The sequence below is a fragment of the Trachemys scripta genome, chromosome 2 (assembly GCF_013100865.1).
Source record: "Trachemys scripta elegans isolate TJP31775 chromosome 2, CAS_Tse_1.0, whole genome shotgun sequence".
NCBI lineage: Eukaryota > Metazoa > Chordata > Testudines > Emydidae > Trachemys > Trachemys scripta.
In genome coordinates this window covers 232,315,399-232,387,487 of record NC_048299.1, presented here as the reverse complement: position 1 = coordinate 232,387,487, position 72,089 = coordinate 232,315,399, and the positions used below count along the sequence as shown (strand labels likewise).

The following is a 72,089-nucleotide window of genomic DNA, read 5'->3' as shown; positions in this document are numbered from 1 at the left end:
GTCACTTTTGCATTGGCCTCATCCTGGGACTGGAAAGGTTGTGGCCCCCACCCCACCCTGTGCCCGAGCCACAGAGGAAACATGAGACTGTTACAATTGGCTACAGAATCTGGATCTCTAGCTCAAGCTGTAGAGATGCATGCTTTTAGAGCTGGAGGTTTCCCGTTCAATCCCGGGTGACATCAGACAGTATCTGGTATAAATTAGATGAGCCTAGTCCTCCCCCCCCCCCCAAGGCCATTCCAGCAGCTGAGGATTGTTGGGGCAGAGGGATTCCACACCCAAGCCCCCTCTGCCAGTGGCCAAGAGGCATAGAGTCAATATAGTTGCTTTATACCACTGGGGCAGTCCTCATGTGCAAGACAATCTTCTAGTGGCCAGATCCATTCAGGCAATTTTGGACTCAGTGAGATTACAGCAGAATCACAGAGAGAGAGAGAGGTGCTCAGAGATAGACAGGTTGCAGCATATGTCATGCTTCAGGGTTTCTTCTTTTGACCTCATACCAATGGTCACAACCTAAGCCCATCTGAAAACCCCCTTGCTTCACAGGAGATGGGATAGTCTGGCCTATGGTAAAGCTTGAAGTTGGGTGCTGCTGAGGTCTTACTTTTTCCAGCCAAGAGGCCAAAACCAAGGCAATTTAAAGACAATTTGGGAATAGTGTGTACACGTACGTATGTACACACACAGACAACCTGTATATTTCATGTAAAAGGATCCCAAAAAGTTTCACAAACTATATATAGATTCTTTTCACCACTGCCAACATATAGGGTGAAATCCAGCCAGAGTTTATCGTGTCACAACATTATACACAGCAGCTTACATGGGGAAGTGAAGAGAATATTGCATTCAACTAACCTGGAGGGATATAGACTGGTAGAATGTAATCCAGATGGAATTAGGCCAGGACACTGGGGATACACATACTTCTCCCCCTGATTCTAATTAAAAGTTCCCTGGGAATGGGATGGCCCATTTATGACGGTATACAACAATCCCAAACTTCAAAGAAGATACCCCAGGTGGTCTTTCACCCTTGCACATGACAGTAACTAATATAATTGTTCATATTTGATGATCACATAAACAGCCTTAATGCACAGATATGATGGGGGAGTGATGAAGCATTCACTGCAGAAGAGATTCTGAGCCCAGGAAACACGGTATGGTTGCTATAGCTGTTGATCCAGACAGATGGAAAGAATTAATGGATTCTCACTGCAGGGGTCACAACTGCAGGTGCCAATGGGAAATTCAGTGCAACTGTCTCAAGACACAGACAAAGACAGTAAAATAAAGAAGAGCAGTCAACCCCCCTCCCCCCCCAAGGTCAGATTCAGGAGTTAGGTAACCTGAACAGGAATATAAACCATTAATAACATGGGAGAGTAGAATAGGACATGCAGTTTTATATAGTGATAGACATGCTACTGCAGACTTTTGCTTCAGTTTTACTCTGATATTTTCCCCTCTTACTATTGTCATCGCCTTGATCTATTTAAAACCACATAGGCTCCTTAGGACTTCCAAATGACATACCCTCAATCTCACCCCATTTTATGAAATTTCAGTTTTATTCTTAATGTGCTTTTAAAATCTGATTTCCATACTCATTTTGCTTCTTATTTTCACCTCTCTTTTACTGGAGATGGGAAATAAATGGTTATTAATGTGAAAGGAGAATCAAGTTTTAAGTTACATTAGTCCCATGGATATTATTACAGCAAAAATTAATCCAAGCCATTATAGCCCTGTTAAGAAAACATTCCTGCACTGATTCACTAGCCCAGATATTCAAAAATAGTAGCCTAAATTCAGGCTCCCAAATCCATATTAAGGCCTTTAAATAACTGGCCTGATTTTCACAAGTGCTCAACCCTTGAGCATGTCAGAAATGTTCACATATATATTCATATTTCAAGTACTTTTGACAGAAAATGCAGTTTCCACAAAATCAAAGTTTTCTGGAAAATTGAAAGGAAATACTTAGTTCCAGATCTGATCAACCCAAATCAAAACATTTTGGGTCAATTCAGCATTAATCTACATTCACCTGAGCTGCGACAATACCTCAGGAGAATTGCAGTTCAGGAGCCTCTTGTACCCATTTTCCTTTATGGGTGAGGCTCCCTGGCTGGACTACATCTCCCAGGACGCACCACTGTCTCCTCTCTGGTTGAACTAATGCGGCACAGCACAGGAATCATGTGACCATCATGGGAGATGGAAAGAAGAATGTGGGGCATGTCGCACTTGACATGTACACTTCCCATGAGGCACCATGGTAACTCAGGAGGACACAGATTAGCTTCTAACCAAGTCAAAACTAAATGTGTCCTGATTTGGACAAAAGCAAATGTCAAAATATCAGAATTTCCTGTGGGATGGAAATTCTGATTTTCAATCAGCCCTTCTAAACATCTATGGCTCCCATTGACTTCAGCTGATCTCAGCACTTCTGAAAAGTCATGTCCTAACCATACAACTTATATCACAAGTCAGAGCCATGCTGAAAAATGCTGTCTCTCAAACAATACCCATGTGGTACACAAAGAGGCAATCTCATGTAATATTCATGTTGGATTTTTCCTTAGCATGCATCCTTCTGTGGAACAAACAATGTGGTCTCCATTTACACAAACAGCATTAACTCCATTTTGCACTGCTCAGGCAATAACAATGAAATGGAGACTGGTCACAACCCCTTAGGCAGGATTCTTCCTGCATGAGACAGTCCCCAATGGGTACAGAGCTGGCATAGCCAGCTCCTACATCCCCTGCTCTGCAGGGAAGATCATGTTGAGGGTGCAGGGAGGATCATGTTGAGGGTGAAGAAAGGCATGTCGGTGCTCCCACTATCCTCAGTTAGTGAATGGTCCCAAGAAGATTGCTGCCAGATGGCACATGCTAAAGTAGCTCCTAGGCTATTCTAACCTGCATTCAAGGCGATGGCCATGCAGAGAATCACAGAGTTGAATTCAGCTCCATAGTGGCTCCTCTGGGTGCAGCAGGCAATCTGACCCTGGGTCTTTGAATGTCACAGAATCATAGAATATCAGGGTTAGAAGAGATCTCAGGAGGTCATCTAGTCCAACCCCCTGCTCAAAGCAGGACCAACTCCAACTAAATCATTTCAGCCAGGGCTTTGTCAAGCCGGGCCTTAAAAACCTCTAAGCATGGAGATTCCACCACCTGCCTAGGTAACCCATTCCAGTGCTTCACCACCCTCCTAGTGAAATATTTTTCCTAATATCCAACCTAGACCTCCCCCACAGCAACTTGAGACCATTGCTCCTTTTTCTGTCATCTGCCACTACTGAGAACAGCTTTTTTGGAACCCCCCTTCAGGTAGCTCAAGACTGCTATCAAATCCCCCCTCACTCTTCTCTTCTGCCGACTAAATAAGCCCAGTTCCCGCAGCCTCTCCTCATAAGTCATGTGCCCGGCCCCAATCATTTTCCTTGCCCTCCACTGGACTCTGTCCAATTTGTTCACATCCTTTCTGTAGTTGGGGGCCCAAAACTGGACTCAATACTCCAGATGTGGCCTCACCAGTTCTGAATAGAGGGAAATAATCACTTCCCTCGATCTGCTGGCAATGCTCCTATTAATGCAGCCCAATATGCTGTTAGCCTTCTTGGCAACAAGGGCCCACTGTTGACTCATATCTAGCTTCTCGTCCACTAATATCCAACCTAGACCTCCTCTACTGCAACTTGAGACCATTACTCCTTTTCTGTCATCTGCCTGAATGACCTTGAGCAGGTCACTGCAGACTATGTGATTATCTGTCCCCAAGTCCTTTTCTGCAGAACTGTCGCTTAGCCAGTCAGTCCCCAGCCTGTAGTAGTGCATGGGATTCTTCCATCCTAAGTGTAGGACTCTGCACTTTTCCTTGTTGAACCACAGATTTCTTTTAGCCCAATCCTCCAATTTGTCTAGGTCCCTCTGGACCCTATCCCTACCCTCCAGCATATCTACCTCTCACCCCAGCTTAGTGTCATATGCGAACTTGCTGAGGGTGCAATCCATCCCATCATCCAGCTCATTAATGAAGATGTTGAACAAAACCGGCCCCAGGATCGACCCCTGGGGCATTCCACTTGATACCGGCTGCCAACTAGACATCGAGCCATTGATCACTACCCATTGAGCCCGACGATCTAGTCAGCTTTTTATCCACCTTATAGTCCATTCATCCAATCCATACTTCTTTAACTTGCTGACAAGAATACTGCAGGAGACCTTATCAAAAGCTTTGCTAAAGTCAAGATATATCACATCCACCACTTTCCCAATATCCACAGAGCCAGTTATCTGATCATAGAAGGCAATCAGGTTGTCAGCCATGATTTGCCCATGGTGAATCCACGTTGACTGTTCCTGATCACCTTCCTCTCCTCCAAGTGCTTCAAAATGGATTCTTTGAGGACCTGCTCCATGATTTTTCTGGGGAAAGAGGTGAGGCTGACCAGTCTGTAGTTCCCCGGATTCTCCTTCTTCCCTTTTTTAAAGATGGGAACTATATTTGCCTTTTTCCAATTGTCCGGGGCCTCCCTCAATCGCCACAAGTTTTCAAAGATAATGGCCAATGGCTCTGCAACCACAGCAGCCAACTTCCTCAGCACCCTCGGATGCATTGCATCTGGCCCCACAGACTTGGGCATGTCCAGTTTTTCTAAATAGTCCTTAATCTGTTATTTCACCACTGAGGGCTGCTCACCTCCTCCCCATACTGTGCTGCCCAGTGCAGCAGTCTGGGAGCTGACCTTGACTATGAAGTTCAAGGCAAAAAAAGCATTGAGTACTTCAGCTTTTTCCACATCATCTGTCACTAGGTTGCCTCCCTCATTCAGTAAGGGTCGCACACTTTCCTTGACCTTCTTCTTGTTGCTAACATACCTGTAGAAACCCTTCTTGTTACCCTTCATGTCCCTTGCTAGCTGCAACTCCAGTTGTGCTTTGGCCTTCCTGATTACACCCCTGTATGCTCAAGCAATATTTTTATACTCCTCCCTAGTCATCTGTCCAAGTTTCCACTTCTGGTAAGCTTCCTTTTTGTGTTTAAGTTCACCAAAGATTTCTCTGTTAAGACAAGCTGGTCGCCTGTCATATTTGCTATTCTTTCTGCACATCAGGATCGTTTGTCCCTGCACCCTCAATAAGGCTTCTTTAAAATACAGCCAACTCTATTGGACTCCTTTCCCTCTCATATTAATCTCCCAGGGAATCCTGCCCATCAGTTCCCTGAGGGAATCAAAGTCTGCTTTTCTGAAGTCCAGAGTCCATATTCTGCTGCTCTCCTTTCTTCCTTTTGTCAGGATCCTGAACTCGACCATCTCATGGTCACTGCTACCCAGGTTGCCACCCACTTCTACTTCCCCTACCAATTCTTCCCTGTTTGTGAGTAGCAGGTCAAGAGAAGCCTGGCCCCTAGTTGGTTCCTCCAGCACTTGTACCAGGAAGTTGTCCTCCCCCAACACTCTCCAAAAACCTCCTGGATTGTCTGTGAACTGCTATATTTCTATCCCAGCAGATGTAAGGGTGATTGAAGTCCCCCATGAGAACCAGGGCCTGTGATCTGGAAACTTCTGTTAGTTGTCCGAATAAAGCCTTGTCTACCTCATACTCCTGGTCTGGTGGTCTATAGCAGATGCCCACCATAACACCACCCTTGTTGTGCTTGCCTCTAAACTTAACCCAAAGACTCTCAACAGGCTTTTCTCCAGTTTCATACTGGAGCTCTGAGCAATCATACTGCTCTCTTACATACAGTGCAACTCCTCCACCTTTTCTCCCCCGACTATCCTTCCTGAACAGTTTATACCCATCCATGACAGTGCTCCAGTCATGTGAGTTACCCCAAGTCTCTGTTATTCCAATCACATAATAGTTCCTTGACTGTGTCAGGACTTCCAATTCTTCCTGCTTGTTTCCCAGACTTGTGTTTGTGTACAGGTACCTAAGATAACTAGCCGATTGCCCTACTTTCTCAGTATTAATCAGAAGGCCTCCTCTGTTGCACCCTCCTCCTTGCATTTCCTCTCGGTATCCCACTTCCCTCAGGGCTTAGGTCTCCATCCCCCGGCGAATCTAGTTAAAGCCCTCCTCACTAGGTTAGCAAGCCTGCCTGCGAAGATGCTCTTCCCTCTCTTCATTAGGCGGATCCCATCTCTTCCTAGCAATCCTTCTTCCTGGAACAACATCCCACGGTCAACCACACATTTTCTTCCACAGTTCGATGACACCTACCTGGGCCTTTTTCTTCAATGGGAAGATAGATGAGAACACAACTTGCACCTCATACTCCTTTTTCCTTCTTCCCAGAGTCACATAGTCTGCAGTAATCTGCTCAAGGTCATCTCTGGAAGTATCATTGGTGCCCACATGGAGAAGTAGGAAGGGGTAGAGGTCCAAAGGCTTGATCAATCTCGGTAGACATTCCGTCACATCCTGAATTCTAGCTCCAGGAAAGCATCACACTTCTTGAATTTCCCAGTCTAGACGGCAGATGGATGACTCCATCCCCCTTAGGAAGGAGTCCCTGACCACCACCACCTGTCTCCTCCTCTTGGGAGTGGTGGTTATGGAACCCCTATCCCTAGGACAATGCATCCAATGCCTTCCGGTCAATAGGGTCTCATTCTGATCCCTTCCCTCAGATGACTCTTCCAAACCATTTTCCGCTATAGTACCTGTGCAGAGAGCCTGAAAACAGTTTATTACCTCTATCTGCACTGGGGGTACATGGGTTCTCTTCTTTTTTCTTCTGGAGGTCACATGCTGCCAATTTTCTTCCCCGTTCTGCACTGCAATACCAAACTGACTTCTATTCAGAAAGTCTTCATTTTCTCTCATGCAACGCAGGGTTGATACTTGGGTCTCTAGTCCTTTAACCTTTTCTTCCAATATGGAGATCAGCTTTCACTTCCTACAGCCGAAGTCCCTTCTATCCTCTGGGAGAAAGACAAACATGGCACATCCTGTGCAAGTCACAACAGCTGATTGCTCACTATTCACATTGTCTTCCTTTTAAGAGCCTCTTCAAAATGTTGTATTTACTGCTCACAGAAGCCTGAAAGGCAAAAACTCTGTGGGAACTCCCCCTAGGCAAACTCCCTGTTTGCGTCTCCTCTGTTCACAGCTCACTCGGTTCACAACTGGCTGCTTTTCGAAACATTTCCAAAGGCTGTTCTCTCCACTCCTGTGGCATTTGTACACCTAGCACTTTCTAGGATCCCCCTGACTTCCCAATCTCTTTATTTTTAAACGACTCTCCTCCTGCTGGATGTCCCCCATGTGGGATTTAACGAAGTAACACGCTAGAGAGAGTCTGTGTTTGAAAATAGACATGACATGGCTCCCCTCTGAACTAGCTTGGCTGCTAAAGTGATAAGGGCCAAACCTGATTCAAAATGCAGAGGTACACTTGAGGGTGTGGAAGCCATTTTGGAACACATGACACCCTTGAACCTGCACAGTAATCTGCCCTCGAGGAGTTGAGTGGGAAGCAAACCAGACAGGGCACTGATATTTTTATGCCACCTTGTGTTCTAACAGACAAAACAGACTTATTTACATCGGACAAAGCAGTCTTGAGGCAATTTCTCCAGGAAACTGACACATCCCTCTCAAAATATAATTCAGTTTGAAAAATTAAATCTAGCAGAAGGTTGATTTTTTTAAATAAGACAATGGGAGAATGAGGTCCAGAATCTATCAAACAGATTGGGGTTACAGACATCTTATTGTGTTGGGTACCCACAGAGTGTGCTTGTATTTCCCTTCTATTCTACATCTCACCATTCCTTATGCCTCCTGAACGTACGATGTTCAGGCATTTGTGTGATCCTCTGCAGGCCTGCTCTTAGGCAGAGGCAGTAAGGGGTGACCCCTGCACTTGGAAAGGCCCTGTGCTTTTTGGGGCCCCCCCATAAATACATGCACTGTGACCACATGACCATGCAGCTGCTGTCTGCAACAGTCTCCATTCTGTGCCTAGAAACCCCTCTCCATTTTAGGCTGAGAAGCTGAATCCAATCCTTACACAATGTGGGATCACAATGCCCCTTTCTCACTGACAGTCTGTCTCCTTATAGCCCCATGTGCTGCCCTGCCCCGCCCCCCTCTGAATTGGCCAAAATGAGAGCACCTGTTCTAGCATATGGGTGCTTCTGGGCCTATTTTATTGCAAGCTGTCAGCCACCCTGTAACAGGGATCATTTTCTCTCAGAATGTTTGTAGATGCGAGACTCCAAAGGCTAAATTCTTAGCTACTTTGAGGCACTTAAAAGTGGATGTAATAAACGTCTGTTTGAAGTTTCTAAACTATGTCCTCTAACTCCCCATGTAGATGCTCTACAATATTCATATTGGGTAACACACAAATTATTTGCCTGCTTCTGAGTTTGCTAATGCAGAGAAGATAGAACTAAAACTTTACCTGCTTTATTCCACTAAGGTTACAGGTTTATGCTGGTCAGAAAAATACCATACATCAAGAGAGATAAATGCAGTGAGACTTAGCTCATTTGAGAACCTCTGCAAACACATTTGGTCCAGGGACTTGGACCATACCCTTGGTAAGACAATCAACTGGATCAAAAAGCCAAACAAACATCAGTCCTGTTCCAGACCTACCATGGACTGCTAGAGCACTTAAAGGATAACTCAGAAAATGTAAGAAGACTGGGATTGTCAAAAGAGCCTAAGGTAGAATAGAATATCAGAGTTGGAAGGGACCTCAAGAGGTCATCTAGTCCAACCCCCTGCTCAAAGCAGGAAGTTATTAGGTAGGCACCGAAATCCCACTGGAAGTTGTGTACCTAACTCCCATAGGCCCCTTTGAAAATCCCAAACACAAAGAACAAATCAAATCATGAAATCAATGCATATCTGTGCAATCTATAAATTCTGGACTAGCACCATGTCATAGTAATGAATTATAACATACAACTGAAAACTTTGTGCTGAAAACAGCTCCCTGTAGCAAATACAAGTCCCTATTTCTTTACTGTCTGTATCTTTCTGAAATTAAAATAAATAAAATAAATTATGCTGCATAATGGATATATTTTTAAAAGCTTTTCACTCGCAGTGGTTGTCCATTTCTGAAGTACTACAAGTGAACTGTTAAGGGGGATGCAATTAATGCACTCATTAGGCTTTGAATCAGCAAGATCCTTTGGTACGTTTGAAACTCCTGCCCTAAGTGATTTAGGAGCATAAATCCCAATGAAAGTCAACAGAACTTGTCCTCCTAAATCACCCAGGTACTTTTGAAAATCCCATCTTTAAGCACGTGCCTACATTTAAGCATTGGAGTCAATGGGACTGCTCACTCAGGACTATAAAATGTTACAGTTGCATTAATTTCCTTGTTTTTCAGACATTCCATTTTAAGGCACCAAGTCTAAAGTATTCCTCTTCCCTGTGTTCTATCACCACACCCAAATTTACCTTGTTAATTCTAATGTGCCATGCTTTGAAGCAGACTTACTAAAAGTGCTTGGAAGTATTACCCTAGCTGACAACCTTCTTATCAATTCTTGCTCCTGGCTGAGCAAATTTGACCTAGCCCTAACCTCAACCTTAACCCTGTGAAACTGTCAATAATTGCTTTCAGCCTTATCTCATAGAATAGCTCAGGATGAAGTACCATGAGAATTCTTTCAAAAATCACAGTTCCTATTTAGGATATTTCATAAAAGGACCCAGTGTTAGATTAGAACTCTGCCTTCCTCTGGACTTCTCCCCCATCACCACTCAGGTTATTCCGAGCATACTTTTATTTTTCCCAACAGATGCTCCACCCCCACTCCACCCTGAGGTCATGCCCCCCCTCTGCCCCCTCCCAAGGCCCCACCCTCGCTCCGCCTCTTCCCAACCCCTTCCCTGAGGCCCCCACCCACACGCAAGCCACTCACTGCTCTCCACCCTCCCCAAATGCCTACTCCAGCTGCCAAACAGTTGATGGGTGGTGCCATCAAACCACTGTGGCTGGTGGGTGCTGAGCACCCACTTTTTTTTCCCCATGGAGTCAGCACCTATGATCCCAAGGCCGAACTATGTAATTTTCTAGTGGAAGACATTTGTTATTACAAAATGACTATGGTAAGTGGAAAAATTGACATACAACTTAAACAGATGATCACAGATATTACACAGAGAGAACACATTGCACTGAGAAACATTTTTAAAATGCATCTATTCTACACAGCTAGCAGTTACAATAATCAAAGCCTATCTATAGGTGTTGCATTAAAATCTCAAAGCTTTAAAATCCATCTAATTCTAGACACACCCCTAAAGGAGAAACCTTGATTTTAGACAGTAAATGGAAATATTTTTTAAAATCTTGTGAAACTCTTCAAATTAGAAATTTAGGGTTTTTTTAAAAACCACACAACCCCTGAATAGAGCAATTACATAGTGGAAGCTAGATGCCCAAAGAAATTGCATCATCGTGGCATATAAAGTAAGATTTCAACAGTTGCTCACTGGTTCCAATTTGTCTCGAGTCAGTAGTAACTGAAAGACAGGGGTTGTTTGCAGGTTTGCATGAGATAAATTGGTGGTGAGTCTCAGTCCAGAAGAAAGATCTCAGAAGTCAGCTTTCTACATCAATAATTCCCACTAGCTCAGCAGGGAATCCAAGGGCTGTTGTGTGAATATGGAAACTGAACTACCTTTTCACCCTCTGGTTCAGGGTGAAAGACTAATGCAGGGATATGGTGGCAAGTGACAAACTCACACTGCTACTGCTTGTGCTGCATCTGTCCTATTGGCAGACTGAAGATTTCACTTTCCAAGGCATCTTTCACAATCTGCCACTTCGCACAAACCCTAATGTCGCTTTAAAAAAAAAATCTAAGTAAAAGAAAAGTGCTCAAATATACTCAGTTTAATTGAACTTGTGATTCAAATCTGTTTTGTGTTTCTAGAATGGACCTAATCCTGCAAAGAGCCAAGGCCAGCAGACCCGCACACTCACACAGAGCCCCGTGGGCTTCATTGCGGGTTCTCCCACATGGTTCTCTTTGCAGGATATGGACCATATTTATTAATTATAGAGGAAGGCATAGAACAGAACCCTGATGTCACAAATTCTGGAGCATTTGGGGATGAAGCACCAAATTTCGTGGTGACATTTGGGATATGGGCAACACTTCACAAGTCTGTTTGGTCATCTCAAAAGAACATGCTGATAGGGCTAACTGAAATAGGCACCAAACTTGCAGGGTTTGCCTAGTGGAAGAACCACTGGAGTGAGACTCATGGAACCTAGGTTCTATATTCTTAGCTCTATCAGTGGCCAGCTAGGTGACCGTGAGCAAGTCATTTCACCTTTATGTGCCTCCGTTCCCCAGGGGCGGCTCTAGGCACCAGCAAAGCAAGCACCTGCTTGGGGCAGCCCATTTGCAGGGGCGGCAGGGATCCAGCATGGGAGCTGAGAACCAACAGGGGGCCCTGGGAGCTGTAGTTCCTTGGTTAGCTCCCTGCCTATAGAGCCAGCCCCAGAGCAGGGAAAGAACTACATTTCCCAGCATTCCCTTGGCCACTACCAACAGGAAAGAGGGGGAGGGAGTGAGGAAGCTGACACCTCATGCTGCAGCCCGCTGTGAATGGAGAGCTGCACTGTGAGTAGGGATACCATATTTTAACATTCAAAAAATAGGACACTCCACGGGGAGGGAGGGTAGCCCCACCCTGCCCCCATCCACTCCCTCCGACTGCCCCCCACAGAAACCCCAACCCATCCAACCCCACTGCTACCTGTCCCCTGATCACCCCCTCCTGGGACCCCACCCCCTATCTAAGCCCCAATGGTCCTTGTCCCAACTGCCCCCTCCTGAGACCCCCCCACCCCTTCTCCAACCCCCCCAGCCCCCTTACCGTGCCACTCAGACCAGCGTGTCTGGCTTTGCGCAGCGCCAGACACGCTGCTGCATACATGCTGTCGTGCTCCCCTGCGGAGCCACAGGCCCCCCCGCCCCCTCCAGCACCTGCCTTCCAGATTTGAACACCTCAAAATTAAGGAGTGCTCAAGCTCAGTTTGGGCAGCTGTTACTTCATTTCTCCCAAATCAAATATACTGATCCACTGTAACTTGCTGTAGAAAAAGTAGGATAAAATTGAGCAAGAAATGCTTCCCAGTGGTTATTAGGACTGGAATTGCTATTTTCAACAGTCATTGCCTTTTTTTTTGTTTGTTTGTTTAAAAGGAAGACAGTGATATTGCATTGGCAAATTCCCCATAGAAAGAAAGAGTGGAACAAAAGAATAATAAAGGCACCTCAACTTTTCCTCATTTTTGTAGGACAGTCTTATAATATGCATCCAGATATCCTCCAATCACACAAGCTGAAAATTCTTCCACTTTACTGTAGTTCTGTAACCATATGAGAACCAATCCTGTCCATGTTCTGTGCACATCTAAAATTCCTGCTGAATGACCTGCCCTGGGAGCGAGTTACCAGTGACCCAGGGCTGCTGCGGAAGGAGGGTGGGGTGAGCCCAGGGCTGGGGTGGCAGGTGATGTGTGTGGGGGCAATGGTGGAAGGCAGGGTGCATGTGTGTTTGTGGGGGACAGCCCAGGGCTGGGACTGCAAGGGGGTGTGGGTGGGGGGTGAGAGCCCAGGGCTGGGGCGGCAGGGGGGTGCGGGTGGTGGAGGAGAGCCCAGGGCTGGGGATGCAGGGGGGTGTGGCGAGAAGCCCAGGGCTGGGACTGGGGGCAGCCAAAATTTTTTTTTGCTTAGGGCAGCAAAAACCCTAGAGCCGGCCCTGCCGTTCCCCCAACTGTAACATGGGGGTAATGATACTAAGCGCCTTTACAAAGTGTTTTGAGATCTATTGATGAAGGGCTATATAATTAATTATTATTATTATAGATTTAAAGGGGGAGGGATTGTCCCCTTTTTGCTTCCTTATGATATATAAAGAAGCTGAGAGGGGATTCTTTTTAAATGCAGGCTTATAAAGAGAAGAACGAAACTAGGCAGAGTGTGGGGAAGCAAGAAATAACGAAGGTGGGGGAAACCATGGGATCTGCTATATCAAACTTTGGAATACGAATTACAACGTCCTGCATTTTAGAAAAATTGTAGACCATGAATTTTAGGAACCAAAAAAAATCAGAACCAAAACCCCACACCCTACTTCCTATTTACTAGTCATTTTAAAATAAACTCTCAGGTGAAAAATCATGCTTATTAATGAGTCACTGTCAAAGTTAAAGAAAAAAACCCACATTTCTAAAATCTGTTTACCTACTATTGTTACAAATAACACAACTGAAAGACATTAGAGTTTAAAGTTCCCTTTTTTCAGTTTTGCTTTGTGCATTTGACAGTATTTTGCATACCATTTCCCCTGTTATTTTTGTGAGTCTCCACGTAACAACAGAGAAGTGCGATTGCAGAACCACGAAAACTAGCCAGGGAACACAAGGGCACCTGAAATTACCTTGACTTCCAACTGAAAGCCACCCAGCCAACATGCACTGGAAACTCTAAGCCCCGCCCACAGTCGTGTTTGCCCTAGATACACAAACATAACATTAAAGCATTTTTCAAAGATGTGTCACTTCTGGGCACATGGTCTCATTCGATTGATTCTTTGCCCACTCCACCCACCCATGCGAGCCAACTGAACTGACGCTACCTTCTGCCACACGCAGAAAACTCAGCCTCTGCCTCCTCCAGCCAACTAATACAGTGATCCCCAAGCCCCTTCTCCCCAGAAAACTCACAGTGTCTCCACCTTCCATAACAAGCAGATACTGGGCTTCCCTCAACTCACCTGGAGGCTTCTTTCCAGGGGGAGAAGAACTCGGACAAAAGCTTCACTGCTGGGCAGGGAGAGAGGCTGCCCCGTGCTAGGCTTTCCCCCAGGGGCAGCAGAGCACCTTTCCCGCTCGCTGCGAGGAGGGAGAGAGCCCACTTAGAGCTGCTCTTTCTCCCATTTCACTGCAATACAGCAGATGAGCTGCTGCAGTCAGGCGAGAGATGGAGCAGCTGCTCCCAGCACTCCTGACTCCCACCAGAGCCAAACTGAGAAGAGATGGTGGGTCAGGGGCAGAGGGCTGCTGCAACTTCATTTAAATCAAAATAGCCACCTTTGTCAAAAAGATGTGATGAAAAAAGAATATTTAGGTTGCAAAATAGAGCAAAGTTAGTAAATGCTGGAGTTAAGGGTGCTAGTGCAACCTTAATTCAACCCTCTTGTGCATTATGATCATCTTTAATTACATGAGCACATACCGTTTTTTCCACACGATCCTTGCATCATTCAGTTCAGAGGCTGGATAGTGCGCACTTAATGAGCAACTATTTGGTATTATTCTCATTGTTCAGTATGTGGTCCCTGCCTTATTTACTGCACACCATTCAAACCCTGCTCTGAATACAAAATTATTAATTCCTTCATGGGCTCTTCTACAGTGCTCCTCACTATAGCATCCAAGCGTGTCACAAACATTAGAGTGTTTATCTTTATAACATCGCTGTCAGACAAGGGGGTACTATTATCCCTATTTTACAGATTTTACAAAGAGATGTAAGGTTAAAAGTATCCATTAGTTTTGGATGCCCAGTTTGAGATACTTCCAACCTGATTTTTCAGTGTATTTAGCGTTATGTAACATTTTATATGTTCAAAGCTCCCATTGACTGCAGTTGCAGCTGTGAGTGCTCAGCACTTCTGCAAATCAGACCCCAGGTGTCTCAGTTTGGACACTCAGAAAGTGAGCAACACACAATTAGTGACCACCTGTGAAGAGTTTTGTGTCAGTGACTTGCCCAGCACAGGGGCATGCGCAGGAATAAAAATTTGACTGCTGTTAGAGGGGCATCTTCTGTTCCTCCTGCTGCAGCCCCAGGGCTGGACCAGCTCTTGTGCACTCCCCACCCTGCCCCCAGGGCTGGAGAAGCTGTAAGTTCCCCCTGCCCAGGTGAGTTCTGTGCCCCTGCTGATTATTAGGGAGCCATGCCCCTGGTTGGACCCCCTTGTGCATGCCCGTGGCCCAGCATCATATAGAAACTCTGTGGCAGAGGCAGGGGTAGAATCCAATTCACCAGGGCAGCATTCAAGTGCCTTAAGCATGAGATCATCCCTTTTCTTCCTGTAATTCCTGCCTCATTCATCACCCACACTTAACTTCTGCAATAAATAAGGCAGGGGTCCTACATAAAAGAGTCTCCTTCCCTGTACAGCTGTGATTCATCCCCTGACCACCATCCATTCAGTGCACTGAGTGGGGCAGGGGTCCTGTGGAAGAAATAGCAGTTAAACAGGGGGAGGGATTGAGCAGTGGCTTGCTAAACCCAGGGTTGTGGGTTCAATTCTTCAGGGGACCATTTGGGGCAAAAATCTGTCTGGTTGGTCCTGCTTTGAGCAGGGGGTTAGACTAGATGACCTCCTGAGGTGCCTTCCAACCCTGATATTCTATTATTCTAATTAAAGACTATAACATAATGTATATGCACAAGGAAGCCAAATTAAGGTTACATAGGCAACCTTAATTTTGGCCTTTTCTTAATTTTGAGTGCTTGACATTGCAATCTTAAGTGTTCTTTTAACATAGGGGTTTTTTTTAATGTAATTTCCTAGGTTTTATTAAAAGTAAACTGAGGAAACAGAAATTCAACCATGTGAAATCATATTGACACCCACATGGTTCATCAACAAGGTTGGAACCTTTAGATCCACAACGCGGATCTCTGCTATTTTAGCTAACAGAGTAACAGATAGCAGTAGTGGGTTATTATCCTCTATGTAGAACAGCATTAGAGGGGGGGTGGGACACACACTTTTCTCAATGGTTTTAACGACTGATGCCAAAGGACTGGGGAGACTCAGGAATCTTGGGTTCTATTCCAGAGGTGAGATGACTATGGTGTAGTGGTCATACCTGCCTCTCTTCCCCCATGACCTGAATCCTTCTGCCCCTTCTCTTCCACCTTGTCCTCTTCCTGTCTCTTCTAGCAACTTGCCCAATATCACACAGCAGGTCTCCTGCCTTCCAGTCCAGCTCCCTAGCCATTACGAAACACTGCCTCCCACTTCCTGTCTCTTCTAGTTTTCACCCCTCCGGTTTTTCATCCCAGTTCTAGTCTCCCCCTCTAGGTGGCCTGTCCATGTTCCAGTCTCCCTCCCCACCAGGCTCGTCATCAGATCTCAATCGAATCCCTCCAGGCGCCTGTCCACGTCTCCTTGCCCACCCAATCTCAGTTCCACCCCCACCCCCCTGGTTCATTGTCCAGTCTGTCTGCCCCATTGGCTCCTAGCTTTCCCCATCTTCACTGGCTCCTAATCACCAGTCTTCTTACCTACCAGTTCCAGTCTTCCCTCTACCCCTCAATCTCCTGTCCTATTCTCTCCCCAGTCCCAGTTCCCACCCTCCTCCAAGTTCCTATTCCCATCATACTCTACAAAAACCCCTTCAAATCTGCTTCTTCACCTTTGCATTTGAGTTAGGAGGCATCCCTACTCCTTGCTTCCTGGGTACCAGCAGTGGGAGCATTGAGAGTACAGAGGAGACAGTCTCCCTGCTCTCGGTTCCTGTGTCTGGTGCCACAACAGCCAGGAGTAGTAACTGCAGGGAAAGTCCTGCTTAGCCCCTACAGCTCTGGGATGGAGCATGCTCACTGCAGATGGAATCTTCAGAGAATTTATCTGCCAAATTCTATAACAAGTCTTTACTGAGCATGTGAAAACCGAGATTTTTCGGAACCTTATAAATTGGTCAAATTTGAATAATTTTTTTCCTGGGAACAGTAAAAGGCACATCCCTGGCACAAATGCCACCCCATCACAAGCCCATGCCAAACCATGGGGGCAACAGAGCTTCTCCCCTGTGAAACGGTTGTATAACTTCTATTAACATGAAGGAGAAAAAAACATATTTTTCCCTAATCTCATGCTCAGAACAAGCAACACTAACAGCTCTGCCTATAATACAGTGGGAGAGCTAAATAAACAGGACAGTATCAGTAACCATGTTGCCAGCTTTCATGATTGCAATTTTCAGTGTTTTTTCTTAAAAGCCCCAGACCCTGGAGTCCTGTGTGTGACACTGCACTCCATATTCTTCATAGTGATATTATTATGATATTATAGCATAATTATGATGTATTTGATGCAAGACAGGTCATATAAGGTGTCACTGGAAAAGTTATGATTTGTGGAATATAATTATCCTATTTGTATGCATGTATCATTTTGTATCTGAAGTTATAAATACTAACTATGTATCTGTACTTCAAATGTAGTTGCACCTGGGTAATGCCCACTAGACAAGATGCTTTCAGTCTAGATAGCTGGTTGGGAAGGGCCTATTCAGGGCAATGAGCCATTAGGGAAAACAACAGGCCTTAGGAGAAGCTTATCTCCCAACTGCTGAGCCCTCCAGAGAGCCTGTAAGTAGTGGCTGCTATGACTCTCCAAGGACATGTGATCAGGCCACATGCTTCTGTACTCCAGCTTGGGATGTTGGTACAGTATTTTTCCACAAACCAATCTGGGAACCAAGTTTTGAAACAAAGGGTTCCTGCCATATGCTAAAGCTATATAAGGCAAGGAGTGACCTCATCTGTTGGTCTTCACTCCCCACATCAGAGGACTCTGGGAAACACCTGAAGAACAAAGACTGAACTGGGGGAAGTGTTGGACCCAGGCTAAAGGGATTTCTAGCCTGTGTATGAAGACCTGAGAAACCCAAGTTGTAAAGCTAATACAGTTTGTGCCTTATGTATCTACAAGTCTGCCTGTACCATCAATTAGGATGAGAATCTGCTAATTCATATCTGATCTATCTAGTATATTAAGCTTAGTTTGTGTTTTTGTTTATTTGCTAGGTAATTTGCTTTAATCAGTTAAAATCTATCTTGTAGTTAATAAATTTATTTTATGTTTTAATCTAAACCAGTAAGTTTGAAATGAAATGCATTGGAATCTTGGCTCAGAAGGGCTGTTGCATATTCCTCTCCACATTGAGGGGGAGGCAAACTGGATAATAAATTCATACTGGCTGGGATTTGGACCAGGACAGGATGGTACAGCTCTGGGGTCCTAGGTGGGAAGCTGGTGGTTACCTTGGCTTTAGCCTTTCTACTATTGGTTCACATGCAGTGGCTAGTCAGAAAGCCTACTCTCCCCATGAGTACCCGCAGCCAGCCCCTGCCACACCCCCTGCCCTAGGGTGACCAGATTACATGAACAAAATATCGAGACACATGGGGGGGCAGGTCCAGAGTGTCGCCGAAGCAAAAAAAAAAAAAAAAAAAGCCGAGCCAGAGCGCTGCACCCCCTGCCCTGCCCGCACCAGCCCCGCACCCCCTGCCCTATGTCCAGCCAACCCCTGCCACACCCACCTGCGGCCCTGCCCGAAGCCAGCCAGCCCCACACATCCGTCTCCAGGCGGCCCCGCACCCCTGCCTGCACCAGCCCCACACCCCCAGCCCTGCCTGCACCAGCCCCACACCCCCAGCCCTGCCCGCAGCCAGCCCCGCACCCCCTGCCCGCAGCCAGCCCCTGCCGCACCCCCTGCCTTGTCTGCAGCCAACCCCTGCCGCACCCCCCTGCGGCCCTGCCCGAAGCCAGCCAGCCCCACACACCCCTGTCTCCAGCCAGCCCTGCACCCCCCTGCCCTGCCTGCAGCAAGCCCCTACCTCCAGCCAGCCCCACACCCCCCACCTCCAGCCAACCCCGCACTCTCCTGCCTCCAGCTAGCCCCGCACCCCCTGCCTCCAGCTAGCCTGCCCCATGTCCCTGTCTACAGCCAGCCCCACGTCCACTGGTGCCCTGCAGTTCCCAGGGCAGTAACCCTGTACACCTGCTTCAATGAGGGGGGCAGGGACCAGCTGGGACCCACACATGTGCACACCCTAGGGACCAGACAGCAAGTGTGAAAAATCGGGATGGGGGTGGGGGGTAATAGGAGCCTATATAAGAAAAAGACCCAAAAATCGGGACTGTCCCTATAAAATCGGGACATCTGGTCACCCTAGCACACCCCCAGGGAGTGGTGGGGCCCACACACGTGAAAGGGAGCTCATTTCTAGTTCAGGCCCATCTTTTTAAAAAAGAACTTTAGGTAGGGTTAACATACATCCGTATTTTCCTGGACATGTCAGGCTCTTTGGTTCTTAAATTGCTGTCCGGGAAAATACGGACGTATGGTAACCCTATTGGTACAACAAATACATACTGTGGCACATCCCTTAAATCAGAACTTTTTATAGGGAACTGATTGTTAAGATTTTGGCAGCTCATCACTGGGTGTGTCCCTATCTGTATGTATGTTGGTTGAAGTGTAAGGCCGGGAGCATGTCTGCAGCTTGTCACAGCAGCACGGTATGAGAGGGAGCCCAGGCTGATGGGTCAGAGGGCTCAGTGGTACCCCAATTCCAGGTGGCATCCTGGCGCGGGGGGGGGGGGGGGGAACCATCACACTGTGATTCCAGGAGAATTTCAGCTTTCATTTACAACATTTCTAGCCCTCATGGATGCAGACAACCCTAAAGACTGAAAAACCAGGAAGCAAATGAAAAGGCCCCCAACATGTTTTTAAAATGTCATGAGTTTAAAGCCAAATCTGTGATTTTGGGGTGTCTGATTATTTTTGAATACTTGGGACTAGCAATAGTGCAGTAGCCTCATCAGGCTGCCAAGCTTTAGTCAGTTTACCACGTAGCTTCCCCACTCAAAGGCAATCACAGATGGAAAAGCATAAAACCGTATGATGTAGGAGTTTGGATACTCCTTTAGTGGCTGATTTTCTCCACAATTTTGCTATTTTTAATTTTCTTATTAATTCTATTTTACTGTCCCAGCTGATCAATTGCATCCACAGTTAAAGGGGAACAATAATATTTTTTTCTGCCCCAATCCATCACAGCAGCCACCTATACTCTTTAGATCGAGTAAACTGAGCCCCCAGTTAGGGTGACCAGATGTCCTGATTTTATAGGGGACAGTCCCGATTTTTGGGTCTTTTTCTTATATAGGCTCCCATTACCCCCCACCTCCGTCCCGATTTTTCACACTTGCTGTCTGGTCACCCTACCCCCAGTGGCCAATGTGGTGCAGCACCAGCCCTCTCTGCAGAAAGGAGTCTGCGCTGGTAAATGGTTTCTATAGCAGCAGCAAGGTTGGCAAACAGGGCTGGGCAGAGACAGCAGAGTTTCCAACCTCCCAAGGTATTTAAGCTGTTACTCTTCTGCACTGCTCCTTCTTCTGAACGATACATGTAGGAGATGCAGCCTGGTAAGTCCTGAAGCTCAGCAATGCTGTCTGCTTGTGTGTGAATAACCAGTGTGCTGTCAGTGCCGGGGGGAACTGGGGGAGGATTGCCCTTGGGACTAGATTGTAATGAAGATCCTGCTCTAATGGAGGCAAGTTGCAAAGGAGACCAGAGGGTCATTTTACTTCATTTTGAGACAAAAACGAGCTGTGGCATAGAATAAAAATGTTTCCAACTGAATCAGACCTGAAGCCCCAGACACCTAGAATCTATGTTATTAGTAAAGAAGCAGGACGGACAGTGTGGGGGAGGGGAGGAAGGAGGAATGACAATAATTACCTATATTTATATTGCGCCTTTCATCTGGAAGGATCTCAAAGCACTTTATTGACTGATGGCCAATTCAGCAGTAACATTCATCCTGCACAACCCAACTGAATTCAGTGGGATCACACAGTGTGCAAGTTAGAACCAAATTCAGCCCTGAGGATCAAATCCTGAAATCCTTCTCCACACAGGGAGTTTTGACCCAGTAAGGACTGAGGACAGCCATAACTTGCCCTTAAATTAATTAACTTCAACACAGGGATCACTCAACCTAAGGCTGCCATCTGTCCTGTTATTTCCAACATTACATTGATTTCCTCAGGGAGACACCATGCGTCACCAGCAGTATTTGTGGGACCAGCTATGGAATCAGCTCTAAAGCCTGAAAAACATAATCATGTGGGGAAATTGGGTTGTGATGTGCTAAAACAAAATCCATGTCACCCCATTGAGTGGCAGGATTTTACTTCATTGGACAAACTTCCAAAAGTGGAAACTCAAGCACGACTACTTAACGTTTCACTTTACTATGTATGTGAATTGGAGTGTGCATTAGCAATATTTAGGCTGCTTGATTTTTAGGATATTTTCATCTCTAAATGCAAATTGGTACTCAAAGCCACCACAAACTGTCTCTCTTTTTAAGAAAATATGTGAATTTCATGTAAAACATTTAGTGCTTGGTATTAATCACAATTAAAGATAATCTTATTTCTGAACATCTGTGACAGAGAGACAGTAGAGTGAGTCAAAACTGTCATCAAGGTAAAAAAAGAGTTTAGAAACCTAAAGATGTATATTATTTTAATATAATACAACATAGCCCATAGTCAAATATAAGACCAAAAAACCCCACAGGGCGAGGAGAGAGAATGTTAGCCCAATTCTGCTCACTTTGTTCATGTGCATAATCCTTTCACAATATTGAAATCAGTAGGATTAGACCCATAAACAAGGTGAGTAGAATTTAACACTTCAAGATGTATCTAAACACTACGAAAGTTGAAAATGTGCATCAAACCTTTGAATTTTAAAGATCATGTCAATTAAATATCTGCATCAATGATATATTCCTAGTGTGTGCATAACTGAGTATACTGTGTCATTTCTAATTCCAGAAAAGTCAAAGAAATTCTCTGCTTCAAAAATGACTCACACACGCAACCTGGCACCTAGTTTCAAGTGAGTAGAACAGCAGTATAGCATCCCTTAGGGATTTTCTGTGAACTTTGTTTCAAAAAGATATTTAGGCAATATTGGGATGGACAGTACAGTATTATAATCTGACTATATATGCACATTACCTACCGCTGGAGCCCAATTGGCTCTTTACTTGTATAGATTTGTCAGACCGTTTACTTATAAAGCTACTAGCAACTCTTCCTCCAAATTCAACTACCTTTTAAAATTACTTTCCTGGCATATGTGAAGATTAGAATCCTCTTGGTGTTCCTTGTTTAACGGAAAAGTTATTATTTATACAGGCTCAAAAGTGTGCTAAGTGCCTTGTAGTGTAGACAAATGTCCTTGTCTCAAAGAACTTACAGTCTAAGACAATGTATAGGAGGAGGAGGTGGTATACAGATTAGGAAACAAGCTACAGACTAAGAGTTTGATTTTAGCAACATGCTGAACACTCTGGCCCTGATCTAACAAGACATTTAAGCATATGCTTAATTTTAAATAGGATTAATTCCAGTGGATTCAGTAGGACTATTCACTTGCTTAAGTCCTTTGGTGGATCGGGGCCAGAGTAAGGATGTTAAGCATTCTTTCCCTCCCTCCCTCCCTATTTTTCTAAGACCAGGTCTACACTATAAACTTACATTGGTATAACTATGTGGCTCAGGGGTGTGAAAAATCCACCCCCACCCCCACCGAGCAACGCAGTTATACGGACCTAACCTCCAGTGTAGACAGCACTATGTTGGTGGTAGAGCTTCTCCCATGCAATAGCTACCGCCTCTCACTGAGGTGGATTAACTACCCCGACAGGAAAAGCTCCTCTCATTGGCACCGTAGCATCTTCACTGAAGTGCTACAGCGGTGCAGCTGTGCCTCTGCAGTGTTTTTTGTAGACCTGCTCGGCCTAACCCTCCTTGATGGAAGAGAATAGGTGAGATAAGGCTCATGGAAGAAGTGTTTTGGGGTTTTTTAAGATGAGAGTGGGGGGTAGGACTTTTAAATATGCTGAAGGGAAAGTCAATGGGAGTTCGGTGCTTGTCTACACTTGCAGAGTTTTTGCGCTGTAAGTTTCACCGGTGATAGGGAACCGGTGAAAGTAAAGCGCTGGTTTGTGTAGTCACTTAATTCCTCAGATGTCAGTGTGTTTACATTAGCAGCACTTCCATCTCCGATGAGAGCAGCGCTCTAGGGCAGCTATCCCACAGTGCAGCTCTCTCCAGTTTGATGATGGGTCTTGTGGGAAGGGAGGGGGTGATCACGGGGCATCCTGGGTCCCTGCACAGCCTCCTCTCCCCAGACACTGATCAGCTCCAGGAGCTCAGCATTGCTCCAAGCAGGGGATCCAGAGCAGGAATTGTCATCCGCCAGATAAGTGAGCACTTGCCAAGAAAACAGGAAGGGGAGTTTCAAAGTTCCCAGAGTTTTACAGGGGGACGGGTGGATGTCTGTTTACCTAGCAACAGAGCAACATAGCTGCTGGCTAGAGTGGTCACCTCAGCACTGTGGGATATCCTCAGGAGGCTAAAAGCTCTGTAAATAGGAAGAATGTGTCTTCGCTTGCACATCACCACAAAAGCATCACCTTTAAGAGCTGTATGCCTCTCATGGAGGGAGATTTCTTTTTGTGGTGAAACTTCTGAGGGTACATCTACACTACAGCGGGGAGTCGATTTAAGATACGCAAATTCAGCTACGTGAATAGCGTAGCTGAATTTGACGTATCGCAGCCGACTTACCCCGTTGTGAGGACGGCGGCAAAATCGACTTCTGCGGCTTTCTGTCGGCGGCGCTTACTACCACCTCCGCTGGTGGAGTAAGAGCACCGATTTGGGGATCGATTGTCGCGTCCCGTTGGGACGCAATAAATCGATCCCGGAGAGGTTGATTTCTACCCGCCGATTCAGGCGGGTAGTATAGACCTAGCCTGAGTTTCACTGCAAAAAGTCATTGGCAAGTGTAGATGCTCCCACGTTTTTTGCGCCAAAAAGGGACTTTTTCCGCTTTAAATGGCAAGTGTAGACATACCCTAACTCTCTTAGGCCTTGTCTACACTGCCACTTTACAGCGCTGAAACTTTCTCGCTCAGGGGTGTGAACCTCCCCCCCCCCCCCCCCCCCCGCCCGAGCGCTGCAAGTTTCAGCACTGTAAAGTGGCAGTGTAGACAGTGCACCCATGCTCCCAGCGACTCCTCTCGTGGGGGTGGTTCTTTTACAGTGCTGGTAGAGCTCTCTCCCAGCGCTGGTGCTGCGACTACACAGCCATGTTAAAGCGCTGCCGCGGCAGCACTTTAACGTTGGTAGTCAAGACAAACTCTTAGATACTTTTGAAGAATTCCAACTTTGCTCAGAATGAGATTTCCAGCCATTTTTTCCCCTTTCCTCCCTATGACTGGAAAGGTCTTAATGGGCCATTTCACCTTGAATGGTCCCTTGAAATATGTGTTAACTCCTTATGCTAAACAATTGGTTCCACCTTGTATTTAACTGTGACGCTCTGAGGCCTGGTCTACACTGGGGCGGGGGGTAGGGGAGGAGAATCGATCTAAGTTACGCAACTTCAGCTACGTGAATAACGTAGCTGAAGTCGACATACTTCGATTGACTTACCGTGGTGTCTTCACCGTGGTGAGTCGACTGCTGCCGCTCCCCCGTCGACTCCGCTTGGGCCTCTCACGGCAGTGGAGTACAGAAGTTGACAGGAGAGTGCTCGGGGATCGATTTATCACGTCTACACTAGACGTGATAAATTGAACCCCGCTGGATCGATCGCTGCCCGCTGATCTGGTGGGTAGTGTAGACATACCCTGAGTATGTTTCCCAGACCTGAACAAAAGCTCTTTGTAAGCTAGAAAGCTTGTCTCTCTCACCAACAGAAGTTGGTCCAATAAAACTGATTTTCAAACTTTTTAGGCTGCATACCCCTTTCCAAATAATGTAGTCTACCACATATCCCCAGCTGAGATAGAGTCATACTATACCTGTGGTTAGATTGCCAAGTCTTACTATATAAAGTGCATTGTCCATTGTTATAGGATTTTTCTCACATACCCCCCGATGGGAGCTGTGTACCCCTAGGGATACGCGTACCCCAGTTTGAAAACCACTGAAATAAAAGATATTATCTCATCCACCTGGTCTCTCTAATTTTCAGCCATAGGGAAGCCAGTATAAGAAAGCATAGGAGAGGAAGGCATATATCATGCAGCAGAGTCATGAGGAAAATGATATTGCATTGTGAGCATTGATGATGTGTGACAGACTCTGCAGGGGAACCCAGGGTTCGGAGGCATTTATGTTTTTTAAATGAATCACTTCTCCCCATAGCCTACTATCACAAAACTAGAATTTTTCTTTTTAAGGAAGCTTGACATTCACGGTTTCTGGGTAACTTGGATTATTATAGTTAACATTGCTAACATCTTTTCACTCATTAAAAGGGGGATAAAAGAGAAGAGCTTAATTTAAAGGCCTCAAATTTCACTTTTGTATCACAAGTATTTACAATACTTCAGAGCAGTAGAAATGTTTCCATGATTTAAAATCCAAGGGAAACAGTGTTTCTTTAAGCTAATTCATTCCCTGCAGCGTTTGCAACCCAGCCCAGCCATCAGAACATTGTGATAGTGTATAAATATGAAAACTGGCTAGAAACAAGACTGAGATGGATTCGTTCCTTTTCAGTGTCCAACATAAGCATAATGCTGAATGGTTTTTAATATTCTTTCATTTTTAATAATACAGTGTAATTAACAAAATGAGCCAGGAATATTTTTAATGCTCTATTGGACTCCTTCACTCCCTCCACTGGAGAACCATGTAAGAGGGGGCTTGAGAAGCTCTGGCAGAACCTCCTGTTGAATATCTTCTCACAAGGAAGGAGTTGAGCCCCTCTGAAGTTTGGGGGAGCCATGTACACAAAGCCTTCCCACTACTCTGCAGCATTCCAGTCTCTCCCACCCCTTGGTTACCTGGCTCTGCTAGGAACTTTTATACCCTGCCACACCTGCAGCTGCACTTTTATGTCCCCTTCACTCATAGGACTGGAGCCTAGGGCCCTGCTATTTAGCAAATAAAGTTTTAGGGCCAGGTTATGGAGGCTTCAGGGCCATAAAGGAGCCACAACTGTCCTGGGGAGAATTTCCCTATGTCAGCAGCTATGCAGGGCTGTCATAAATGCCCCTCCTGTTGCAGTGTAGGGAGTATGCAGGGGTGTGTCTGCGTAGTGCTGAATGTTACAGGGATTTCTGGGCTGCTTTGCAGCCCTGCTGTAAATAAGAGCAGCTCAGGAGCTGCTAAACCACATGCTTATGCATATACCAGCCACCACAGCAGCCCAGACTCCAAGGGGAAGGAGGGTACAAAAGATACATGAAGTCACCTTCCCCCAGTCCCACCCCAAGGCTGTGCGTGTAGTGCTATGGTGCAGCTGTAAAGTGGTGCCTTGTTCAAGCTGCAGATGTGGTGGCTGTTTAGAAACAGGGGCCCATCAATAGGGTGCCCAGATGTCCAGATTTTATAGGGATAGTCCCAATTTTGGGGTCTTTTTCTTCTACAGGCTCCTATTACCCCCCACCCCCTGTCCCAATTTTTCACATTTGCTGTCTGGTCACCCTAGCCATCAATAGTGTGAAATGGTAGGTGGAGAAGTCCCAAGAGGTTGAGAGACAGCTGCAGCACAACCCTTGTGGGTGGGGAAGGGGGAGGGCAAGGAGATGAGACCAGACTGGAGTGATTCAGAAGAATGAGCACAGCTGAGAGAACACCCTGTCCTGGAGATCACAACTTGCAAATAGCATTGAATGCTTAGCACAGCATTCAAACTGTTAACACCGGACATGGCACATGACTCTGTCATGGTTTTTGAAAGGCATGAAATAAGAGACTTACAAACACCCAGCAGAGGAAGCAGCTTGACATATACCATGGATTTTATTTTCTTCAAACCAACCCCACCCCCCGCCCATCTAAGTCATTGATTGATTGAGCTCCTGCTGTCTGCAAACTGCCATCTGAGAAGTGTGGGAACTCCAGGTTGCTGAAGAGATAAACTTGAATCAGACCTTATGTCTACACTGCAAGTAGACACCCTTGACTGGCCCATGGCTGCTGACTCGGGGTCACAGGGCTTGGGCTGTTTAATTGTGTTGAAGATGTCCCAGGCTCTAGTCCCTGCAAGGTGGGAGCCTAATCAGCTGGCAAAGGCCAACCATGAGTTTTTAATTACAGTGTAGACATATCCTAAGAGGAAACATCATCCACAGCCTGAGGCAGAGGTGAATGGCCTGCATACTGGGTCCAATCAGCTCTTGAATTTGGGTAGTGGAGGAGGTGGGGGTTTTAATTTGTTTTTTAATCTAAGGTGGGAAAATGCTTATTTGAATATAAATCAGTAAAGATGGATCTCAGAGGTACATGTTCCATTTATGCTAAAAATATTGAAGTGTCATCAAAAAGTTGACTAAGAGTGGAAGTTGCAGTCAGTATAGAACCTGAAGCTCTAATATATATTGGAGGAGGGATAGCTCAGTGGTTTGAGCATTAGCCTGTTAAACTATGGGTTGTGAGCTCAATCCTTGAGGGGGCCACTTAGGGATCTGGGGCAAAATCAGTACTTGGTCCTGCTAGTGAAGGTAGGGGACTGGACTCAATGACCTTTTGGGAGCCCTTCCAGTTCTATGAAATAGGTATAACTCCATATATTATTTAAGTTAAAGTCAGAAAATATGGACTTTCATACAGATCCCATCGCAAGTTTTTCTGTCCTGACCACTGCAAACTTGTGTATTAAGGATAAGATAAAATAGACTATGGCTTTGCCAAAAGCAAAAGGTAAGGTCTGTTCCATCTAGTGGCTCAAGAATTATTAAAAAACTAAACCAAAACAAAACATAGGCATGTAGGAGTCTTTGACATTGATTGTATTGCCATCTGAAGGCCCATTACTTGGTAATAGGAACCAGTAGAACAAAAGCAGATTAGACACCTCACCTTCCTCCTCTTTTTTTGTAACAGATTTATGTGCCAGCTTCCATAAATGAGACAGTTACTTTCAGAGGGGCTAAGGTTGATTTTCAAAGGAGCACCAACAAACAGATGCCACTGTGGGCATAACCTCTAGAGCAGTGATGGGCAACCTGCGGCGTGCCAGCAGTGACTGCTTCCCGCAGCTCCCATTGGCCAGGAATGGCAAACCGCAGCCACTGGAAGCTGTGGGGGTCCATGCCTGTGGACAGTTAACGTAAACAAACTGTCTTGCAGCCTGCCAGCGGATTACCCTGACCGGCCGCATGTGGGCCACAGGTTGCCCACCACTGCTCTAGAGTATATTGGAATATGCTTTGTAAAAAAAAAACCTCACCTTTGCTTTTCTTTCTCTCGCTGCAGACAAATGGATACGCTGAGTTCAATTGAGGCAGAGTACATAAAGAATCTACAGAAAGAAGTCTACCTACTGGAACTTGAGACATCATTTCTATATCCTTTAACAAACCCAAAACTTTATTTAAAAAGCTATTTATTTTCTCTGACAGAATACCATATTGCACCTGATAAAGAATTACAGAATGTTACAGCATTCATTTGGGGAACTGTACTTAATTCTCCTGCTAGAAAAAAACCCATAGTTGAATCATTTCATTTACTGTAGGACACGAAGATGATTCCTTTTGTGTGGTGCTCTATGGATGATTCTTCCTGGTTTGGAATGTGTGTCGGAGTCCCCTTGTTTGGGAGGATACATTTGATCCCTGCAGGTTTCATGGGTATGCTCTCATCTTAGTTTGAGAATAGACTGAATTCTATAGGGAAATGACTTTCTCAGCCCTGGGGATGGAGTATAGCAGAGACTGTGACAGCCTCTGTGTTAGAGTGAACTTTTGTCTTGGATACAAAGTTCAGTTACCTGTTTGGAGACTATGGCTTGGTCTACACTACAAAGTTAGGTAGAGGCAAGGCAGCTTACATCGACCTAGCTGTGCATGTCTCTACATGTAAATTGGTCTCCCACCGCTGTAAGTTCCCTGTTATGCCGACATAGTAACACTGCCACCCCAACTGGTTGCCTGGCATGGTGAGCACATCTAGCAGCTCTCCATTGTTGAGTGCAACTGGCCAGCTGATCACGTCAGCAACACACTCCAGACGCACTCCTGCATGAAGTAGACAGGAGATATTGGATCTCCTGCGCCTGTGGGGAGAAGAGGCTGTGGAAGCATAGCTATGAACCAGCTGTAGAAATGTCGACAAGACATCTATGAGCAGATTGCTCGGGGGATGCAGGAGGAGAAGTATGACAGGGACCAGCAGCAGTGCCACATGAAAGCCAAGGACCTGCGTCAGGCATACTCGAAGGCCAGGGAGACCAACAATTGATCCACTGCTAAGCCACAGATGTGCCACTTTTACAAAGAGCTGCATGTCAGGGAGTCTGCAATACTCTGCCAAAAGTTTCTACGGAGGGCTGCCTTATTTCTTCCTCCACAGTAGGACACTTTCCCACACCACTCAGCAGTTACTGCAGCAGGCACCATTGCAGTACACAAATGATCAGCATATGGGCATGGGCGGCAGGTGAACCCCCACTTTGGGGAGATTCTGCCCAAGACCCTGCCCCCCACACACTGGAGCCCCAACCCCCCCCCCCAGGAAAAGCCCTGAGGGCTCCCACCCAACTGGAGGAGCCTGGGCCCGCTAGCCCCAGAGCTGGGGTGAGCTGCCACCCCCCCCAAGACGCCAGGCCAGCCCCAGTGCCTCCAGAGTCAGGACGGCCCCAGCGCGAGCTGGCAGCCTCCCTGAGCGCCAGCTCCTCCCACCGCCGAGCCACCAGCCCCAGCGCCCGGCTCAGCCTCCTCAGTCAGCCAGCTGCTGGCTCTCTGCATCGCTTCTCACTCCCCTGTCCCAAGGAAGAGGGACGTGGCGAGCAGTGGGGACCTTTGTGGGGGATGGAGTGGAGGAGGCGGTAGGGAAGGGGCGGGGTCACCTCGGCCCAGTTATCCAGTGGCAGGTCAGCGGCAGCACCCTTGCCTATTATACCCGCTGCCCATGCATGTGGGTCGGGGCAGCTTGGGACACCAACAGCAGCTGTGCTCTGTCTGCCTCTGTTACCCTCAGGAATGAGATGTCAGCTAAAATCCCCACTTCCTGAGGAAAAGGGTGCCAGAATTCAGTCCCATTGTCCTATACTATTAGAATCCTGCAACTGAGAAATTCCCTCTTCATTTCCCCAAGCCCTGGAAGGCTACACTCACCATGGCAGGTGCTGAGGCACCAAGCACAAGCAATCCCAAGCATAAGTAAGAATGTAGTGCTGTTGAGCTGGTTGGTGTACAGCTTCATAAGTCAGGGGAGCAAAGGGTAGACTGGATCCCCCAGGATTACTATTAGCATTTCCCATGGGGGAAAGTAATACTAAATACTTACCTGTACGAGGGCCTGGCTCTGGGCCCCCGGAAGGTGCCGGGTCTTGGGCAGAAGGGGCAAGGCTGGGAGTCAGCCTCCCGCAACCAGCCCCTCCGCACTGCCTGGCCTGTGCCACCTGGGGCTCCAACGGTGATTTAAAGGGCCCAGGTCCCCGGCCACTGCTGCTACTGCAGCAGCGGCAGCCAGGAGCCCTGGGCCCATTTAAATCGCCGGTCCTGGGGCAGGTGCCCCTTCCCCTACTCCCCATCGTCAGCCCAGGAAGGGGGGGGAAAAGGGGCAACGACATTAAAACGCTGCCACAGTGCTTTAAGTCGTTGCCCCTTTTGCACCCCCCTTCCCCATCAGCAGCTCTGCTGGTAGGGTCCCTACTGGCAGGGCCGCCGACTGGAGGGGCAAAAGGGGCAGCGACATTAAAGCGTTGCTGTGGCAGTGCTTTAATGTCGGCTGGGTACAGGCCAGTACCAACTTCTTAGCGGTATGCTGTACCAATCTACTTTCACTCCTGGCATTTCCACATCCACAATGGTAATCTGCCAATTGGGAAAGAAAGTCCTTGCCTGTACCCATCATGCATTGCCAAAACTTCCCAAAAGAGAGTGCACTGGGGACAGTTGCAAGTTGCACAGTGGGATGCATACACATGGTGCACCACACTCTGCATCAATCCAAGTACTCCTAGTGACTACACACGCCATCAACACAAGGAGCCAAGTATACATGGGCAGTAGCAACACGCTAACCGCGGTGGCTGCATGCCGACGTAACTTGAGTTGACATAAGTTTGTAGTGTAGACAGCCTATGAAATGAACGACCGCATCACTTCTCCCTACTCCCTAACAGGATTCTGAAATCAAATCAACCAGGGATCTAAGAAAACTTTATCTATTCATCTTACACAAGATGAGGGGCTGGTCTACACTGAAAAGTTACAACGGCATAAAAATCCACACCCTTTAGAGCAGGGGTAGGCAACCGACGGCACATGTGCCAAAGGCTGCACGCGAGCTGATTTTCAGTGGCGTTCACACTGCCCAGGTCCTGGCCAGTGGTCCGGGGGGCTCTGCATTTTAATTTAATTTTAAATGAAGCTTCTTAAACACTTTAAAAACCTTATTTACTTTATATACAACAATAGTTTAGTTATATATTATAGACTTATAGAAGGAAACCTTCTAAAAAGGTTAAAATGTATTACTGACACACAAAACCTTAAATCAGAGTGAATAAATGAAGACTCGGCACACCACTTCTAAAAGGTTGCCGACCCCTGCTTTAGAGAGAGAGCTAAGCCAACATAACACTGATGTAGACAGTGCTAGGTTAACAGAACAATTCTTCTGTTGATCTACCTACCACCTCTTCAGGGTGGTGAATGACCTAGTGATGAGTGAACCCCTCCCGTCAGTGTAGGTAGTGTCTGCAATGAAGCACTACATCAGTGCAGTTGTAGTGTTTTAAGTGTAGACATAGCCAAGGTTTGATTGGGCAAAATTACACAGACCCACAAACGAAGAATAATTAAGCTGGTTTAAAACAAGAGCATGGACCTGATCTTGCATTCCATGCTCACCCAATTGATTTCAATGGGTATTTTAGATGCATGAAGGTTACAAGGGTCAGTCCCTACCTAAGAATCTAGACTAAGGAATCAGGTTTTTACATATGATAACTAAAGAGAAGTGATCAAAAACCGGCTGAAAAATAAAATTATTTCTTGGGGTTTGTGTTTTGGCTGAACATTTAATTAGACTTGCAGAAGAAATAGCAGTCAGCTTAGACACAAGGTCCTTATCGTAAGAAGGGTAATAGTGTTACTGTACACTTGTTAAGGTCCTTGTTTTTAAAGTAAAAATGCACTCTTGGCTGGAATTTATTGTAATTGGAGTCTTGCAGGAAAAATAATTTCTGGAGGCTCATTTGCTCCCTTCTGCTGCATATTGAGAGGGGAGAAAAAAAAAGTCAGAGAGAGCATGTAGAAAATGGGTAAGAGCACTATACAGAGAGCAAAAGCCTGAAGTGTTTGCCCCCACCACAGAGACTGACTTTTACCTTTCCCTGGGGGTGCTCCACCCCTGCTCTGCCCCAGGCCCCACCCCGCTCCGCCCCTTCCCCCAAGGCCCCACACTCGCTCTGCCTCTTCCTGTCGCCGCTCCATCTCCTCCCCCTCCCCCAAGGCTTTACCCCCACCCCGCCTCTTCTCACCCCCCACACCGCTCCCGCCCCTGAGCACCCTGCCTTCGCTCCACCTCTTCCCATCCCCGCTCCTCCCTCTCCCTCCCAGTGCTTCCTGCCCACCGCTGAACAGCTGATCCGTGGTGGACAGGAGGCACTAGGAGGGAGGGGGAAGAGCTAATTGGCGGAGCCCACCGAACAGCTATTTGGCAGGTGGCTGCTGAACACTCACTATTTTTTTTTCTGTGGGTGCTCCAGACCTGGATCACCCACGAAGTTGGCGCCTATGGTCCCCACTACCACACAGATACTTTCAACCTCTCAGGGCCGGCTCCAGCTTTTTTGCCACCCCAAGTGGCGAAGCGGGAAAAAAAAAAAAAAAAAAAAAAAAGACAAAGCCACGATCAGCGGCACTTCGGCGGCAGCTCAGCTGTGCCGCTTCATTCTTCGGCGGCGGGTCCTTCCCTCTGAGAAGGGCTGAGGGACTGGCCGCTGAATTGCCGCCAAAGACCTGGACGTGCCGCCCCTTTCCATTGGCCGCCCCAAGCACCTGCTTCCTTCACTGGTGCCTGGAGCCAGCCCTGCAACCTCTGTTCCACCACAACGCAAGAGCTCAGCTGCACCTGACTGCTCACCAGAGAGGGAGGAGAAGTCAGGAAACAGCTGTTCTGCTTGGCACATTTCCCTTGAAAACTAGCATGTTATTTGCTCTGGGCATCAGAAACTTCCCTTTTTTTTTGGCTTTGCTACACCCTCAAGGGGATCTGCATGCCCAGGAGGCCAGCCAGTGGGAGGAGGGGAGATGTGGGGGTGGGGATGGGTGCAGATTGCTGCAGGGTTTTCCCCTGCTAATGCAATGATCCCCAACCACACCCGCTCCCCCATCTGCAGAGTCGAGGTGGCACCTGTTTTAGCAGGTCCTCCTTCCTGCACCATTTTACCTGCACAAGGGACGCCATACACATTCTGAATAAAGTCAGCGTAGCCAGTATTTGTTAAAGTTAAAGGGGAGACTATACCACAGGAAGTGATGATGCACCTACAAGGCTCTTTTTAAAAACACACTATTTAAGATCACATGAAGGGTGAAAATACACCCCTATATGCCAAAGGCCTAATGCACCTCCTGAATGCCACTTAAGGTCTCAAAAAACAGCCTCCGAAGGACTCAGGAGGTGCATAGATCTTATGCCGGTCCTTCTCCAGAGGGATGAATTTCCTCCTTGCAAAATAAAGTGTATGTCTGAAAAGGTTTAAAACAGGGCACTGCTCTCTGTGCTCCGTTGTGGAGCTTTAGTTCCTAACAATGACTTAAGGGAAACTAGGAATTTCAAACGGGGGGGCGGGGTGTGTGTGTGTGTGTGTGTGTGTGTGTGTGAGAGAGAGAGATCAGGGAAGGCAAAACATTTTAAAATGTATTTTCCCTCCCTTTACTTTTCAGCCTGGACATTTTCTGCAAGTGTGAAAGACACCGAGCTGCAAAGGGTCTGTCCAGGCCTCCCATACTCATTTTCCTTTGTGGGACATGGGGGAACAGGCGGTGCCTCTGTACTCCTTACATGCGTGCCACAAAAGCAGGCACCAGTGCTGAATAGGTGGTTCAGAGTGAACCATTACGGGTAGACATGCCACTAACAGCTGAAACTGGAGTAATTTCACAGTGTAGCCAAGACCTCCAAGATTAGTTCCACTTTGATCCAGCCCCTCCAAGAAAAATAAGAGGACCCAAATTTAGTTCTGGAGATACGCACTCCTCAGCTGGAACAGATTTATTTGACAATGTTGCCATCTCTCACAATACTTGATGTTTTACTGGAAGCTTCCGTTCCAGGGGAGAAGTGATTACATTAGAATCTCAGCTTTCATAAACAAAGGCAACTTTCTAGCCTCATGGTTGTGGAGATGAGATTGAAAATCTGACCTGAGTGCACCATCAAGGCTCAAAACCCAGAAGTCAAATAATCTCCTCCCCTCCCCCCCCCATTTTTAAAAAAAAGCTCATGATGAAGCCATTCTCAGGATTTTTAAACACTTGGGTTTGGCTGTAGTGGTGACTTCTTAGCTGAAATCATTTAGCAGAGGTCAAATAGTTTTCTAGTCCTTGATAGAACACTTGCTTGGATTCTAAATTCAGATTTGCTATCCACACTATTTAGACATTCTGTTCCATCTTTGTCAAGATTGCTCAGCTATCAAATAAACCTACTTTGTTGTCTCATGCAGCAGCTCCCACCTTAAATTCCAGCAACTTTTAAAAAGTCTTTGCCGCAACTGCGCATTTAAAAGAACAAACCCATCCTGTTATGAACAAACCAGTGCGTGCAGACAGTCTGCATCTCTCACTGAATGGGCAGTGGAGTGGGGGATTTGCTTTTTAAGTTTAGCACTTCACCAAAAATCAGTTTTTAAAAATTGATTATTGTAATCCTTGAGGTAAAACATTTGGGATAACTATGAAGGTGGATGAATTATGAAGAATAACATCCTGTCATTGTCCCCTTAAACACTCTCAATTTCTGAGGCCAGCGCTACACTACAGACCTACAATCAGTATAATGAAGTCAGTCTGGGGTGTGAAAAATCCATACCCCTGGGTGACATAGTTGTATCAACCTAAATCCCATGTAGACAGCACAATGTCGATGGGAGACCTTCTCCCGATCAACATAGCTACCGCCTCTCCGGGAGGTGGATTAACTATGCGGATGGAAGCGTTGTCACTTAAGCAGTACAGCTGCGCCGATGTAGCATTTTAAGTGCAGACCCGCCTTCAATGTCATTTCAGATACAGCCCTATATCAGAGTCATTTTTAGGCCCCGATCCTGCCAAACCTTAAGTAAAGCTGTGTGTGTACTTAATCAATTGACTTAAATGTATGTACAGTTATGTATGTCCTTAATGGTTAATAGAAGCAGGTCAGTAAATTAGATATCTGTTTAATACTTTCCTCAGTTGTGTGATGATATTGTCTGGCCTAACTTACCATCGTGAATTTATTTGAAAAGGTACATATAATGCTAAAGTAAGAAATACATGAGGTAATACTGTGCAATTTCATGACTAGCTTTGTCAAAGTCTGTTTTCAAAGTTGCTTAAGATGGTGGGGGAAAAAAAAAACTTAGGATCAGAGAATTTACTAGTGTTAGTAATTCACAGTTTTATCACAAGTCTGTTGCAATATTTGGTTTTCTTTTTTATATTTTTTGTTAAAGCCCCAGTTCCCGGAATAATTATCTGAGAGTCTCAGATGGGTTTTGTTTGTTTGCTTGTTTGTTTTAAAGTAAGTTTCTAGCGCTCATGGTTGTGGAGGAAAGCTGGAAATGTGTCTCCTAAAGGCTCAGTAAAAAGTTTGGCTAAAAAAAAATAAAAAATAAAAAATAAAAAAATCACAAGATTTAAAAAAAATATTCTCAATTCTGGGGAGCCTGACTCATTTTGAATGCTTCGGGTTGGCAATACTGTAGATGGCACAGGAGTGGACCCAAACACTAAAATGGCAGAAGATGTTACACACACAAAAGGAAAAGAAGTTTGCAAGTACAGCTTTAAAACACAATCTGCAGTTTTTATATTTTTATGTTCAAGAATTTGTCAGAGTAGCTAATGCAAATCTCAGATGTATAAAATGTTCGGATAAACATATTCTCAAACAGGAGTTCCAGTAACCATGCAAAATAATGCTTTCAAGTCACTATAATCCAGCACTAGTCAAACAAGCAACCACCTGTGACCAAGATCACTATGACTACTAATTTATATGAACAACCTGTTTCTGCATTAGCTTGTCCTCCATGACTCCCTCCCTCCACCCCCATTTGTTTATTCACTTGTTGCAGTATTGCCAACCCCAAACAGTTTAAAAAAAAAAAGTCATTTTTTTTAGGCCATAGGATTGGGTTCTTTTTATTTGCCTTCTGTTCTGAGCCTTCAGGGTGATCCAGGGTTTATTTTCAAGCTTTGTCTGCAATTGTGAGAGCTAGATTTTTTTTCCCCCCTAAATGAGAGAGTCTCATGAAATCTAGCAGCTGCAGCTTTAAGAAAAAAAAAAAAAAAAAGAAAAGAAAACCACCACACCACCAGCTATAACGGAGACCTGCAATAAAACTCCTGGGAGTTGGCCACACTTTTGTTGCATATTATCTAAAATCTAGCTTGTGAGTTCCCAGGGGCAGGCACTATCTGTGTGTGTGTTTGTGTAGTGCTAGGCCAGTGGCTGGCACACTAGAATTACAATACATATTCTGAATGTAGTAATGCAACAAATGAGAAGGTCACTACTAATATCTCCCAGTTACCAAATGAATGTTGGAAATATAAAAACCTGTACTACTGTCTGGTTTTCTGCCCATCTGAGCAAATTGTTTCTTAACCATTCATTGTAAACAAGAGAGCAAGCTAAAAAGGCTACCAGTATTCAACCAAAAATCAGCACTCAAGCGGAAAAAGTGTTGCAGAAGATGAAGGTATTTTTCTAATGTTGTCTAGATTTCTTTAACTCCCACTCAGAGTAAATCCCTTTTTTAAATACAACCCGAATGCAGCATGCTAATCTGCTTCTTCATTCCTGCTGGCCTCTTCCTCTCTCAAGCTCTCCCCCCCCCCTTCCTTTTAAATGTACATTCCCTAGCTAGCTCCCTCCCACCCACACACCAGTTTGACCAGTCAGTAGAGTCACCTCAAGTCACACATCTTACATCTCTCCAGATTAACAGGCCTTACTTTGGAACTGTTACTAGTTATTGCTCCTACAGTTCTGGTTACAAAGGTTCTAGTCTATAAAGAATTTGAAAATAAAGATACTGACCAGTGTGCACATGCTGAATATCCTCTCCCTTAGACCAAACACTAGGAAAATTCACTCCCTCCTCACCTCTGAAGTGCAAAGGGGAAAAATTTAGGGACTGTCCATAAATTATGTACGACATTTTTTGGTGATTTTTCAAGACCAATCCACCCCTGGGAATACTTTGTAACACTGAAACAAACATGCAGAATTAAGGGCTCACTTTCCTCCTAATACGTTACGTAATTCATGGACGGCACCTTATAGAAACTCACTCCATTCAGGAACCTTGTTACAGCATGGTTCCATTTTACAGTGCAAATGGCTCCCTAACTATGTTTCGACAATGGCTCTGATTTGTGCAATGCTTTGACATGATTCAGGAATGGAGCGGAGAGGTCTTGTTTATATTACAAAATGGAAGCGTGTTGTTACCAGTCAGGGGACAATCTTGTATATTGGCTCCGCTTCGGAAGTCTGTAGTATTCAAGATGCAGTATAGGACATCCACACAGAACAGAAAAGGGGGTGGAATCAGGAGCCAGGTAATGATGAGTATGGCCTGCATGTGTTACTCATGCGAGAGCTGTATTAACTACAGCTAAAAACCTAGCATCACCTAGCACCTAAACAGCTGTAACTTGGGTACATCTGTCCCCATACCTTCATCTGTGGCATTTAAATAGGGGCAGGCATTTCCTGAGCACCTAAGGAGTGGCTTTCGTCCTTGTCTTTATATGCAGACATATAAAGGACCAGTACAGGATTCAGGAACTTGCTGAAAAATACCTATGCCCAGATCCTCTGTTATTGTGGTACCTGAGCTAGGATTGCCAGGCATCTGGTTTTCGACCAGAACGCCCCGGGGGGGGAGGAGGCGCGGTGGCACTAAAGCAAGGTTCCCTGCCTCCGCGTGGCTCCCAGAAGCAGCTGCCAGGTCCCTGCGGTCCCTAGGTGCATGGCGATTTGAAGACCTCTAACTTGGCTAAATAATTTTTAACTTCTTTCCCTATTTTAGCATCTGATCCTTCCCCATGCAGGTTGACCTAACTTGCATCAGCATACAGTCGCCACAGTAATTACATTGTTTGTGTGTGTCTACACTTTGCTCTTTGTCAGTGCTGCGTGTCCTCACCAGGAGCACTTGTACTGATTGTACGGTCAGCATGGACTTTGTGGGATGGCTTCTGAAAGCCAGTAACAGTCGATGTAAGCAACAGTATGTCTACACCAGGGGTCGGCAACCTTTCAGAAGTGGTGTGCCAAGTCTTCATTTATTCACTCTAATTTAAGGTTTCATGTGCCAGTAATACATTTTAACATTTTTAGAAGGTTTCTTTCTATAAGTCTATGATATATAACTAAACTATTGTTGTATGTAAAGTAAATAAGGTTTTAAAATGTTTAAGAAGCTTCATTTAAAATTAAATTAAAATGCAGAGCCCCCCAGACCAGTGGCCAGGACCTGGGCAGTGTGAGTGCCACTGAAAAATCAGCTCACGTGCCGCCTTTGGCACGCATGCCATAGGTTACCTACCCCTGGTCTACACTGACACTACGTTGACCTAACTAACATTGACTCTATGCCGCACATGGAGGTGGAGTTATTAAGTCAGTGGAGTGGGGCAGTTATGCTGGCGGGAGCAAAATTTTAGCCTAGACACTTTCCTAGTTAGGTCTACGTAACCTGCCTTGCATTGACCTAACGCTGTAGTGTAGACCAGGCCTAACAGTTCCTTTGGTTGCTGCCTCCTTCTAAGTACCTATATCTCCTCAGTTAAGCCCCAGAGCTTTTCACACACTGGGGAAGACAGGCTTCAGCCACCTAACTTGTGTGCAGGGCCCAATCCAGTAGGAATGTTCAGAGGCTGTTTACTAGACCAGGTCTCATTCAAAATGGCCACCTGAGGAAGAGATGGGGGCACTGCCTACCTTGTCACTTGCAGCCTAGTGGTTAGAACACTTGAACGAGGTCTCCCACATTCCAGGCAATTCCCACCTCTTTCCTAGAGGGAGAAGAGGGAGACTCCCATTAAAATCCTTTCTTCCCCCTATGGCAGAGAGGGGAATCAAACGTGGGTCTCCCACATCCCAGGTGAGTATGCTAATCACTGGGCTAAGAGTGATAAAATGGGTGGCAGGACCTACTGCCACCACCACTGCTATTTTCTGTGATGTGAGGCAGATGCTGAACTAATTCCCACAAGAAACTGCTTAGGTGTCTGAGGCACCTAACTCCAGGCAGTGGGTTTCCATTCACGGGTCACTAGCAGAGATAGGCGCCTCCCTGCAGCCGGGACTTAGGGTCACCTGGGGAGGGCAGGGAAGAGGGCATGCAAAAAAGCAGTTTTCCCTAAGCCCCACGTTTGAGGGGGCCCCAAACTGAGTAGCATTGCAACCTGACGTACAGGATTATAGTGCCACTCAAGTTTGGCCCAGCCACTCCCCCCCAACCCCATCATAATGAAGGGGTGGCTGGGCCAAACCTGAGGGGCACTATAACACCTGGAGCAGGAGCTGAGCCCAGCCCTGCAGGACAGGAGCTGCCTCTGCAGGGCAGGCTTGCTCTCAAACCCTTCCACCCCGTTCCAGGGCCTCCCCTCAATGTTTTTGCACACTTGGGGTTTTTTTTTGGGGGGGGGGAAGGGAAGGGTTGGAGACCCTACAAAGCTCTGTGTGGCCCTGGACTTGGGCCACTGTCAGAGAGGGGGCAAGCTTAGCACATATCCCTGTGGCCAGCATCTCCCTTCAATACCAGATTTACAATGGCACCTCTTCCCTCTGAGACCCTGCCTGTTGCTTGGCCCCTGCTTGCTCTTCACCCCATCCCTCCTGTGTGAGTAGCAATCTGTGCCTGGGGGGGGTGGGGCCGAGAAAGAGGCTGACTGGAGGCCTGGCCTCAGAGTGGAGCCTCGGGGAAAGGGCCTTGGGGCAAAGCACAGATGGAACAGGGGTGGCAGGGTCATATAGTCCAGGCACTGGGGCCCACAAAAGATTAATCCAGCCCTGTCCTCCTCTGGCTAGCTTGAGCAGTTTACCGCCCAGTGTGCTAGCTGTCGTTGATCTCATTCAAAGGTCCCTTTCCTCTCCCTGTTCACTGCATGGGGAGCCTAGGTGCCTAACCAGGCTTTGTGGATTACAGTATACTCCTGTGATTTGCTAGGCATCTAAAAGTTAGGCTCCACCACACTCGGCCTTGCAATGCCGAAGTCCTTTTGTGGAGCTGAGCCTTAAGGGACAAAGAACCACACTCTTGTTATCTCATCATTTTGTTAAAATGATACATCATGAGTTCTATTATTAAAAAGTACAGTGCTTCAAAAATCCTTTAAATCTCCTATTTTGAAATGCATCTGTTTCATTTCATGAACATTGACTTTTTTTTGAGGTTGGGGCAGGACATTCAGCAGGAAATACCAGCTGACACAAGTACTCTAAAAACATCGCTGCAGTAGATTTAACTTACCCTACTTAATTTAACTACAACAAAAACTGGAACTGAAACTTGAACTGTCATTATCATGAGCTCTTAGAGCACAGTAGCACTGACATCAGTCCTTTTCCCTAAAAAAAAGTACACTTTAATCCATGCATAAAGTTAAGCATGTGAAGCAAATCAACAGGACTGCATCTGCATAAGTGGAGGCCTTAGTCTGAATTTAGTCACATTGTTGACCTTTGTCTTTATTGATAAACAGGTTTCTTTATAACCTGAACAGGAAAAGGGAGATAGTGATATTTAAGTTTATACTGCATTTTGTAGTACCACTTAGAAGTTGCTGAGTACCCCAATTAGCTTAATGAAACTGATTTTCTCCAATAACGAATACAGTAATAATATTAAGAGAAAAAGCCACTGTTTTTCCCTTGCAAGAGCCTGGCAGCTCATAAATAAAGCATGAGAAAAACAAATGGAGTAAAACTGTGCCAGTCCCCAAAGTACCTTAAGGTTCATTTACTTGTCAGAAGGATTTTCTCAGTGAAGGAATCTGCTTGCTCACGTGAAACAAGATGTGAAGCAATTTACATGTGCATCATTCATTCTTTCCCATGTAATTTTTCCATTGGGCTATAATTTACTATGTCACAAGGCTTGAGAAGGTCAACAGCCGCATAGTGAGTAAGTTCTGATTACATCAGTAACTGTGAACAAGTCTAACAATTCTTGGTTCTTTACTACTACAGAGTAAAAAGACATGGTAGATAATTAAACTCTTAGAATCAAAGATTTGTCACTTAACATAGAGGGGAAGGCCTGGGTGCTGTATGATTCTAAGACCAGATCTACACTACAATCTTATATCAGTATAACTACGTCGCTCAGGAGTGTGAAAAACCCACACCCTGGAGCAACCGGTTATACCAACCTAATCCCCGGTGTAGACAACACTATATTGAGGGGAGAGCTTTTCCTGTCTACATAGCTCCTGCCTCTTGAGGAGGTGGATTTCTACTCTGACAGAAGCAGCTCTCCCATTGACAGAGTAGCGTCTTCACTGAGCACTACAGTGGCACAACTGCACCCGTGCAACTGCGCTACTGCAGCTTTTTAAGCGTAGACCTGCCCTAAGCAACTTGCTACTGCTGTGTGAAGAACTGTTCAACTTGAAGATAACATTAAAGGAACATTTCATGCTTCCAGCTACGTATACAAAATATCATTCAGGTATTTCTGCTTAACCAGCTGTGATACCTTTCTGGTTCCATCCAGAAGAGAGAAAATATTACAAATGCCACATGGATTTTTCCCATTTAGTTTGTTGGCTATTAGTGAGAAATACAATTTTCAATAGAGGCTAATGTTTGCAGAAGCCTGCCACCACCATCCCTCCCCCCCCCCCCCTTCTTCTATATTCCACTTACAATTTGATCCTACAAGGTGCTGGCAACCTATGAGGACTCCAGCTCCCACTGAAGCTAATGAGAGAGAGAAGGATCAGGATTCAGGGCATCGGGCCCTTAAACAAGAGAGTGCAAAAAGATTTTAGTAGTTTAGTATGAGTATTTATAGATGGCTTGTTTTGACCCCCATTTCCTTACAGTGACAAGTGGGAATTTATCTAGGAAACCACGTTCTGGCCTCCGTTACCCCCATGCAATTCCATTGCTTTTCAAGTGCAACTGAGGACAGAACTAAAATGCTTAGGTTAAAGTCTGTGTTGTGTGCCCTGCTGTTCCACACAGTTCAAGCTGTAAACCAGTTACAATATGCATTGGCTCATCAATAGCTTCTCCTTTTGGCTTGTCATTAGGCATTCATCTGTCAAGTACAATATCTGTTTACCACCAAATCCAAAAGGAAGACAAATTACACTTACAGATATACTGTATGAAAACCAAGGAGCAATAACCACGGTCTTCCGTTTTCCCGACCAATAGCAAAGCGGTATTATCTGACAATGCAAGATCAAGTTCCTGGAGAAATTTGAACAAAGCATCCCAGTGACCATCAGTTTCAATCTCCACTCCAGCAAAGAGAGCCAAGCAGACAGCCCCTAATGCCCCTGAATTCTCCCAGTGAAGTCACTGGGACTCCAGGTAGGCATAAGTGTCTGGCTACATAGGTCCTTTGTGGGACTGAGGCCCTAATGACTGCAACTTCAGTTTGCAGAGGTTGTGCACTATGAAAGGCACCAGATACTCTTCAAATTTTAACAATATAATGGACTGGTGCAATGAAATCATCATCACTGGAGGATCTCACTGCTACGGTCTATCCCAGCTTCTGGAAGAAACTTACGGAAGGACTTCCTTATGTGCACTGGTGGATTTTTCTTTATGAAGCATTTTACAGGCAGAAGTGACATCAGTGATTTGACAAGAGATTAGTAGTTATGGACTCATACAGCTACATATATAGCGTATGTATTTCTATAGTTTCCTGAAAGAAAGCTGGCATTTGTACAGACTTGTTTTCATTACAAAACAGGAAGACTGATTGGTATTGTGGCCAGCTGCTGACTGTGTGTGGTTAAGTGATTTAAGTGTCTTGTTAGCTTCAGTTTTGTTGAGTTTGTGGGCAATTAAATGGGACCCTGTTTTTATACTATACAGTATAAACCCAACAGCAGTGAAAACACAAGCTTCCCTCAAACATAACAGGTACCATGATGGACGTGCACAGAATAAGAACTTAATTATAAGGGAAGTACCCAGAGGAATCCTACTTGAAGGCAAGCATTAAGTGAACATTTCCTGGGAAGCAAAAGTATTGCCAAACCTGTAGTGGCCCTGCCAGCTCACAGGTGGCTGGTACACTTTGTATTTGGGAATCCCACTACGGAGTTGTTTGTGGGCGTGGGAGTGAAGAATGGATCCAATGAGACTGGAGTCTTTAATTGTAATTATTTATTTAACACTAACTATTTTCCCCAGCCTATCCTCTTTTTCCTTGCTCTGTTTCTCAGGTTTTTAACCCTTGCCTATTTTTCCTAGTGTAAATATGAAACCCTTTCAGCACCCTTAAGATTAGTACATTTATGTTATCTTCAAACATGAGCATATAATTCTTATTCTTAGTTATTCCTATTTATAGGAATTACAGTCAGAAATAAATACTTCTCAGCTGGAACTTGGAAAGAAAGAGAACAGCACCAAGTTTTTCGATGCAGAAAATCAAGCCATGCATAAACGTCTGCAAACTCTATCAGGTAGTAAAGGATGATTCCCATATGTGGTACTTATCCAATAGCTCGCCCTAGAGAAAAATACATACCTATCCTGAATAAATTATGTATATGAATGAGTGTTAACTAAAATAAAATAGTAAAATAGGATGAAGTGGAAATACCAAGGGGTTATTTTGGAATATTTGAAAATAGTCTGTCATAGAAAAAGCTTACACAGAAACCAAAATTGTGCTAGATGCTGTACAGAAGGAAAAAGGCAAGGCATCTAATCAAAGACATGACAGCTAGTGAGCGTAACAAACAATATTGCCCTGGCAATATCAAGAGAACTATCTGTTGCTGATAACAGGTGCAGCTGAACTGGTGTGGAACATGTTGTAACCACAGATACAGACAATTAACCCATGATTAGCACCATTTTCAGAGACCATAGTTAAAAGCAACAGCTATTTCCATTTCATCATGCTGATTACTTTTATTTAGTAACTGGAGGTTTTAAACTACAGTTAAGCTGTGTTGAGCACCAGCTGAGATCGACCCTTTGCTGACAATGGGTACATGTTTTTAGTGCTGACAAGCCCTTTGGGGAAAAGGGTGAAGGATAAGGAACAGAATTTCATGTTTACTTGGTTTTGGCACATGCATATCTTGCTGGTTCCATATAAATTCTTTGCCAGTCTGATTAAGTTAGCGCTCTTCTTTTAGGTAATATGGAAGAGGTTTTTTAGGAGGGATTTGAAGAAGAAGAGTGGTAGTTTGAGAGTTCATTCCATGCATAAGAGAAATAATTCATTACAATTGATTACAGTCTTAAAATAAAAAGTAATGGTGTTGGTAGTTAAATTATTATTTAACAGTGGTTCTCAAACTTTTGTACACATAGCAAGTCTCTAAGTGCAATCCCCCTTATAAATTAAAAACACTTTTTAATATATTTAACACCATTATAAATGCTGGAGGCAAGGCAGGGTTTAGGATGGGGGCTGACAGCTCGCGACCCCCCATGTAATAACCTCATGACCCCCCTAAGGGGTCCTGATCCCCAGTTTGAGAACCCCTGGTCTGTAGTATGTCAAAGTAAAACAGGCTGATTCTAGATCAAAAGGTTAGGGAATCTTCTGGTTTTTAACCTCTAGTCACTTGAGCATCCTACTAAGCAGTTTCAGAACTCAGTGTGAAGACTGAAAGGATACGGATTTTAGTTTATGGAACTACCATCTGAAAGACTGGTGATTTCACACAGATGCAAATACTAGAGAAAAGCTGTTATTAATGGAGGATGTTACAAAGCTGAAGAAACTTGCTGAGATTGTCATTCAGGACATTTCACACAAAGAAGCAGAGCTACTAGAAGTTCAGAAAGAGCTACAGAGGGCCATGAATTCCATGAAAGAAAAAGAGCATAAGCGCCATCATTTGGAAAATCAAGTAAGTAATCCTAGCTAAATACCCCTTTTCATGATTAAATTTATACATCAGACTCTGAGATGTTTAGACCTTAGAAATGGGGAATATCTGTTAAATCATACAATCCACTCCTGCAGGATGGTCCCGCCTCCCACCCCACCATCTGGCCTAATTTGAAAGTACTTGTAGGAGGGCAAGCTTTCACCATTCCCTTTAGAAGACATCCACACAGTATAAATAGATCTAATTTCTCACTATGGGAATATTTCCACCAAATATCAAAGTCTTAGTTGACACCTAAAGGTGTCAAGGAACACCCAAAACTTTGACAATCAGGAGTTGAGATTATCATGAGCATCATCTCAGCAGGACTTCAAAGCCTGCTGGACAGTTCTCCAGATAATAGACAGACAATCAGAACTTCAATATTTAAGTCTCTGTACACTAAATCCTGCTGAGCTGGTCAACAGTTTTGCATAATCAAGGATATGCAGACTGGGTCTGTCAGCTCCCTCGATTATCCACCTAGTCTTTATGGCCATGATTCAGCAAAGCCCTTAAACCACACACTTAATTTTAAGCATGCATATAAGGGATTTGAATCAGTGTCCATATGCTGAAGTCAAACTTCACAGGGCAGGTCTGCTTTTGGTTAATCAGGAGTCAGGTCAGAGAGACTGGATTTTATTCAAGAGTTCTAAAAATTAGGGTGAAGAATCTGGAATGAAATAAGGTCTCCTTTATCTAGCAGGTATTTAGTAATCTTTGGATGCGAAGAGCAACCTATGAGAGCAGTGACTGTGTACTAGTACACAAACAAAGAAAAAGAAAACAAAATAAAGGAAAGTTTGGCCACAGAGACGTGATAGCTAAAGAGTCACATTAGAAATGGATTAGTCACTTAAATAATCAAGATAATCTAGACTAAATTAGGGGTAATTCATATGGGAGTTTTAAATGATTGTTAGGTTTAAGTGTTAAATCACATTAATACAAGTGAGACAGCTCACAGCTTTTATGCTGCCTATTTGCGGACTGCTGCAGTGGTTCATGTTGTGGAAGATTTGTAAAAAAAAGGTTTTTTTAAATGTTTAGATTTTGAAGCATACTTTTGCATCAGATTCCACAGCTGTAGAAAATGAGTCGCTACCTATACTCCCAGACTATACAGATCTGCCAATATAAAAGTCACAACATGGACTAACAATCCAGAATACTTATTGACAATTCCCTGAAAGACATCTCTCTCAACCCTTTGAAATTGGTTCAGTTTATTTAAAAAACAGTAACACTATTCATCCTTCAAGTGAAGTCATGGGAAACTAATAGCCACATACACTACACCAACACTCAAATTCACAGATTTCCAAGTCAGAGTCTAGTCTGACTCTTGCATAATACAGGCCATAGAATTTCACCAAGGGTTTTCTATATAACTTTTGGTTCAGCTAGCCCAGGGGTAGGTAACCTATGGCACACGTGCCAAAAGCGGCACGCGAGCTGATTTTCAGTGGCACTCACACTGTCCGGGTCCTGGCCACCGGTCCCAGGGGCTCTGCATTTTAATTTAATTTTAAATGAAGCTTCTTAAACATTTTAAAAACCTTATGTACTTTACATACAACAATAATTTAGTTATATATTATAGACTTATAGAAAGAGACCTTCTAAAAACGTTAAAATGAATTACTGGCACACAAAACCTTAAATTAGAGTGAATAAATGAAGACTTGGCACATCACTTCTGAAAGGTTGCCAACCCCTGAGCTAGCCCGTACCTTTTATAGAAAGCTATCCAACCTTGATTTCTATCTTCATGTGATGAGGAAACCACGACATCCCTCGGTAAGTTGTTCCATTGGCTAATTACCCTCACTGTAAAAGATTGTGCCTTGTTTCTAGTCTGAATTTGAGCTTCAGCTTCCAGCCATTGGATCTTGTTGTGTCTTTGTCTGCCAATTTAAACAGGCCCCTACTCTCTTCCTGCTGAATTGCAGGTCTGTCACTGACAGTCCAGAACACAAAATCCAGTGACTTGCTGTCACTTAGCTAGACTTCAATGAATTGCTAAATGGGGAAAGTGGTCTGTTAGCTGCTGCCAGCCACCAACCCTGAGGGATAGAGATGCCTGGGGGGAACAGGGGAAGAACAGGAAAAAACAATTAACAAAAGCCTTTGCAAAAGGGATTATTCCAATTCTTATTGAAAAGATTTTTTTTTTTTACATTTTTGAATTGCAAACATTTGTATCCTGCCACACTTTTTTAAACTCAGGATAATATTTAATCTATATTCAAGTGTGGGAGGAAACTAAACTATTATTTCTGGCTTCTCACTAGCAGAGACAACACACCCCACACATACAGATGGCTCTAGTTTTTGCTTGAATACTATTCTTATACAGGGGAAGCGTGGGTCTGGGAACATACAATCCTTTGTCGGCCACAATCCCAACAACCAGATACAAACAGGAAAGGAAAGATTAAAAATGAGATTTCACCAAATTCAGTTTTGTTGTAAATACCTGCAGCCTTACTGAAGTCCATAGATATCTACCAATATAAAGCTTATGCCAGAGAGTTAAAATTGACCCTGTCTGTCTAGAGAGCACGGCAATCTGTCAGTGCTTCTTCTCAATTTCACCATTAGGAGATACAAAGAAGTTGGTGATTGTAAAACAGCACTCAATTTAAATACACGTTTGAGAGAACACTGGATAATATGTTGCTTCTGAACACCATGTGCAATACAGACACACTCCTTTAGGTAAACAGGTTTATCAAAATCGTTGAATGAGCTTGCACCTGCAGAGGAGGCATAGCTGAGGCTATTTCATATACCATCTTGATGCAGGATGTTATCCATTTGGAGATTGTCTGTGAAGAGATTGCTTGACCCTTCATAGGGTCCACATATGACACAAACAAACCAGGCAAAGCACAAAACGGTTTAGTCCTATCCAGATAAAAGGCTAGCCATTGCCTGACATTTAAGGTATGGAGATGCTGCTTCTCCGGAGATGAATATAGCTTAGGAAAAAACAGGTAAATATACCTCCTGGTTCAAATGAAACAGATAATGGGATTTGGGTACCCAACTCCCTTAGGCCTCTGAAAATCTCCACTGGAGGCTTCTGTAGAACAGGAGGAAGAGGAAAAATGGGAACACCTAAACTGTTCTCTATCCCAATACTAAGATAAGGAGGCGATATCATGGTTCTCCAAGATGCTCAGATTTTACAACTACAACAGAGAGCTCACTGTTCGCACACAGCAGTGGAGAATAAACATTTACACTAGCATCAAAACCAGTCCCTACTAGGTCGAGCCCTTTCTGACCAGAGGCCCCACTTCTGTCGGGCATTCGGCACCCTATCTAGAACACTTCTCGTGTGGGGAATACTGCTTTTGCACTTAGTGTGATTTCCATAAGGGAATCTCAAAGTACTTTGATGAATACGAGTCTCACAATACCTTGTGAAGTAGAATAGTTATTATCCCCTTTGGAGAAATGAAAATTGTCTAGCAAACCCTAGAGCAGTGATTCTCAGCCTTTACCATACCATGACCCCCATGTTAGTACAGAAAAGTGTTTTGTGACCCTCTTGCATCTAACGATTAAAAGAAAAGGATGGCTCACCATAAGACATGTCCATGATCCGCAGAACCTTTTGCCTATAGAATGCTCACAGCTGGAGCTAACAGAACTATTCAGAGAGCCCCTTTTGCTTCCCAGAAATAGTGCCTGTGCTTCCAACGTTACATTAAAAAACAAACAAAAAAATTGGAAAAGGCAGTTTTACATGCTCACTGTATCTTTAATCTCTACATTGTTGTGTTCAGCTACACCAGCAGATTCAACACCACCAAGATATGGAAGCAAAGCTTGTGGAAAATAGATCAGAATGTGTAAGAGTGCAGGCGTTGCTCCACCAGCTGGAGGAGAAATACCTTACTAGCTCACAGTCCATGCAGCAGCATATTGCTAAAGAACTTCGGTAGGGACATCTGCAATTCAACATCAGAGCTTGTGATTTACTTATTTCAGTAGCTAATTGTTTGGAGGTGCTGAGCATCTGCAATTTCTAGTGGCAACAGAACCCTTGGTGCCAGTAAAACTGACCTAATGGCACATGTGGCAAGCATGTTATATTCGGGGAGATTTTTTAATAAAAAGTGAATTTGGCATTCAAAAAAATGTTATAATACTGTCAATAAAAGCCTCTGTTTATCCAGGCATAGCATAAGCCAGAACAATTTAAGCTTCCCCACACTGACTTCATAGGAGTGTGAGGAAAATTCATTGTCTTGCCTATTCTTTACATTGAGCTCTCATGGAGTTGTAAATTATGGTGGTGGTTTGGGCAATATGGACACACAAGGTATATCTCTGAGGCATGAGATGGAGACGATCCATGTATCTGCCTGGCCTACTCTCAGAAGAGCTAGGCTTTTACCACGTAGGGAGTAACTGCCTGATTTATGGGGCTGATGTTATGACCACCTCTATAGTGACCAGTTCCAGAGAATACAGGCCCCATTTGTTGTCCTCAACCCTGGGACGACTGAGGTTTGTCTACAGGGGGGAAAGATAGGAAGCTCACTTCTCTCTAATTGTGTCCTCATGTGTTGGATTTGTTTGGAGTGAATCAGATTAAGAATCTTGGTATCACTTGTTCTTATTCTGTTGTACGACTCCAAGATGCTTTGGCGAGAGGGATTCATGAGGGTGCTGCACTGGTATTTATTTCAGATGGTAAATTATCTTATTTTATGGCCAGAGACATTCTATCATGGTAATTCTTGACCACCACCAGACTGGTTCAAATTGAGAAAGTAAAAGGTTTTTTTGTTTTAACCTAATTTTGTAATCAAGCTCAGAATTGGACCCAGTATGTCTGAGAACAGCAGCACAAGAGTACATCAGAAGCAGGAAGCCTGCTAAACAACCAGTGGGGCCCCCTTGATGATCGAGATACAAAAGGAGCGCTTAAAGACGATAAAGTCATTGTGGAGAAACTAAATGGATTCTTTGCTTCAGTCTTCACAGCTGAGGATGTTAGGGAGATTCCCAAACATGAGCTGGCTTTTGTAGGTGATAAATCTGAGGAACTGTCGCAGATTGAAGTGTCACGAGAGGTGGTTTTGGAATTAATTGATAAACTTAATATTAACAAGTCACCGGGACCAGATGGCATTCACCCAAGAGTTCTGAAAGAACTCAAATATAAAGTTGCGGAACTGTTAACTAAGGTTTGTAACCTGTCCTTTAAATTGGCTTCTGTACCCAATGACTGGAAGTTAGCTAATGTAACGCCAATATTTAAAAAGGGCTCTAGAGATGATCCCGGCAATTACAGACCGGTAAGTCTAACGTCGGTACTGGGCAAATTAGTCAAAATAATAGTTAAGAATAAAATTGTCCGACACATAGAAAAACAAACTGTTGAGCAATAGTCAACATGGTTTCTGTAAAGGGAAATCGTGTCTTACTAATCTATTAGAATTCTTTGAAGGGGTCAACAAACATGTGGACAAGGGGGATCCAGTGGACATAGTGTACTTAGATTTCCAGAAAGCCTTTGACAAGGTCCCTCACCAAAGGCTCTTATGTAAATTAAGCTGCCATGGGATAAAAGGGAAGGTCCTTGCATGGATTGAGCACTGGTTAAAAGACATGGAACAAAGGGTAGGAATAAATGGTAAATTCTCAGAATGGAGAGGGGTAACTAGTGGTGTTCCCCAAGGGTCAGTCCTCGGACCAATCCTATTCAACTTATTCATAAATGATCTAGAGAAAGGGGTAAACAGTGAGGTGGCAAAGTTTGTAGATGATACTAAACTGCTCAAGATAGTTAAGTCCAAAGCAGACTGTGAAGTACTTCAAAAAGATCTCACAAAACTAAGTGATTGGGCAACAAAATGGCAAATGAAATTTAATGTGGATAAATGTAAAGTAATGCAGTAATGCAGTGTGCAGAGGCAGTCAAAAAAGCAAACAGGATGTTAGGAATCATTAAAAAGGGGATAGAGAATAAGACTGAGAATATATTATTGCCCTTATATAAATCGATGGTATGCCCTCATCTCGAATACTGCGTACAGATGTGGTCTCCTCATCTCAAAAAAGATATACTGGCACTACTAAAGGTTCAGAAAAGGGCAACTAAAATGATTAAGGGTTTGGAACAGGTCCCATATGAGGAGAGATTAAAGAGGCTAGGACTCTTCAGCTTGGAAAAGAGGAGACTAAGGGGGGATATGATAGAGGTATATAAAATCATGAGTGATGTGGAGAAAGTGGATAAGGAAAAGTTATTTACTTATTCCCATAATACAAGAACTAGGGATCATCAAATTAGAAGGTTGTGAAGGCTAGGACTATAACAGAGTTTAAGAGAGAACTGGATAAATTCATGGTGGTTAAGTCCATTCATGGCTTTTAGCCAGGATGGGTAAGGAATGGTGTCCCTAGCCTGTCTGTCTGTCAAAGGATGGAGATGGATGGCAGGAGAGAGATCACCTGATCATTGCCTGTTAGGTTCACTCCCTCTGGGGCACCTGGCATTGGCCACTGTCAGTAGACAGGATACTGGGCTAGATGGACCTTTGTTCTGACCCGGTATGGCCTTTCTTATGTTCTTTTGTTAAGAGGCAGGACAGCTCAGGAATCAGTATAAATAGATTAGAGAAACAAGCTGGTCTTTTTACAAACATTACCAAAGCATCAAAACAACCCACGAGGCACAAGTTAGTTAGCCCTACACACACAAAGAAAAGTTTATAAACTGCAAACTGCCTATCCTTTCCCACAGAAAATGGGATCACTGTAATTTAGATCAAACTTTAAAGTCAGTAAAAATACTACAGTAAGATTGCCTCTTATAAAATGTCATCAGCAATATTGGATTTGGGGCTAAAGTTGGAACTATTTTTATTTAGGGAGGAAGCTGAAAAATTAAGACAGCAGCTCAAAGAAAAAGAACTTTCTGCTGATGAGGATAAATATTTACGCAACAAAATGGCAGAAGATTGTGGATATCTGACAAAAGAAAATGGCTTCTTACAGTCTCAGGTTCTGGAAGCAACCAGGCAACTAGATAGAGTAAGTTGGGGCTTCCCCCCCCCCCTTTTTTTTTTTTTAAATGGTTTGTTTTAAAAAAGGCCAGGGGGGCATGGATCAGCATTCATGTTGCATTCCCTGTCAGTACCCGGGCCAAACCAGGGAAGCTAAAGATCCAACCAGTGCACCAAATTCATGATGCACCCTTGTCACATGCCACCTGAGGCACATTACACATATATTAGAAGAAGGAGGCCATTCAACAGCAAGTAGAAGAAAATGATTAACTTTACAGTGGGTAAGAACGGTTTTTTAAAAAGTCTGTTTCTTTTAAATCTCTTTGTACATCTTGTGGCGTTTAAGTCAGCTGGACCCAATAAGTCTACCACTCCTTCCTCGAGTTGCTACACTGCAGGTGTACTTTCCCACTACAAATACACATTGTGCTACGCTGTACTATGCTCACTAGTACTATATGCATAGCAGCCTCACTTGGGACTGGGGTTTTGGGATTCCCTGCAAGACCTCCCAAAAACTCAGTTCGACTCCAGCTTTCCTTACTTAGGTATCTTTAGGAGGCATACAGCAAAACTACACAGAATTGATCAGACTGAACTGTAGGGGGTGGATATAGTGTGTACCACACATCCAAAGTTACTCAGAAAACCTCTTCCTTTCTATACATTTACACATTACATTGCATCACACATTTTGGGATTGGCTTGGTTACTTTGTAGGAACCAATCCCTGTACAGCAGTGGTTCTCAACCTGCAGCCCAATCAGCACAGAGCTGTGGCCCATGTGAAATCCTCAAGGCCACACAGGTAGTATTGGATGCGGTCCACATAACACACTGGGGACCACATATGCGGCCCACAATGGTAAATAAGTCATAGAACCATAGAATATCAGGGTTGGAAGGTCCCTCAGGAGGTCATCTAGCCCAACCCCCTGCTCAAAGCAGGACCAATCCCCAGACAGATTTTTGCCCCCGATCCCTAAATGGCCCCCTCAAGGATTGAACTCACAACCCTGTGTTTAAGCAGGCCAATGCTGAAGGGAAAGTTACTCACCTCGTGCAGTAACTGAGGTTCTACGAGATGTGTCCCCCTGTGGGTGCTCCACTCCAGGTGATGGTGCATCCCTGCGCCTTCGCTCAGAGAGTTTTGCAGCCGTTGGCGCTTGAAGTATAGCACGTGCGACCCAGAGCCCTCAGTTCCTTCTCAACCATCCCCACCCTGAGACAGAGCTCAGCAATCCCGCTGAAAACCTTGTGTGTGTTAGATAAGTCTTACATAGTTAGAAAGCTTAGTGTTCTTAGATAATTTAGGCTTCAGTTTAGCTTTCCCCTTTAACAAATTTTTCCTCCCCCTTTAGCAAGTTTATTTTGGAATGCCTGGTTTTAAAAGATGTTCGACCTGCAGAGAGGTGATCCCGGCCTCTGATGGACACACTCAATGTGTACGGGAAAAATCTCATATTCCCCCAAAATGTGCCCATTGCTCTAAATTAAAAGCTAGGGCATGAAGAAATAGGGACCGGAGGCTGAAACTTATATTAACGGAAAAATCGTTGAGACCAGCCTCTGACCCAGGACCAGAAAGACCTTCCCAATAAAGATTCCCAGTCCCTTCATCACCAAGATCCTCAAAATCTAAGAAACCGGTAAAAACAAACAAACAAACAAAAAAACCAGCCAGCTTCATCACCTCAATGAGAGTAGACCAAAAAGAAAAAAAAACACGTTCACCTGCTAGATTGCTCTCAGCAGCGCTAACCGCACAGACACTGAGCACTTACTATTTACCGGAGATGCCCGGAGCATCGTACTTTTTTTGGTAAATGGTAAATAGGTTGAGAACCACTGCGGTACAGCATGCTCTATCCATGCACTCTTCATGTATAACCTAATCTTTACATTTGGGTTTATCTCATCCATTGTCCCAAGCACCAGGGTGATTCTTCCTTATCTTAGCTAGCACAGACATCCTGACTCCAGCACACGCCTTGTTAAGCCCCTATTTACTACGTAACCTTCCATTCACCTTCCCAATCATGCCCACTAAAAAACGAGGCCAGTTACTTATGTCAAGCCAGGCCTACAGTTCCACTCCTATTTTCTTGATTTTTATGTTAGTATTTGTTTCATTCATATCTTATTCCAGTCTTTCTGTGTTCTTTTTCAAGTTTACCAACCAGCAACACATCTGCAAGATCACAGTAGTTGTGATCATTTGTCCCACCTCACAATACTGGTCATCACCAGCATAGGCAGTTTTTACTTACACAAGGATGTTGGTAGTCTACCATACTGTGCAGTTTGGAGGCTGTTTCCTCCAAAGTGAACCCAAGTGGCAGCAACTCTGTCTGTATGATGTTCCACCTACACATATAAAAGTGTCTCCCATGTTCAAATAGGGAGGGGTACAAGTCTGGGGCTATTCTTCTACACCATAGGAGTTGTAGTGCTTTCCAATACTTTCACTGGAAACGCTCTGACCAAGGTTCCATCCACCCCCAAACTTCACGATATTGGACCGTCGTTAGTTTTCTTAACCTGTACCAATTAGTATTGCTTCCCTTGTACCAAATTTTTAACTTTTCTGTGGTGATATAGAACAAAGAAGCTTGTCTCTTGTCACTTAAGGTCTTTACTACTTTACATAGCGTACATTTCCCCATATACTGCATGTCATTGGTTTTGATTTTTACCTTTCATAAGTTAATTTCCTATCTTGTATATTAAAAAACATTTTAACTATTTAATATGTACGATGTTGTAAAACTTATCTATAAATTCTTTGCCTTGTTGATTTTCAAAATACAATACTTTAGATGCTAATTCTGGCTGAAACACTTGCTCATGTAATGGCTATAGTACTTCTGCTGCTGGCTTCTGTTGAAATGTTTGGTTCCCACAGCATCTCTGCCAGCTTGGTTTCAGAGCGACATACTAGTCCCAAACAGACCAGCTTCCATGTCAAGCTTCCTCTAGTTTCACTGTTGCCCCACCTTGGCAGGCTTATGCATTTGAAAAGATTACTTTTTTGTCCATAAAGTTCTTTCAGTAGTTTTTAAATCATTTTGACCAAACCGCAGTGACTGCAGATTGGTGAAATTCAGTAACACTTGGTACATTAATAAACTGATCATTGAACAATATTTCTTTAATAGATTTTATGCTAAGCTATTAGCTGAATATGTTTCAAATCTAGGCCATTTCAATCTTTTATATAATTGATTAGTTTTAATACAATTCTTCTTCCATTTACAACACATGACATAGGTTTTTACTTCCTAACAACATTTACATTACACAGCAGTTAAACAGAACTTTTGCATAATGCTAATGGTTAAGCTTCATTTCTTATATGCACTGATCTTGGTGCTGGGTTGGATTCTGCTTCTAAAGCACACAGCCATCTGAAAAAGAAAAAAAAACACAACCTTTTGTGGCTCCTCTTTGGAGCCTCCATAGGATTTTAATTAAATAGAATGTTTTTACATTTGTTTTACTCCCTTTATGATATACACTACATGTGCCAAGGGAATGCACCTTCCTTCCATAGTGCAACCCTTTGCTTTTATTTGCCATGAAATCATAGAATCATAGGACTGGAAGGGACCTCGAGAGGTCATCTAGTCCAGTCGCCTGAACTCATGGTAGGACTAAAGTATTATCTAGACCATGATAGAGATTCTACAACCTCCTTAAGCAATTTATTCCAGTGATTAGGAAGTTTTTCCTAATGTCCAACCTAAACCTCCCTTGTGGCAATGTAAGCCCATTGCTTCTTGTCCTATCCTCAAAGATGAAGAATTCTTCTCCCTCCTCCTTGTAAGAACCGTTTATGTACTTGAAATCTTATGCCCCATTCCCTCCCACCCCCCACCGCCCCCCCGCTTCTTTTCCAGACTAAACAAACCCAATTTTTTCCATCTTCTCTCATAGGTCATGTTTTCTAGACCTTTAATCATTTCTGTTGCTCTTCTCTGGACTGTCATGTTAGCCATATTAATTTTCACATGAAGTATAACTGTTTTGGGGCTTAAAGAGTTTCCATGTATCCCTATCAAAGGGATTGTCTAATTACTCAGAGCCACCTTAAGGCTCAGGGTCCCTAACATTGCTACTCTTATGACCACCACCTCATCTTGCTGTTACTCCAGAGGCACACACTCATTTTTCATTCTTGTCCTGCAGCTCTTTCAGCTGCTATTTCATTACTACAAAAGGATCCAGAGTCTGGTTCTAGTCATCCCTGCCATAGCCACAACCACGTCCTCTAGTGACTAGTCCTTATTTTAAAAGATGTTGACTTTCATAAAAACATTGAGGTAACAAAGCCAGATAACATCAGCTACTTGTGTTTGGCTTGAGGGCAAAAAGAATGAATTTAGCCAAGACTGCCAGGAATCATTGGCAGCTGCTCAAAGGGTCAGTTTTGCAACTCTGAACACAAGATTCAAATGGATTTTTAGTGGAATCTTTTAAAATGCCAATTATTTTTCAACACACAAAATAGGGGTTTACAAGCCAAAAGTGTGTGTTTAAAAACCTTGCATAATTACACAAGTGTATTTCATTTGTTATAAATATTTCTCAACACTCCTTGTGTTGCTCTAATTTTTATATATATATATATATATATATATATACACACACACACACACACACACACACACACACCACACACGACAAATGTACCCAGATTACATTCCCCACTTGTACATTTGGAGGCAGCCAAGTTCAAATGGGAACTCATTTCTTTTTAATCATTTTGACTAAATTGTCCATAGTCCAATGATTCAAATCAGATTGTTTCTCTGCCTACAGCAGTAATTTACAACTGATTATTTACTAGGGTGACCAGATGTCCTGATTTTATAGGGACAGTCCCAATTTTGGGGTCTTTTTTTTTTTTTTTTTTTTTTAAATATAGGTTCCTATTATCCCCCACCCCCGTCCCGATGTTTCACACTTGCTGTCTGGTCACCCTATTATTTACAGACTAATCCTTTGTGAAAAGGGCCCATTTTCCTTCAGAATGGCTGTAAAGGATTCTGGGGACAAAAGCATATTGATGGTAATTGTTACCACCTTAGCTCCTGTTGCACAATATGTTGGACTACCAGGGTTCCACCAAGCAAGACTGCACTGAGTTGTACTGCCATAACCAGATTTTATCAAACAAGCATTTTTTCCTTCTTATTTAATATTACATCCAATACTTTTATTACACCAACCTGCTTAATCCCTTCAGAACTCTAACATTTTTAACATATGCATAAGTGCATCATTTAACTCCTAACTCTTTCCTTAATTCACTTATCTCCCAGAGTGACACATTTCTCAGTAGATTTCTCTCCAAAGCTCTGATCTTATCGTTGTGCTTTTTGCACTCATTCTTTAGCTACAATTACTGTTCTCTTCATGGGTCTTATTCTTTAAAATTTCAGTGGCATTCAACAGACCTTTTCAGTGCTGTACCAAGCATTGTTACACAGGTATTCACAGTACCTCCCCTCTATTCCCTTGAATTTCTCTTTAGTTGAGAATAATATGATTTATGTCTCTTTCTTGCATTTTTTGTCTTCTACTATTTACTGGAGTTCCTTTTCCATCTGGTTCTAGTCTCCCCTATCACTTCCCTATGGAGTCCATAGAAAGATCCTTTAGATCTAACCCATTCCTCCAGTGCCCTGGAAACCTCCTCAAATTTAAACCCTTCCAACACCATTGCTAAACTGCGGGGCTGCAATCCTGGATCATAAACCTACGCATATAATCAGCTATACATTACCTGCTCCAGATGAATGAATCTGAGTCACGGTACCACTATGTTGAGATTCCCTCCGAGACCTCCTTCCACTTGGCTTCCCAAAAAAAACTCAGTTCAATTCCAGATTTCCTCACTCAGCTATCTTAATTTGGCATATAGCAAAGCTATGCTGAGTTGATCAGACTCAAGCATACAGGGTAGATATAGGGTGTACCACACATCCAAACTTACACAGAAAACCTCTTCCTTTATATACATTTACACATTGCATTGCATTGATTGTAAATTGCATCAGACATTTTGGGATTGGTTTTGTTACTTTGTGACATCCCTGTACAGCATGCTCCCTTCATATATAACCTGATCTTTACATTGCAGGTTTCTCTTCTCCATTGTTCCAAGCACTGGGTGTTCCTACTTATCTTAGCTACCACAGCATCCTGACTCCAGCATACTGCTTGTTAAATTGCTATTTACAACTCAATCTTCCATGCACCTTCCCCTTCATGGCCACTAAGAAATGAGGCCAGTTACTTATGTTCAGGTAGACCTACATTTGGCCCCTTTCAAGATTCAGCTCTGCTTCAAAGCAAAGTGTCCTCAACATTAACAAATGTTAATAAGATGTTACTTTTACCATCTTGACTGTAAAAAGGCCAAACTCCACAGAAGTGTCCTCCATTTGTGTATATGCAAAATGTTTTCATGAAGTTTTCAAGCATTATCTGCAAGCACATCTGTAAAAATGGGTTTGTGAGAGTAAGTTCTAACTTCTGCACAAGTCATCCAAGATAGGCTAGGTATAAAAGAATTATGCATGATTTGCTACAGGAGAGGCAGCTGAGAGAGGAGGAAAGCACCTGCCGTACAAGGAGGATTTCTGAGCTAGCCTGTGAAAAGGAGAAAGAACGACAACTTGCGATGGAGCTCACTTACGTGAAGAGACTATTGCAGGATGAAAGACAGAAGGCTCTTACTGCACAAGAGCAGGTATTACATATTTGTTGAGTTTTTCAAATTAATTGCGCTAAATACAATACTCATCCAATGGCATCTGAACACCTTTAAAGAGCTGAAGTTCAAGTAAAAGATTAATTTCCTCCCTTGTTAGATTTCTGATTAATATTTTCAACAAAAATTCTGAGCTCAAAAAGGAACTTAAAAAAAATCAAAACCTAACCTATGTAATTGGTAACAGGTTGCCAGTTTAGGGTTACATTGCATTAAAATAGCTCTTGTATAATCTTAGAATGGATGGTGGAGTTGTATAGAGCTCCCAAGCACAAAAGTTCAAATTCCAACAAGGCTGACTCAATCCCCTAGCCTTCCAAAGTAGATAATCTACATGCACATTCTGTAAATACTTTGGGATCCTTTGGTATGAAAGGAAGTTGTACAAATTAAAGAAATACAAAATTTAATTTGCAATTATAGCATATGAAATTAGTGCAACTGTACTACAAAAATATATGAATGTATGGAATACGAAAAATACTACAGTCCCACTGTTTGAGAGAGCTGTTCCAAAACGGAATTCAAATAAAAAATTCCATCAAGGTAGGTATTTTTGGTTTGCCATTCTGAGCTCTGTGAATTAATTTGGCACTCAAAAGTATTCACTGAATAATTTGCAAAACAACCTGCAACTTGTTCCCTGAAAGTTTAGTCCAAAAACTGTCTCCAGCTATTCACTAGTATTTTCTATGAGTGATTGTAACAGTCTTGATACAAATGAGAAACCAAGACAAATGTTTTCATGAATATCAGCAGTGTCCTCAAGTTAAGAGCAAGTCAAATAAGAGCAATATATGCTCAAAAATATTTACAAGTCTGTCTTCAGTTATTTGACTAACTCTAGATTACTCTAATCATATTTGCATACTCATTAGTATAAGTTTTGCCACTATCAGCTCAGTTTGAATATTATGGAGCTGATTTTCATAACTGCACCTACACAAATGTGTATGCAGTTGCCTTCAGTTACTGCAATTGGATACAAATCAGAACTCACTGTGCATGCAAACATCTTTATTTGCACATGTAATCATACTAATGTATGAATTAGACATTTATGTACAATTCTGAGATTGTCATTTTGAAAATCATTTGAACTGCAGGTAAAGTCAAAGGTTTAAGTTTTCCCACACATGGGAAAAAAAGACATTCACAGACAGCACAGAAACACTAATACATCATACAAAACTGTCTGAATTTTTGTGGGGAAGTTATTAAATAAGGATTGCACTATGTCTAGCTTCTGACAATTCTGTTGTCTATCCAGCACCTTTAAATAGCTTATTTTATAAATCTAAAGTAAAAAACCCTAGGTAATGCAAAGGTGACTGGACAGTACAAGATAGCACTCCCGTCTCCCTAAAAAAGGAAGCTTATTTGTTGAGCATAGACAGTGGTTCTCAACCAGGGGTCAGGAGGTCTCTGGGGGAGGCCGTGAGCAGGTTTCAGGGGAGCCACCAAGCAGGGCCGGTGTTAGACTTGCTGGGGCCCAGGGCAGAAAGCTGAAGTCCCACCACATGGGGCTGAAGCCCGGGTCCCTTCCACCTGAGACTGAAGCCAAAGCCTGAGAAACTTAGCTTCCTGAGGGCCCCTGTGGCATGGGGACCCAGGCAATTGCCCTGCTTGCTACCTCCTAATGCCAGCCCTGGCTTTTATATGAAGAAAACTAGTTGTTGTGGCACAGATGGGCTGTGGAGTTTTTAATAGCATGTTGCGGGGTAGGGGGGGTGGTCAGAAAGAGAGAGGTCAAAAGCCCCTGGCAAAGACAATGTTCTTAGGCCTGTAAAAAACATGAACGTTGCCCCACTGCATTTACACTTTAAGACAGGCAAAAATTCCCTGGGAGACCTCAAGAAGATTCTTTCAGGGAAATGTTTTGGTATATGGCAATAATGGTTTTTTTCCACTGGCTTTCTACCATATAAGTTGTAAATTCTTGCATTAATTGTAGATGGTCATTACATTATTCCGAATGCAAAGTATTAAGATTGCCTCTACCCTCCTACAGAAAGAAGGTGACGGCCACCATTAAGTTAGATTGCTGAGCAATCTGAAGCCACAGGAAATGAAATATCAGTTTGTTATTGCTTCTATAGCTCATCTTAATTACTCTCATTACAGTTGGTATGGCAACACCCATTTTTTCATGTTCTGTGTATATATATCTTCCTACTGTATTTTCCACTGCATGCACCTGATGAAGTGGGTTTTAGCCCACGAAAGCTTATGCTCAAATAATTTTGTTAGTCTCTAAGGTGCCATAAGTACTCCTCGTTCTTCTTACAATGCTTTGGAAGTTTAAATGCAAAGTCCATTCATTGCATCAATAGGTACTACGTCTCCAGCAAGAAAGGAAATCTGTAAATCTAAATGGACAGTCACTTCAGAGCCAGCTAAAAGATTTAGAAAGGAGATGGTCAAGAGCTCAACTGGAAAATTCAAAACTGCGAACAGAAAAAACTCATTTAGTAGAACATATTTCTCAGTTACATAAACAGGTAAATACATTCACTGCTTCTTAAAAAAAGGGGGGGGGAAGGTAGGAAAATTACCCTAGAAGTGAGTCACCCTCATTAATTATAGAAAAATATGAAGTGGTAATTTTAAACCACATTTAGTTACAGACAGCCAAAATTCTTTTTTCAAGGCTTATGTCAAAGTTAGTAAAATAACTCCCAGCATTTCTTATTTACACTGGTGTAAATCTGGAGTATTGAGTGCATGGCCTCTTATTGTAAGCAATGCAGGTAGCAACACCTGTAGTTACAAGATAGGATATTATGGAAACCTCCAGGCTGCTTTCAGTTGCTTATAATTTCACCAAACTAACATTGTGGGTTTTCTGATGGTGTCTACTCAAGCTGAATTTTTTGGGGAAAATTTCAGCAAAACCAGCCCAAATGCTTTTCAGAATGAGGTTGGGAAACACCGCTGTAAAAATTTAACATGGGAAAAACAAATTGTTTAGTTGAGAAGCTCTAGTGCCTCCATGCTTTGCAGTAGGAACATACAACCTGGCAAGGGCCGCGTCTCACCCTGTTATCAGGGATGTACCTGAAATGTTTTGAAGACTGTCTATAAAGTTTAAATAAGGTTAGTTGTTCCTTGTGATAATAGGACACCTGTTTTCGTTTGAACCAAGCCATTACCCAAAGCCAAAAATCAGATTTATAAATGCAACGTTAGCCCTTATGGTTGCTGGGTTATCAGTCTGTCACAACATGTACACTATGCAATGTACCAACAGTAATTGCCATTACCAAATCAGACCAGTGGTTAGTCTGGTCCAGTATTTTTTCTCTTGCTTTGAGATACTTCGAAAAGTACAAGAAATCCAAGGAAGAAAGTCTGCTTCTAACAGGATTTATGGTTCACAGACTTACTGATAAGTAAGGCTCTAGTTTTTACATCCCATATACATTCCATGCCCTTTTACCTCGTTCAAAATAAAGATCAAATTCAAGGAAGAAGCTGGGCAAAGGGATACGTTTTATTGTGTAGTTCTGTACGTAACTCCTTTACTTGCCATTGGAGTGTTGTCTTACTCTATATCCGCTTTACATAAGCATGTAAACCAAAAGGCCAATATACAAAATAAGGGATCCATTATAGATACGTCCTTTTCAGCAGCTTGAAAGGAAAAATTACTCAAAGTTTGACACAAGTAGGGTTAAGTGTTATGGCTTAGTTGATGTAATTTTAGGAACCATTAACATTTACACTAGTTCAGTTTATATATTGTTGTAAATCAAATTTCACCCTAGAATAAAGTTTTAGGGCAAGGTGTCTTCCTAGGCCTTAAATTGTATTAGATAGAATTAAACACTAATGTCTTTTTCCTTTACCTAGATTTCTGAGAAAGAGAATGAAATCCGTCGCATGCATGAACATGTTAATACTATGTCCTATGACCTGACTAGTCTGAAATCTCAAGTGGAAACAGAACATAGCTTGCAGAGAGAAAGATGGAAAGAGTTCTCCAATATTCTAACGGCATACAAGTCACCTGCTAAATGAGCTCTATTTAGGGAAGTAGTTACTTAAAGTGAGCTAACCTAATAATTTTAAAAATGAAACTGATACTAACAATTAGTTCCTTAAATTCCCATTGTAAAAAAAAAAAAAAAAAAGTGTCCTGATGCATCTATATAAGATATACTGCTCTTCATAGATTTCATAGACTATTAGGGTTGGAAAGGACCTCAGGAGATCATCTAGTCCAACCCCCTGCTCAAAGCAGGACCAATCCCCAGACACATTTTTAGCCCAGGTCCCTAAATGGCCCCCTCAAGGACTGAACTCACAACCCTGGGGGTTTAGCAGGCCAATGCTCAAACCACTGAGCTATCCTTCCCCCTCCGGAGTATGTAATATTCTACATTTCTACATAACAAATGAAACTAGAGCCTATCAGAATCACTTGGAACCTGGGGAGATGGGCTAAGAACACTGGGGGAGGCAGCATGCTCATCCCTTGTGAAGCTGGCTTCAAATTAATTAAAAAGCAACCCATTTGGCCACTTCAAGGAGTGGTGTTTTTGTAATTGCAAAGGTAGTCCCATGCAGTCATCACTCCTGTCCTAACCAAGGTAGCAGACTCAGTCACGAGCAGTCAAGGCTGATCCCCACTCTGGCACTTCAAGTGCAGAAAGTGGGGGCCCGCAAGGAATCTAAAAATTAATACTGGCCACTCTAGGCTTGTATTAAACTCCCAAGGTTACAACTTCTCCCTGATCTTGGATGGGTAGATGCTGCCACCACCCAAATGCAAAACCCCTTGGAACCCAGGAAGGCACACTTTGGAATTCCTTCCTATGGGGTACCCTCAACCCTTTCACCTCGCCTCCAGTGAAGAGCTGAGAAAGAAAACAAAGGAAATTAGCTGTTACCCCCAGCTAATTAAACATATGCACAAACCTCTTAGGATTCCAAAAATCCTATCCTGTTCTTTAAAAAGGTAAATTTTATTAAAAACAAAAAAGAAAGAATACACATCTGGAACTTAGGCTTTTGCTAGATTTAAAAAAAAAAAAAAAAAAAAACCACCCCACTTACAAAAATTAAACATCAAGAATAACCTTCGAGGACCATCTTAAAGGTTACAAGCAAAACAAAAAGCATTTGGGGTTAGCACAGAGGAGTCCAATAAGAAATAAACAAATAGAAATAAACCTAATCACGTCTTTCTAAACATTCCTGATCTATTAGGATTCTGTTAAATAAGAAGTTCTAGATATGAGCTGATGATTTTCATATCTGGCCTTTAGCTTCTCACATCATAACTGCACCCTGTTCCTCTTTTTCCGGGAGAACAGCAACAGCACACAAAGGGAAAGCTTTTCCCCTCAATTTTAAAAAGTTCTAGCCTTCCCATTGGCTCTTTTGGTCAGGTGCCCACTCCCTTCCTTTTACCTGGACTTTAACCCTTTCCAGGTAAAGCAAGTAGAGAACAGCTACCAAGAGGGACTTTATAGCTAACTGGCTGGCTGAGTGTCCATAAAAGGGAGCTACTCCTCTCCCCCTTCTTTTATCACACGAGCCCTTGAAGGGACAAACATGCTTCCTGAATTTAACATTAACAGTAATGGATTTTCTATTTAATTTTTAATTATTTGAAGAGAGCTTTAAAAAGTAATTGTTTAAATGAATGTTCTTGGCACACAAACACTAACATCCTCTACCAAAAGCAAATGCATCAATACTTATAAAACTGTACTAAGTTTCTGAAGTTCATTATAGCAACCTTCTTGAAAGCCTGAGAATTAAAAAGTTAGTGAGCTTTCGGCCTTCAAGATCAACAGGAAAAATTCTTTGTTGAACTAATCTAGTATTATATCACCTATATCAACTCAGAAATTAAGGAAGAAATGTCAACTCCATTCTTAGCTTTCTCAAAAAAATTCTTTTTGGCTCAAAGTAAATTAAACTAGGTCTCAAAACGAAGGTGACCATTTTGGAAGTTTTGAACAAAATCCATTTAGCCCTTTTCAGAGGAGTAGAAAAGTTTCCATAAGAAAAACAAAACATGTTTGCACTTAATTTGAAAACTGCTTCAGTTTAAAGCATCAGACTCTCAGCTCTACAGTTATAGATCTGTCCTTTTGAAAAGGCAGGGAAATTCAAAAAAGTTAACAGTTTCTACAGCAGTATTAGTTCAGCCAAACTGCAGTTAAGAATGTAAATCTCTGGCTTCAGATACAACCGTGCTCTGCATATATCCATTCAGAATGCTGCTGCAAATATTTTTCTAGCCCTTCACTTTGACCCCCACCCATCACCTCTCTGCATGGCTCCTCTGCCCCCCTTATCTAACGCATCAAACTATTTGTCTTTACTTTCAAGGCCCTTCAGAGCCTATCCCCACTCTACCCATCATCTCTCATTCACTATCAAGATGTCAGCTCCCACTTCTGAGGAGTCCATGCTGCAGCCTCCATTGCCCACTTGTTAAATTCTCAAACTCAAATTATGTGTTTTCTCTCCCATACTGTCCCACACGTTTGGGAGGAGCTCCAAGTAAACATCTGCAAAACTCACTCACTACCCTTTTTCAAATCCCTCACTAAATAACTCCTTTTCCATACTTACCAAAAAAAACTTGACAGCAATTAGGCAATGGGTGTGCTGAGACCACTGTGCATCATGTGGCAACCTCTGTTGTCTCATTGTTTCCTCGTACTCCCCATCTGTATCTATCTGTTGGCTCTTATCTTTTATATTCCGCCAATATTTGCTTGGCATTAGCTGGCAATCTGTATTTGTACAGCATCTAGCACAATGGGGTCCTGGTCCATGACTAGTGCTCGTAGGTGTTAGAGCGATACAAATAATTAGCAGCAACAACATTTAACAGCATGACTACTACATGGCACTTAACTCACATGTTTAAAGCACAGTGCAAACCTTAAAACTTTCTCAAAATCAACTGTAAAACGACCTGTGCAGCTACATTTCTAACTCAATGCTGCATTAATGTAGATGTCTGCATTTAGAATTTTTACTTACTAATGTTATGAACCTTGAAGTTTTATATTTTTATACTACAAGTGTGCTAATGATTGTTTGCTGCTTGAATTTTGACAGATATAAATCGAATTCATAACAGGAAAAATGTTTCACATAGCTGGAAATCTTAATGAAAGCAAATGCCAAGCAAATATTGGGTTCAAATTGCTATAACACAATGTACCTAAAATCAAGTAAATTTAGTTATTCACTACTGTACATTTTATTCCCCAACCTGCATGAAACTTCCTGCTTGATGTCAGTAAAAAGTATATTGGAAGAGTTTGTTCTGCTACTACTTTCCCGCATATAAAAACTAAGTTTTTAATATTCTCTGCTGGGCCCTATCTAAGAGTGCTACTGTGGTCTTCAAAAGTACTCCTCTCTTCATATGAGTGCCAAGTTGTTGGTTTTTTTTTACCTTGGAGTTATTAGGACCGCAGACTTCTGTCAAACTCCTATTGCCTTTATTACAAAAACACAGGTTTGTAAATAAAATTCTGTATGCTACAGCCAAATTCCTTAGCTATTTTTATTTAGTACATTGGTATCTAATCTTGATCAAGTTTTCTGTAGCACCAAACGTACAGAAGACCATCTCAGTCCCAAACAGCATATAATCTTGTTAAAAAGGAGGTAATAAAAATAAATTAGCATGCAGTAAAGGAAAAAGTGCTGGATTTTTTAAACGAGTTAATAGGATGCCATGAGAGACTACAATACATAGTAACTAACAAAACATAATTGGCACTGCACCTCAACAACATTTGAGCCCACCTCACAGGGATTGAAAAAAATGTAGTAGATTTCTTGGGTTTTCCAGAGTGGTAGCACCAAGTTGTTAGTCTTAAACCCAGTAAACTGGCCAATATATTCAAGAGGAGAGCATCTAACACAAAAAGGTCTTCATCACAAGAGGTATTCAAATTTTCCACAAATCCAACTGCTTTTTCCACCAGAACATTACTGCCTCCATTGATTGATCTATCAGGTTCACTTCTCTTCATTTCCTCTTGGCACAAAAAAGCTCTCAAAGAAGATAACCAGTTTATCCCATATTTATTTCTCATCAGATTTCCAGTGTCAAACTTCCCAAGCCTTTTAAAAATAATAAAATGATTAACCAAAAACTGACTATTCTTACAAAATGAGAAATGCAACTTGTTTGCAGTGCTCAATACCATGAGGCCTTAAATCCCTGTTTGAGATCCCTAACTCCCTGTTTGAGATCCCTAGGCACCACACTAGAAAATTTTTAGGTAAGATGGGAAACCTGTTTTGCTGACTAACATGGAAGAGCAGTTGGCCCTTACCCTAACAAGGTAGGACAGACCCATAAGCTTAACTACTTTAGCAGTTTTAAGATTTTGGTTAATTGGTTTCTTAAAACCTCAACTAAGGGACGTCTTTACTACTAAGCCACTGTCAGGGGTAATACAGAGGCCATATCTACTCTACAAACCATGGTCAATGCAAATACCATTAGCATACAGAGGTCAAAGTTCGTAGATCACTTGGGCATGTACAGACCTGGCTGCTTGCATTGGTGCTGGACACACAACAGGAGCACTTGTATCTATGCAGAAGTGCGGTGCACCAGGGGTAGATGCACCAGACAATGGTATGTGGCAAACTGGGTAATTCTTTTTGGGAAGTTCTTGAATGTGTTGGAGAAAAATGAGCTGCCCAGTGATCTCTGGGAGCTAGGCATCAAGTTCCCAGCATGCAACTTTCTCCATCCCATAATCCATCCATATCTCATAATTGTCATGCCTTTTAAAAAAAAAAAAAATCCACAAACTCATGCAGCGCTTTTCCATCTCCACCATCTCTGACAGAAGCATGGAGCCTGCAGAGCTCTGCACTATTCTTATGAATGTTGCAAATACAGGACACACGATCCTCCTGCATTTGCAGACCTACAGGAAATACCGCAACCATGGAGGATGTGACAATTTCTTCAAGGACAGTCTGCCAAGCAAACACACAATTTAAGGCTGTTGGGAGCACATTCCCAGAGCAGCTGCAGATGGTGCATTTCTGGGACCAAGAAAGTAGCACAGCTTGGTGGGCTTGCATTATAATGCAGGTTTAAGAGGAGTAGCAGCTACAGAACTTTTGGATGCAAAAAGCCACATTCCTCCATCTGTGTGCCAAGGTTGCCCTACCCCTCCAGCATAGGGACAGCAGAATGAGAGCTTTGTTGACAGCAGAGAAGTGAGTGGGCAATCGCACTGTGGAAGCTTGCAACTCCAAATTGCTACTAGCCAGCAGGAAATAATTTTGGAGATGAAAAATGTGCAGTGGGGGCAGTTGTCATGCAAGTGTGTAGGGCTATGCAGGACTGGGACTCTCAGCAACGTGCAAGAATACTGGATGGATTTGCAATAATGGGGTTCCTGAACTGCAGTGGGGCAAATAGATAAGCATGCACATCCCTCTTTTGGAACCAACTCATCTTGCCACAGAGTACATCAACAGAAAAGGATACGTTTCCATGCTCCTGCAAAGCACTGGATCATGCGACCTCTTTCCCGTCCTCTTTTCCTTATGCATGTATACTGCAATATTTGTTCTGAATAAAGATAATTTGATTCTCCAAAAATAGAACTTTGACCAGCAAAAACGTTGCAGAAAAACAATATGCAAAATAACCATAGGTAATGGGGGAGAGGGATAGCTCAGTGGTTTGGCCTGCTAAACCCAGGGTTGTGAGTTCAATCCTTGAGGGGGCCACTTAGGAAGCTGGGGCAAAAATCAGTACTTGGTCCTGCTAATGAAGGCAGGGGGCCGGACTCTATGACCTTTCGGGGTCCCTTTCAGCTCTATGAGATGGGTATATCTCCATATATTTTATATTATTCCAGTTTTAAAGTTTCACTGTTAATTTATTAAACCAGAAAGGGAATAAATAGGTCAATTTGAGTGCACAAAAGTAGTCTGTTGTGGCTACACATGCACCAACTGTGGTACACACAGGTCAGTGTATATGAAACTGGTTTTCCTTCCTGTCTCCCAGCATGGACTGCTCAAGGTAAGAATGCAGCCCCCATGCCACTAGGAATGTTGCAGGGGCTGTAATAAGCAGTAACCATGGAGTTCTCCAAGGCCTGCAAAGGGTCAAGAGTTTGGGGGTTTGGGACCCAACCAAGCTTTGTAGCATTTGGGTTTGCTGCCTGAGGTGGTGGTGCATTTCCCTTTCCTGGGACGCTTGGGCCTTTTTCCTGTCCTCTTTCCTTATCCATGCTGCTGGTCATATTAGCCCTTCAAGCCTTTTGTTCATGGTCCAATGCAGCATTGGCATGCAGGATCTCTCCGAACATGTCCTGCCTAGTCCTCTTTCTCATCCTCATCATCCTGTCTCCCAGCATGTGTCATGTAGAGGCAGATGGGGGGTGGGTTGCAGCTGAGTTGGGTGCAGGGACACATGGGGACAGAAGCAGCTGTGCCTGACGAATTAGGAGAGTCTAGGGGTCAGCATGAGAGAGGCCCCCTAACAAACCCTCCCCTCCACCTGTCTTCCCCATCCTCCCCCCAAGCCCGTTCCATACTTTTCCCACCCACACCCAACCTTCCAGGTTCACTCCCAGGCTCGGTAAGGGAGGTGGTTTCTGGTCTCTGTGACCTCTGCGCAATGTGACTTTACAATTGTGACCAAAACAGTCACAATCACAGGGAATGGGACAGCTGCTGGAGGACTGTTTGGGCAGACACGGGTCATGCAGCGTCTGCACTCTCACTTCATTGACTTCAGTAGGTCGACCATGGCTCTACGCTGTTCAGGGAGGTGGTGGTGGTGCGGGGAGTGTCTGCATCATAAGAAGGTGCTTACATCGTCCTGAGACAAATCTGAGCGTAATCTAAGGGCAGATCATGCATAAATAGGTTGACGTAAATTGATTTATGTCAACCTAACTCTGTAGTGTAGACAAGGCCCTAGACTCGCCCAATTAGAGACTTGATGAAAAACTGGCAATTAGCAAGTATGTTTTCCTCCTATTACTCCTAGTCAGTCTGAATAGAACTCCCAAACCACCACCAGGTGCTATGATAGATCTTATTGCTAACAAATCACCACACACAAATTCCACCTCCTAAAGATAAGCTAAATGTACAGACAAACGTTTTGTTGTAGCAGCAAGAAAGTGTGAAGGGATGTCTACATTGCAGATCTGCAAGCCCTGGTAGATGTATGGGCTCTTCTCAGGACTTAGTCCGGTCTCTAGTAGAATACACTTGAGCGCTGTGGGAAAGGGAGGGAAACTGCCTAGCTGTCATATAGACAACAATCTTCATTCATCTGTAAATAGAAGACTTCTAATTACAGGGTAAGCAAGTTGGGCAGACATTCTGTTATCTAGATTTATGTACAATCTAAGCACAGATGCAGAAGCTTTTCTTTGTTTGCAAGGAATTTTAAGAGCCTCAGATGACAGGCATTTTAGAAGTGCCAAGTATTCTGTTCTCATTCTTTTGGAGGCAGTTCTTCTACCAAAATGTCCCGCGAGCAGAGTTGAGGATGGAATCTTAGGCCTTGGCTACACTTGTGAGCTGGAGCGCATTAAATCAGCCCCGGGCACCCTAACTCCAGAGGTGTCCACAGTGGCAAGGCATGTAGAGTGCCTAGACTCCACGGCTGGAGCACCCCGGTAATCCACCTCCATGAGAAGCATAAAGCTTGCTGCACCCAGCTAGAGCACCAACGTGTCCATACTGGCACCGCTGTCTATTAATGCGCTCTGATCGGCTGCCGTGCAGTATCCCACAATGCCTGTTCTAGCCACTCTGGTCATCACTTTGAACTCTATTGCCCTGCCCTCATGTGATCGTCAGACCTGCCCTTTAAATTCTCTAGGAATTTAGAAATTCTCCTTCCTGTTTGCTCAGCAAGGCATGTAGTGCTCTCAGTGCATCTTTCCAGGTGGCCATGCCTCCATGTGCCAGGCGATCCCCAGTATGGAGCAATGGTGAGGTGCTGGACCTCATCAGTGTTTGTGGGGAGGAAGCTGTCTAGTCCCAGCTGCGCTCCAGCCATAGGAATTACGATACCTACAAGCAGATATCAAGGGCCATGACCAGGGTTAAAGTGCGGAATGCCTACTACAGAGCGCAGGAGGCGAACCGCCACTCTGGTGCTGTGCCAATGACCTGCCATTTCTACAAAGAGCTGAATGAGATGCTTGGGGGGCGACCCCACCTCCACTCCAAAGAGCACCATGGACACTTCAGAGGCCTTGGCAGCCCAGAGTTCAACAAGGCAAGAGGAGGAAAGCGGGAGTGAGGAGGGGGGCCCAGCGCCAGAAGATGGCCCAGCCTCTCTAGTTGCATGCAACAAGGAGCTGTTTTTTGAGCCAGGAGTAAGGTAGCCAGTCGCAGTGGACAGTGCTTATGGAAGAACAAACAGCAGAAGAGGTGCCCGCTCAGCGGCTTTTATTTTGGGAAGGGAGTTGTTTGGTGCAGGCTCTTGGTGTGAGGAGGGTTGCAGAAAGAAGGGTTAGGGCTGCGTGCATGCTTAGAGTTGAGGATGGAATCTTAGGCCTTGGCTACACTTGCGAGTTGAAGCGCATTAAATCAGCCCCGGGCACCCTAACTCAGCATAGTAGGGCACTGGTAATCTGCCTCAGTGATCTCACTGAAGGTCTCATGCAGAAATTGGGCAAACTGCTTGTGCAGGTTCCTTGGCAGAGCTACTGTGCTCCTTGTCCCAGTTAGGCTAACATGTCCACGCCACTGTGCCGTGATGGGCGGGGGGACCATTGCTGCACACAGGCAAGCTGCCTATGAGCCAGGACGGAAGCCGCATTGTCCTAGAAGAGCCTCCCTTGCTTCCCAGGTCACCCTCAGCAGTGAGATATTTTCCAGGAAGAACTCATCCTGTGGAAAATATAGGGACACTGTTCAGTATAGGGGCCCCCAGCAGCTGCTGGCTCTCCCCAACGCACAGAACCCCAGAGGACAGTACAGCCCTGAAACAATCAGTTCCCCTTGTCCCTGTGGTTACTCCCCATTTTGGGGCTCTTGTGGGTTTTGTGCGCTCGCTGTGGGACAGGCACT

At 43.9% G+C, this 72,089-nt stretch overlaps 1 protein-coding gene across 2 annotated transcripts; it reads left to right on the top strand.

Annotated features, from left to right (window-relative positions):
- Positions 1 to 20,128: 20,128 nt before the first annotated feature.
- Positions 20,129 to 63,175, top strand: LOC117873606 (protein Daple-like). 2 transcript variants are annotated; one of them, XM_034763178.1, is made up of 11 exons: positions 20,129 to 20,271; positions 21,694 to 21,757; positions 28,144 to 28,233; positions 36,736 to 36,814; positions 43,670 to 43,784; positions 45,007 to 45,191; positions 49,013 to 49,167; positions 52,112 to 52,274; positions 58,848 to 59,006; positions 61,361 to 61,528; positions 62,880 to 63,175. In XM_034763178.1, exons 1-11 carry the CDS (start codon positions 20,262 to 20,264, stop codon positions 63,045 to 63,047), a joined length of 1,356 nt encoding a protein of 451 aa, XP_034619069.1. In that variant the 5' UTR covers positions 20,129 to 20,261; the 3' UTR covers positions 63,048 to 63,175. The 2 variants fall into 2 exon arrangements, with proteins under 2 accessions (XP_034619069.1, XP_034619070.1); XM_034763179.1 differs by lacking the exon at positions 21,694 to 21,757.
- Positions 63,176 to 72,089: the final 8,914 nt, after the last annotated feature.

Coding starts and splice junctions, on each gene's coding strand:
- LOC117873606 (XM_034763178.1), top strand. Junction 36,815..43,669: donor AAGTGTTGCAGAAGATGAAG/GTATTTTTCTAA, acceptor TCCTATTTATAG/GAATTACAGTCAGAAATAAA. Junction 45,192..49,012: donor GCCATCATTTGGAAAATCAA/GTAAGTAATCCT, acceptor TGTTGTGTTCAG/CTACACCAGCAGATTCAACA.